Here is a 70,374-nt window from a genome sequence, read left to right as displayed (position 1 = left end):
GAGGAGAGGAGAGAGTCCATGGGGGGCAGAAAAACTGAGAAGTTTGAAATGCCGGGAAGAGTTAGAGAATGAGATAGATGTGGTGATGGAGATGGATTTGCGATAATTGAGGGCATGAGAAGGAGGAGGAGGATAAGGGGAAGAAGACGATGAAGAAGAAGAGTTGAGAAGGTAAGATTTAGCCATTTTCCTTCCTTCTATCACACTGTGGGTACTCCAGAGTATATGATGCTCTGCTCAACAATGAAATTTCCTTTTTTTTTACTCTAACTTCATTTATTGAAAGAAGATACAAACTCATGTAGATGCAAGAGTGTAATAATATTTAATATTTTATAATACATTGCTCCCACCAATACACGATTTTACATCTGAAATTATAATGATACTTTATCAATTCTTATTTTATATATCACAAATTCATTACGTATAAAAAGAGTTATCAAAATATTATTAGTTAATCATAATCTATATATATATAAAGATTCTCCGTAAAAAATCGTTATCAATTCTAAATTTCGAGTATTTTGTATACTTCATAGTTATCAATTCTAAATTTTGAGTATTTTATAGTTTGTGGAGTAGTTTTTTTCTTATATCTTCATCTCTTAAAAATCATAGTTGTTATTCTTTCTTATCATTTGGTTTCTTAATCTTTCTTTGTAAAAAAATATGAATGAATGACAGCAGTTGTTTCTTTACTGATGACTCAATTTGTGACTGTGACCTCCGTGACCAATATTTGGTGGACGATCATCTTCGAAAAATGTCTCGTGTGGGAGATCTAGATGGAGATGTGAGAGAGAAGCAAAATAACTTATTCTTTTTAACTTCAATCACATCCTTCTTCATGGATTACCTATTCTTTTCATCACAAACGTGACATCGAAGCTTCTCCAAATTCACCAATAAAATTTTGAGTATATGATTTCTGATGTTATCTTTCTCGTGTGAGGCAGGGTAGAGGTTCGTTGCATTATGGATAAATGACCATTACGAAAGATTGAATCTTCATAACTTAGATTTGCAATGGTAACCTTTCGCAACCAGACCTCTAAATTTATTGTTTGGAGGCGATGCTCACACTCTTTTCTTGACATGTTTATTTTTATTCTTCTTTGTCAAATTAATCATTCTTTTATTTCATTTTATTTATTCGTTCAATTAAATTGAAAATTATTAATAAATATTAAGTATTAAATTTGTTTCTTTAATATTATAATAATATTATAACTTTAAAAATAATAATAATAAAAATAAAAAATACGAATATACAATTTATTTCCGCTAATTATAATAATTTAAATAAGGTATAATTTTAAATAAAACCAATATGTTCTTTATTTTAGTTTCTAGTCGCTCTCCATGTAGAAACAAATAAATTAAAGAATATATATATATATATATAAAGATTAAAACATAAAAAAAAGAAAAACTTCCATTAAAAACAATACTAATACACATTTATTGCAAACTATTTTCATTGTATTCTTAATATAAATTTCAATAAAATTGTTCTATTTTAAATTCCGTAACCTGACATTTAAAGATATTAGACAGCAGGACCTTTAAAATTTGTGTTTAGACTGAAAATAGACATTTTAAAGAGATTGAAATGCAAATATTTTGTACATGTAGGGATGAAATAAGTAATTAAACAACAAATAAGGGGAACATATTGATCAATTCACTTTCTCGGCGTAATCATAAATAAATTACTCGTGATTGGATTAAGAGATTTTTAACATATTTAAAATCAAATAATTGACGTCAAGTGGATTTTAATAAACTCTCATCAATCAAAGATGAATTTTGTTATATAATATAACTAAATAGTTATTAAAAAAACTTATTCATAAGTTTTAGTTTTAAAATAATTAAAATAAAAAAAATGCATTTTAAGCTCCTCCCAAGTTTTATCAAAATAAATTAAAAACTTATCAATTTAATTACAAGAGTCAGTAGAAAAAAAGTAGTGTCACTGGAAGCATTTTTTTAATATGAATAACAGTTTAAAAAAAAAAGTATAATCTTAAAAAATAATTTTAAAAAAAGTACGTGTTAATTATTTTCAGGGAAGAATTTAGGTAGTTATAATTAAGAATAGTAATCATGCAGTCACATATTTATTAAATAACTTTTGTTATTAAAATATGAAATTATATAATTAAAATTTATAAACTAAGGTAGTTACAAAATAAGTTATTAAAAAATAAATTTGTCAAATAAAAAAATGATATTAGAGATAATTAAAAAAAAGTATATCCTTTTATATAATAGTGTATATAATCGCGGTTAGGAGATAGTATTAAAAAAAGGTAAAACTCTATAAAATGTTAATTTATGCTTAGATTTTAGTTACAATATTTGAATTCATTTTTCATTTTTCATTTAATATTGCTAACATGTTTGATATTAAAATTTATTTCAAATTTCAATTAACTCAATAGTTTGAAATTCAAATAAATACTATTTCATTTACTTTATGTTTTCTGAGAAAAAGTCATTTACTCTGTATATAAAAACCATAAATTATATTATTGTTGTGCTCCAAATTTTAATGACACATATAATTACATCTTATGCAAATTCAACTGACTTAGTTTTTAAAAAAGTATTTCAAAATTATTTTAACATTTTGATCTTTTAATAAGAGTGCTAATAGTAATTTGGTAGCAAATCCATGGGAACAAACTCTTACTACAACACATTGCACATTAGTGGGCCGTTATGTCTCAAACACAGTACATAAAATTTTCAGGTTTTTTAAAATAAACATGAACAGTCACAAACCAAAAATTTCCAATTTACATTTCCAACACGAAAAAATTACATAAAAAAATATTAAACTCTAAACCCTAAACACAGTAATAATAAAAATTACATCAAAATTTTAAAAAATAAACCTTAAACCCTAAACACAATAATAATATTTTTTTATTGGAAATAACAACAATTTAGGACTAAAAAATAATATTAAAATATGTGTTACTATTTCGTGCCACCTTATTTATAATATTTGAAATATAATTTGGTGCAACTCCTTCTTGATGAAGACATACTCTCTTTTTATTTTCCTTGAACTCTATTCTCAATTTCTAATACTATTTATCTAAAATAATTCAGATATGCATCCACTTTGTTCATCCCCTCTTTTATAAATATTTTTAATAAATTTACTATTCCATTTCTTTTAACTATAAACAACTTACAAAAATAAATAAGTAAATAACCAAAATAATAAACTATATATTTATATAAACATAATTTATTATTAAAAAAATATGAGTCCTTACTGATGGCATAGACAAAGAATGTTATAACTTAATCTTCCTACAATATTTGAGGTGAAACATTTTATACTTTACCTACTGCTCCTACAATGCCCTGTAGTCTAACAATAAACATCAAATGTATCTGGCTCGGATAAGAGATTGCAAGATATCAGTATCAAATATTTCAAGAATATGTCATCTATGGATAATTTGATTTGGAGTTATGATGACCCGATTGCAGTATTTGGTTTTGGTTTACAAATGATGGCAACATCAAAAATAGAAACGTAGAACTAATAAAAAGGAAAATTAAGGCCATGATATTAGAAGCATGCATCTCTCTAGATCATGGAACAGCTGCAAAGAAATCTAGCCACTACACTAGATACTAGTATCAGGTCTTCAGTTACTCTACAAGATAACTGAAATTTTAACAAATATACATATCTTGAATCTACTAATGCAAAATTTCCCCTAAAGGAGAATAAAAATGCATAAATAACATGGCATATCATTCTTAAAACAGACACTATCCACTCTGAAAGGCCACTGTTGAACCACCTGAAACCTGAAAGTTCAAATCAGAAATTGATTCAGTTGAACTACTAGACTCCAGCCATGATATTGCTGCATCCCTTGTAACCAAAAACCAGCCAGACTTATCTGGAGCCTCATGGAATGGAGCATTGAGTTTCCTCAAATATGATTCACATACACTAACCAAACCTTTGTCTGAAACATACTTGTGTTTTCCCTGTCCAGTATTAACTCCAAGTAGAGGTGGAAGGTCTTCCCCTGATTCCAATGCCTTAGACAAGTCATTTATCCAAACATTTAATGCGGTCATAGCAGCTCCAATTGAGAGTTTCTTCAAATGTAAAGACCACTGATTTTGAGATCTGGATTGTAAATTTTTATATATTTCAAGCGTCAATCCCAAGTCCAGAAGGTCGCGTGCTCTGTTCGGCACATTCAGGCTGATACAAAGATCAATTAGACAATTGCATAAAGGCTTCTTTACTTTAACATCAATTGAATTAAGAAGTTCTGATATTTCCTTTCTAAAATCTCCATCACCCTTCTCTTCCACCAAATATCTTACTACAGAACCAAGCTGTGTATTAGCCTTCTCAATGCACTCTATTATCTTACCCAGCTCTTCTATCGGGGTTTGAGTCATAACATTAAGAAGACAACAACAGAATTGAACATCTGGAACAATGTCCAAATCCACGAGTTGCTTAAAAATCTTCACAACATCATCAGTTCGCTTAGCTTTCCCATAGCACTGGACAAGTGAGGTCAGAACATAAATAGTAGGCTGAAATCCAAACTGGATCATTTCGTTCAAAATTCCTTCTGCTTCTGAAACCTTCCCATTGCAGGAATATACCGTAATTAAGGATGAAAATGACAATCTGTTAGGCTGACAAGTCCCAGAACTTTTCATGTCTTCAAAAATTTCAACAGCTTCATCTATGCAACCAACATCAGCACACATAGCCAAGAGCCTGTTATAAAGATCCACACTCATATCCATTTCCTGCTCCTTCATTTCCTCATAAATACCGAAAGCATCGTCACTATATTGTGCTCCAGCATAAATTCGCAAAAGAGTAGAATAGGTTATAAAATCCGGCGAAACCCCATCAGCTACCATCTCTTTATATATATTTTTGGCCTGCCAGGACTTCTTACTCCTGAACAAGCCACCCAGCAGTGTGTTGTATGTCACCACGTTAGGCTTCACGCCAAGAACCTTCATTTCCTGAAAGATTCTCAAGCCCTCATCATAGTTCCCTGACACGCCATGCATTTTAATCAACGATGAGAATGTGGCTGCATCAAGGCTCCATTTCTCAGCTTTTGCACGATCATACAAGCTCAAAGCCATATCAACATTATTAGTTTGTGCATAAGCAGACACCATAGCCGAGTACACCATGGCATCGGGTTCACACCCGAAACTCCGCACTTTTTCAAACCATGCCACAGCTTTATTGGGCAAGGCACACATCCTAGCAGAATTAATCAAAGTCGAAAATGTAATGTTATCAGGTTTAACCCCTCTTTGAATCATTTCATCGAACAGCTTCTCTGCGCCTTCAAAATCCCTAGACTTCCTAAACGCCTTAAGGGTGACGTTATAGAGAACCACCTCGGTGTCTCCGGCGGGTTTAATCTTGTCAAGGAAGTACCTGAGAACAAAGTCCGCGGTAACGGAATTCACCATTTTGTCAAGAATGAACACAGCGTCACGTTCAGAAACATTGTCTCCTAGACCCTTCAAAATTGTGGACGCATGTTGAGCGGTGGGAGGAGCAGACGAGTTCAATGACTCGGCGAGTCTGGTGAGGTAACTGTACCTGGAGCTCGACGATTTGGTTCGGAAGTGTTTGGCTCGAGGACTGCTGGGATTAACCCAGACACGGGTTTTTGATAAAGACGAGGAATTTGCATCTGGGTCGCGAGAAACAGCGTCTTGGTGTGGCGCGAGGGTGTTAGGGTGGTGGAGAGAGGCTTTGGAGTGAAGCATAAGGCGTTTGCAGGAGGAAGTGACATTTGAGAATAGGAAATTGTGCAGAGAAGATGAAGAAGAAGACGATGAAGAGAATGAAGAGGGAAAAGATTGACGATTATGGAATAGGGAAGAGTGAGAGCTGCAAATATGAAAAGCCATTTTGCTTGGTTAGTCAGATACACACAAGTGTTTGGGTTTAGGCCTGTCAACAATGGATGTATTGTTTGCGCGCTTGGAGAGTTAACAGGGACGAGGATCAAATGTATTATTCTTTAATCTAATATATTTAAAACTGAAAAATCTCTTTAATAACTTGCCCATAAACTTGTAAAAATTATATAGATCGTATTTAAAGAAATTTTATATTGTATAAAAAATAAATTTTAAATTTAATTCAATTTATAAAATCTAATAAATTAAAGTTTACAATCATTTATATATTATATGAAATTTTTAATACATTCCTATTCCTTTACATCTTTAGACTTACGAACAAATGTATGAATTATATATTATGAATAGTTTAAAAATAGACTCATTACTTACAAAGTAATTTTCTATTAATAAATTATTTTTACATTTGTTTTTTTATTTAAATTAAGGAATTTTTTCTTCACTCTTTATCAAGTTTGATGAGATAATTACTTAATATTGAACTAACCCCTGTTTGCTTATATGGATATACTGTTCACAGGCAAAGAAGTGAGGAGATATCAGCTATTTGGATCTATGGTTGTGTGGGGAAGAGAAGGAAAATATATACCTGTGAATAGTAAATATCATCTCCTCTCAAAATGAAGAGATGTAGAGGGAAAGTCATGTCAATATCTCCTGTTTCCAAATTTACCCTCATTTGAATGTGTCACAATGTTTCATTTGAATGTATTAATATTTAAAAAAATTTATTGTACAATGTTTAATATATATATATATATATATGTAATATTTAAAATGAAGAAACAAATCATCATAATAAGGAAGTTTTAAGTTTGTTTATTATTTTATAAAATATAAATTATGTAAATAATGATAAACCAGTGTAAAAAAATATATTTAAATAAAATCTTCCATTTATATATTAGTTATTATAGTAAATCAGGTTATACTTATTTTTCAAGTTCTAATAAGATATTTTATTAAATGTGATTGGATTTAGTTTTGTTTAAAGAAAAGAATATACTATATCTAATTAACACTGGAAATATTACCTGATTTAGATCATGAGCATCACCAATACTATACATTTTTTATTTTATTTTATTCTTATTTTTTATTATAATTTTTTATGAAATCCTTTTTTATGGTTAATTAAGTTATATTTTTGTTGTTGTAGTATTTTTTAGATTGCTTTATTGTGAGATTTTTTAATATTAAAAAATAGTAATTTTCTATTTATATAAAATATGATTTATTTTCTAATTTTATAGTATATGTTTAATATTTAAAGAAATTATTTGAAGTTATGTTTTTATTTAATTTGTTGTTGTGTTTATATTAATATGTTTCTATGTATAGTTATTATGTTTATGAGTTATAATTTATTTATGAATTTTTTTTCTATTGTTAATTACGTTATATTTTTTTTAGTATTTTTATTTTTTATTACTACATGGTTTTTAATATTAAAAAATAATATTTTTTTATTTATATAAGATTTGATTTATTTTTGAATTTTATAACACATGTTTAATATTTTAAAGAAATTACTTGAAGTTCAGTTTTTATTTAATTTGTTGAATACATATTTTTATTTTAATTATAATTTTTATGTTATACATATTACATTTAACATTTTTTTTCTATTTAAAATTTTTAAATCTACGAAATATATGAAAGTTGTTATTTTTTAAACAAAAACAACTTATTTTATTATTAATTTTTTTAATAGACAAGGGTAAATGAGTAAAGTAACATTTCATATCTTTAAAAAAATTTAAAATTCTCTCACAACCACCACATCACTCACAAACTCTCATAAACTTTTCTCACACATCTACCTAACATACTTCAATTCAAACACCCTCACTTTCTTCACATTTTCCTTACACATCCACTCTCTCAAATCCTCACACATCCCTTTCCTAATCCAAACAACCCAATTCCAAAATTACAAATTTCTCAACTATTATCAAAATTCTTAATTGTCTTCATTATTGAGATAATCATTACCATAGCACTTTTTAAAATATGTTTTATTTGGTACTAACATTATTGCTTATTGTGTATTGTGTTTGAAGACAATTTCAAGTCTCCTCAATAATTTCGGAAGTGTAAATTTTTAGTTTTAGAATAACTATTTCGCTTTTAAGTGGGATTTGATTAATGTGTGAAGGAGGAGTTACATAACAACTATAACTTCATTTATTTTATCTCTTTCAAAAAGTTAATCCATGATTTATTTATTTTCATATAATAATATTAGTGTCCACTCCGTTCGTTGATCAATGTGTGAAAAATGTCTCACCTAATATATAATGTCTTGTAATGTGAAAGAGCGTGACATTCCTCATTATAGGTTTCATGTTTCTTTAAATAAGTTTTGGTATAATCATTATGTAGTTTTTGTTGTGTATTTGGTTTATATATTAGATATTGTTGGAAAAATCAGAATTAATTCTCCTTTTTTGTTGTAGATACAAAATAAACACCTACCAAAACAATAAATAAATAATAGAAAATAGAGCAAAATAAAATAATGACATTGAGAATTTTTAACATGAGAAACCTTTATCAACTCGAAAAGTAAAATCTACGGAACTTAGTCGAGAAAATGTTTATACTATGAAAGTAGGATTACACATCCGTTTCTCTCACTCTATGAGGATAACACTTAATTCCACCTAACAAGATTGAATATAATGTCTCTCTATCATCTTACTAGGATATTTATTCTCTTATCTCTCTCTATGTTGCTCATTTTTCTTGCTTGCTTATCTCTTCATCACAAAATCCCTTTATATAGAAATGAGAGGAAGACTTATTCATTAAGAGATAATGAATAATTAATGTTTGTCATATTTTCAAGATACCTTGAACATACTATCTTCAACTTTCTAGGTTGAGCTTCATAATTTTCCAGATAAATACAATTCCAAGACTTTGGAATATCCATCATTAAATATACTCAATGAATCAATTACCAATATTCATTGGTTATGGTTTTCCACTAAATTAACGAGGATTCCCTATAGATAGTGGTTGAGTTATGGTGTGAAACTTTTTAAGAGAATGATTTACATCCTTAATAATAAGTGTATCAAATAATACATAATAAAATAAAAAGTCAAGATATCATGTTCGCAAAAGATTTGTATAATATTTAACAAAATGCACAATCCTTTATTACCTAGACTAATTAATTTATGATATTGATTTAATTCTATAAGCTTTCCTTATCTGTATTTTGTTTTTTTATGAATGTAATGATTTTTTCTTTAATACAAAAATAAATGATATCACAATTCTAGTACTCATAGAGTGAAGGAATGAAAACTATATCAGTAAAATCATAAAGTTATTTTATAATGTTTTGTGTTGTGTGTGTATTATGTATACTTGGAGATCAACCTAAACTTTTGTGCATGTATAGTGTGTTGAAAAACATATTAATATGCTAAAGAATGAGAATAGTAGAAATTAAAATAAACAATACTTACAATCAATAATATCAAGATAAAAAGATATTAAAGACAAAATTTATAAAAAACTTAATAGAAGTTAGAACTCCTTATGAAAAGACGCAATATCTAAATAGATAAAATGATCATAGATTTCTCTCCCAATATACAATAACCTGTTAAATTAATCACATGCTAATAAAGGATCTCCAAATCTTATAAATTCCAATTTTTTTTAAGAGTATGTAAATATTATTATTTTATTTATTTAAATGTTATGAAAAATGGATAAACAATCCTAACAGGAAAGAAAAGTTATTATAGAATAAGAAAAAAATTTATTGATTTAAAACAAAAAAATATTTGAAATAATATAGAAATAGATAGTTTTAAGTTTTTTTAAATTGTAATAAGAATTAAATTTTGTGTTTTCAGTTTATGAGGACACCTCTCATTCAATTCATGTAACATACATAGTTTTAAACTTTCATAACAAATTAAAATAAATATTTGTATGAATAAAAATAATTTATTTATTCGATAAATAAAATATTTTTTTATTTATTTTGGCTATTAATAAATTGATTTTCAAGAACTAAAATATTTTAAAAATGAATATATTCTACCTATGTTATTACAGTGCAAAATTTAGACGATAATTGTTTGTGATGTGAAGAACGTGACGGTGCCGACACGATTCTTGGTTCTGACTTTGTAGACTTGTGATTATGGTGATCACATGGTGTTAGTAACTCTAAACACTACTTTACTTATATTTTTAATAATGCTAGCTTTTTTATGAACATATCTGTCCAAAGCATGTGATGATGGAGGTTGAAGAAGGTGACAAATTTTGGTGGCATGGTAGCTTCCAAAGAATTTAGAATGAAATGATGATGCTTACACATTAAGATCACCCAATAATTGAGTTTTGGTTCTTTATGGTGTATCTTCCTATTATTTATTATTTATTCCTTCTTATATTGCCTCATCATGCATCATGTGATTAATTCAGAGACCCGTTTTGCTACGTCCATCATCATTCTACACTATTCTTTTTTTCAAAGTTATTTTTTTGGTGTTTGATAGAAAATAAATGTGAACTTTGGTAAAACAGACTATTATTGAAAGGTAGTGCTTTATATACTTTTTAAAATGAATGAAAAGAAATAAAAACATTAAAAATACAAAAAGGATAATAATAAATAAGGGAAACTTCCTTTCTTTCCATTCTTTAATATATTTGTTCTATTTTCATCATAACCAAAAACAGCATAAATGTCGGCGGATGGATTTTTGTATTCTAATAATACCTTTAAAACCTTTATTTTTTGTGTGTGAAACAAGTTTTCATACCTCACATTTCAGGTTCATGGATCTAATGAGGTGGGAAAAGGGCAAGGAGAAAAAGAGATATGGTTGTCAATTTGTCATCATTCTCTTCTTAGGTCATTCATCATTTATCACTAACTACTAAAATTTTCTCAACTACAACAACAATGACAAAAACTATTAATTCTCATCGGAAAAGCATATATAATCTAATAAATATAACAACTTATCTAGGTCTAGTGGGTGATGTTGGTTAGAAAGTTATTCACTTTCAGGAAAAATCAATTTGAAAAAGGCAAATCAAGATTCCTTGTTGGTAAAGAAACCTTATTTTATTAACTCATCAAACGTACAACAAAACATATTTGTAGTATATCATTTATAACATTTGATTATATAACCCTTATTTTTTCCTCTAATAATAACACCTTTTGAATTTTAAATAAGGAAAACAAAGAAATAGTTCAAATGGATGAAGTTGAGACGACGTGAAAGGGCATCATCATTTACAGATCCAATAATGCAATCACATAATTGCGCAGCCTGAAGGGTTCTCATCGCTGAAATATTGGTCACAGCGGTTGTTCACGTAACAGGGCCTGCCACCACCGTAACTGTCATAAACCGGCCTTGCATTGTACCCGTCGTAATAGTTCATGGGCCCACCGTATTCGAAGAAAGGCCCAATGGGCCTGCCTTCATAGCAGGGAGCAGGAGCATACAGCATCCCAACTGGAACCGCCATCGGTGGTGCTATATGTGGCTGAACGGGTAACGGAGCAGGTGCGGGCTTGGCTTTGGGCATCTCCGCCTGGGGCGCGGGCTTTTCCTTGGGCTTCTCAGCTTCCTTTTTCGGAGCCTCTGCTTTGGGCTTTTCCCCGTCTTTCTTTTTCTCAGGCTCAGCCTTAGGCTTCTCCCCGCCGTCTTTCTTACCGGCTTCCTGTTTGGGAGCATCAGATTTAGGTTTCTCCGCGTCTTTCTTTTTCTCGGGTTCGGGCTTGGGCTTGTCGGCCTCCTTCTTCTTCTCAGGCTCAGCGGGCTTGGGCTTGGGCGGGTCCAGTATCTCAATGCTCTTGATAGAGCCTCCACCTTTGTAGCAAAGCTTGTCCCTGATTTTCTCGGGGCTACAACACACCACTGTAATAATCACCATGTTTTCCTTCTCACTGAACCTCTGGTCCCGAATTTCTCTTGTTCACAAAATTTCAACATCCAAAAAATCAACTCAATTTGACACCCTCATACATCCAAAAAATAAATGTATGCAAATGTCAAAATTTTCATGTCACAATTAATCGTGATTTTAACGTATAGATAATACATGTAGCAGAGAAAATTAAAGCAAGGGGTGATGAACTCACGAGGATACTTAGCGAGAACTTTCTTAACCTTTTTGCAGCATTTCCCGCACTCAAGGTCAACCTTGAGTTTCATGAAGGTCACCTGATTAATGTGTTCAATAAAACCACCCATCAGAATTATTTATAGTAGTGAACCAATCTTACGATTGTGGCATAGAATAGAAGAATGGCTTCATCATTATGCTACAAATTGAAGCAGAAAGTAGGAAATTGAAATCACATTTTGACTTTGTAAACAAGAACAAGATGTAAAGGACATTAATCCAAAAGGGTTGGTTATGGAGATAAAAAAGAGAGAGTGATAATTGAGATGGCAATGAAGGCTGTTTACCTTTTCAGCCATGTATGTGGATGAAAAGATCAGATCTGAGGCCGAGATGAAACGCAGAGAAAAGTTATGAGAGCAGCAATAGGAAGGAAAGTGATAGAAAAGCAAACTTAATAAGGCATTAGCCCACCAGGGCAACGAATCAAGCAGCAACACGTAATCCCAGAAAGTTGAATTTCATGGTGAGGTTGTATGAACACTTGAGAGGGTGGCCAGAAGCAGAGGGTGTGTATGCTGTTTATACTTTGCAATTCAGCACGCATGTGCTGTCTTTGATTTACACGCCCAATCTTGTTGACTCAATGCACCTTCCTCAATCCCTATAAATAGCAAGCAATTAAATGCCATACGCTATGTATGTGTGCTACAAAATATTCATCATGGTTAATTTTAATATTACTAGAATTATGGGTTTTATGAGTTTTGTTGTGTGCAATAAAGACCATGCACTACCTCATGCCGACCGTACACGTGTCTAGAGGGAAGTGTCTGAATCGCATCTATAATGAACCATCTATAATAATGTCAGAGTTGTGATATTTGTAGTACAGAAGAAGAGATCATGCTCCATTGATTGGTCAGTAATGAACATAAACCAACCTATGGACATTTAATCATGTTGGAGGGTGGAATTGAGTAAAGCCATCTCTACCTAATTAATTTGGTTGTAACTTTGGAGTTTAGAGTGGTCCAAATTTGTGGGCTCCAATTAATCCACATTTTTCTTCCTGCCACTCAAACCCAATCATATCCTCTAACTGAATTCATGGTTGGTGCTTCCAATTTCTTCTGCCTCGGTTAGACACTGAAGAAATATGGTTTTTGATCTTCTACTGGGTCACCTAACTAATCTAAAACTTGAAAGATTAACTTTTTACCAGACTCATAATATGGGACCCTTTTGTTCTGTAACACACATCCACATTTTGTTGTGCTTGTCCCCATTATTTTTGTTTCGATTTTGGCGATTGTATTTTCTCTGATTCTGTCTGTATCTAATTCTTAAAAAGCTCAATCTAAGGTCACACGGAACATTATGTTTTTGGTTACAACCGCTCTAAATTATTACGCAATGAAACATGACATGATAGATTGCTTATTGGATGTCCACAAGTTGATGATAAGTTTACATGGCATGATGGACGTGGATTTGGATGATTTTAGTGTCTTCCAAAATCTTCTTTGCCACATAATTGTAATTTTTATGCTAAAACACTACTTAATGAGCTGTAGTCGAGTTCAATGAATATGAATTATCGGTGTAAAGTTTTTACACTATTAATCAATCACTCTAATATAAAAAATAATTTCTAAAAACTAATAACTGATTATAATTTTAAAAAAATTAAAAACTTACAGATAAAGTTCATGTATAAATTTGTAACATCTTTGACAATGGGTTGGACAAAAATCTCATAAAGACCCAGCACACAGATAAATCAAATCCAGCCCGGAAAAGCAGATCCGGACTAACCTAATCTGCTTCAGAATATTTTTGGAAAGAAAAATCCGTAATTCATTTTAAAAGGAGTAAAATAGTCTTCTTCAAAAATAATGGGATGCATTTGTTAAGGGTGCAGGAAGAAATAGCCTCTAGCCTCTGCTAAAAGATAAAGTGAGCTTTATCGGATGATAAGGCCCAGAACAAGGATTAGGCTTCAAAATCTCGTAGGATCCAACACTCAAAAGCGGTTCGAGTTACTTTTACATAACTTCTTCCTCTACCACCATAGTTTCTTACTGCACCTACATACACGTTTTAATTCGAAAATTACCCTTCACCAAAAGGTGCATGATTGTATTTCAGATTTTAATATTTTTAATCCAAAAATATATTTCAAACTTTAGAATTCAAAATATACTTGTATTCTAAATTTCAGAATTCAAAATTCAAAAGTATTTAAATTCTGAAATTCAAAATATATTTTCAAATCATTCAAAATCAGAAAATTTCTTTCCAATCTTAGATTTTGAAAACAAATTTGTATTCTAAAATTTAGAATTCAGAATTTTAAAATTCAGAAGCAAAGAAAGACTGTGTCAATGAAAAAATAAATAAAAAAAGTACAAAATTATCATCTCATGTCTTTAATGGAGGAGGTGAAGAAATCACCTACTTTTATTCCCTTTTTTTTTCCATGATTCCATTTTCAAGTCACTGAAAGCAAAAGGGATTTTCATGATTTCCATATTAAATTTATCTTTTTATTTAAAAATTATAAATTGTTTATTAACTGGTTATAGCCCATTTACGGGGCCTTCCACTGAAGTAACATAATTTATCTTTGCATAATTGTGAAATACTGAAAAAGTTGTTCATAAACAAGTTGGAATAATGAAAACAAATAGAAATAGTAAAAGTTAAGTTTCCAAGTGAGAATTTATCTGAATAAATAATAATAAAATATTTTTGTTATAAATTATGATGATAAGTATAACAATTCAAAATTTATTAAAAAGTGAACTTTAAATATAACTCAATTTCATAAAATTTGCATCTACTTATATACTATACCATGAAATGTTTTAATCTTTGACGTGAATCTACAACCTAATAATTGAATTGAAAGAGAGATTAATAGAGAGACATAACCCATTAGATAACAAACAGAAATAAATTGTTGGAATTCTGCATTGCACTGACATGCAGTTCAAACTTATTTTGAAAGACAAATATGGTGTAAGAAAACGTACCACACAGAATCTAGTGTAATCTAGACAATGGGTCCTCAGAAATGCAGGGAGAATCAGGTATCTGGCAAAGCTTTATCAGAATCAACAAATTTTCATGTGCATAATGCTTTAAGGAAAATTAAACCTTTAAATAACACTATAGCATAACTTGCATCATTAGTTCTACCAGCACAATCTATGGATTAAAATATTTCTAAAGAATAAAGGTTGAAGCATCCACTTTTGATCTGAGATGAAGTGCATATATCACTCTAAATATGAATACAGATCAAAATATATAGTAAGAGATATAGATGGGTGATGGATTTAGATTCTCCAACAATTGTAATTTTAATTTCTGTCATTTTTTTTTGTTGATAATGGCATGATATTTGAATATTAAAGTGAAGGTATATAGTGGATATTAAATTGTTTGTCTTTTAAGTTTGTATTTACAAAAGTTTGTTTAAAAATAATTTTTATATATTATAATTTAATTATTACTATATGATCTTTAATAATTATATTACAATTAGATAAATATAAAAAAAATGTAACACATTTATCTGAAGAATAAAATAAAATTGGCATATATTTAAACTAATAATTCATAGAGATCTTTTTCAATTATAGTTACTTATATAGGTACATTATATTTAATAAAACAAAGTGATTTATAAATTTGTTTCTCCTAAAATAACTAAAATAAATAATTGTGTTGAGTATAAAAACAATTCACGACTGTGAAACCCTCAAACATAACACTGGAAAAAAGAAAAAATATAATTTTAGGGAAGAATAATGTAAAACACTATAAAATAAATTATCAAGAATCATACATAATATTATTTTTAAGTGTTTCGATTGAAACTAGATAAATTTATTATGAATAATATCTAAGACAAACCTATAAGTTTAATATTTAACTAAAAATAAAAAATAAAAAAATGAACTTACTCTATCAAGTTTCTGATCGGATAATCTTGTAATTTTTGCTACTATGAGTCTAATATCGAACTCCAATTATCAAACTAAAAACAATGAGAAGGTTAGAATCTTAAAAAAATGAAATGAAAGAAAAAAGAAAATTTATTAAGAGATTATTATTTTTTAAATAAAAACTGAATAATTGAATTTTTTATTTATATATTTTTTTCATTTTAATAATAAAATATTCAAATATCATTTTAATTATACCACTACTATTCTAAAACTATTTTTCTAAGTACATGAGAACTCATTCAATTACGATAAACATAAGACCTCAATAGTTGCTCAAAAGTTAAAAAAAAAATATACAGACGCTCATCAAACTTATCCGATGATGATAAATCATTAGGCTGATAAAAAAAAAAGAGAAATCATTAGACAATGTCCGATAATGACAAACTGCTATACGAGCTATAAAACTTGAACTAAACCAAATGTTCAAGAAAGAAGTATATATGTGTCCTACTTTACGGATTGCTAAGAATTTATTTTACTAAAAACTATTTCCTTTAATAAAAACTATCTTTTAATAAAAGGTTTCAAAACATTTTTAATTTTTGTCCAAACTTATTATTTAACACATTTTGATTTAATGTTTGATGAAATAGAACGTAAGTATATTGTTAACATTTTATTGAAATTTACTATGAATAGTTTTTATTTTTCAAAAAGGGCCAATTCAGAACATCAATTCGACCTGCTGCTAATTTTACACGATCACCTCAAGTTCTCTGACTTTTGTATCAGTATCGTAACCTTTTCCAGGATTGTAGCCGAATCACATAACAGTGTTACACTGTCCCGTGAAATCAGCCACGTATTCAAATATATTTGAATTCTCATTTTAACTTCATCATCTTATAAGACAAACAATATGTAAAATATTTTTATTATTCGTGTGGATTATAATTTCCTTTAATTTACCGACTTATAATGTTCAGTGTTGGTACTTCTAGAAACTTCAATTGGGACACCCAAATTTATTGCACTAGCTGTGAATGTTTTGAAGCTAAGTCGTTGGATTTTTATTTACCAGTTTTGATTTAATGAGTGCACCCAATAGGGAGATCATTTATGTGTCCCACAATTTCGCTATAAATTCAACACCAACCTTATAAAGAAAGGTTATACGTCATTTTATATCATTATTATGATTATAGTTATAAGTACTCTTATTTAGTATAAATAATAATCAATAAAATAACAATGTTAACCAGTCATGTGCTGTTAATGTGTTTAGTTTGTTTATTATAAAAAAAATTAGTAGCATAATTTTTTCATGCGGCTAACGTAATTTTTTTTTTAATAAACGTTCATTAAATAGCCATAATATTAGAGGCAGAAGTATGTATGTTCTACCGTACTGAGTAGAGAGGTGAAGGAAGAAAATGAAGTTTGACCAGTTATGGTTTTGGATTCAAATTTTGCAAATAAAAAAAATGTCAGTTCTAGCTAAAAAAGTAATGATAAAATTCCTTTATTAAAATCATCTCATAAATACATTAATAATACTTTTATTTTTTTTTAACTTTGAGTTTTTTAACGATTAATAATACCTTCAGAAAAAGCATTTGTTTAAAATGAATTATGGAAGAGTTTTCACCAACTATGTTGGTCCACCTAGTAGTGGGTTGGGTGAAGTTGAAATTTCAAAATCTATAGATAATTTTTGGTGAATAAAAAAGAATATATATATTTATTTAGGAAAATGATAAGTTATATACAATTGATATAATAAATTTAGAAATAAATATATAGTAAATTTGTAATTAAATTATATGAAAAAATATTAAAATAATAATATTAAGAATTGTAACCAGTAGTTATATAAAATATGTGAATTATGAATGTCTAGCTTTCCATTTATTTATTATTTATTTATTTGGTGAGGGAAGTTGGAAAGTCTATGAAACACAGGAAGTGAAATGAGGGTACATAGCTTTGTGGATGCTGAGTCAGCCATATGGTGTTACATTAAACGGTCCACCTCAGATTTTCAGAATCCCCACGTTAATTTAATGTGCTTTTCCTTCTTCTGTCTGAATCTGTAACATGCTAGACAAAGAGTGAAAGCAAGAAAGAGAAATAAGAGAGAAACCAAACAAGAGAAGAGCATCAATTGCTACCTCCAGTATATTACACCACTGCAACATTTCTGAAGCAAGATCACTGTCCATTATCACACAAATGGGTGAAGTAAGAGTTTCTCTTACACAAAAAATTCTTTGTCCATATTTATTCTTAATCAATCTGTCTCTTTCCTTTTTTCAACAACTTTTTCTTTGAAAACTAACTTTATAATGTCTGCTCTGTGATGATGGCATCATTATCGTGTAATGCATGACATGTTAGTCATATGGAGATTCATTTTTCACTCAGATCTTTTCTATTTTTAACTGATGTTCTAAGAACAAGGAAGAGGAAAAGAAAGAAGAAACCACAGAGGAAAAGAAGGAAGAAGAGAAAAAAGATGAAGAACCTCCAGAGATAGTACTCAAGGTTGATATGCACTGCGAAGCTTGTGCAAGGAAAGTTGCAAAAGCATTGAAAGGATTTGAAGGTCATTTTAATTAAATAATTTAGTTTATGCTCTAAGCTACTCATTTAATCTAATGAATGTACATCCATGAATGCAATTACATGAGAATCAAAATTCAAAAAGATGTCTGTACGTTACTAGTTTTTGAGGATTAGTGTCAGCTTGTACTTGTTAGTCTCTTTTTTTTCCCTCTTTTTCATGTTAGAGGGGTCTGCTATCTATGATTGGTTTTGAATTTAACAGCTTACATCTTGAAGTAATTTCTCAGGTATATATTATTCACAAATTTTAGAGGTAATTTTACACATGTCCATTTAAACATGTCCATTTAAATGGTGATAAAAATTCATCATGCATTATAGTTTAAAATTGATAAAGGTGTAGGAGGTGGAAAGATTAAGACTAACAAAATTGAAGTTATAATCTTTTTTGTGAGATAGGAGTGGAAGAAGTGACTGCTGATAGCAAGGCAAGCAAAGTGGTAGTGAAAGGAAAGGCAGCAGACCCCATAAAGGTGTGTGAGAGGCTACAAAAGAAAAGTGGTAAGAAAGTGGAGCTCATTTCTCCTTTGCCAAAACCTCCAGATGAGAAAAAAGAAGAAGTCCAAGAACAGCAGCCAGAGGAGAAAAAAGAGGAGGTAAATCATTCCCCCCCTTGGCTCATTATCTCGATCGGTTAATTTCTAGATTAGACATAGCAGTTCTCCTTTTGCTAATTTGTTGTTATAGAGATTAATTAAGGATGGCATTCACCTCAAGAGATCTTCTATGTGCAGGTTTGGTTTCGTGCTGTGTAATCCAAAATGACTCTGAAATATGTGAACGAAGTAAACAAATAAGTTTATGCAGTTTACTTTTGATTGAATATTTTACACTAAGTTTTACATATTTAGAATAAAATCACTCAAACATCAGTCACTTCGCTATCATAACCATGCAAAATAAATTTGATAAAGTTCACTAGACACAGTAACCCTTGTACGTTTATTATTTTTACCTTGTTGATTGAGATGAATGGGGGATGGTGCATGATAAACATGATGACCAACATGGTTACCTTACAACAAAGTGAAAGTGTGAAATGCTTTGAATTTTAGTTTGCGTAGTTTGTTATCTTTTTGTTTCTTGTTCCTGTTGTTTCCAAGGAGGATGGATGCTACGGTAGCATGAAAGTAACGAAACAAAGTGAGCAGAATGATGGCACTCTCCCACAAGGCACGTGTAACGAGGGAAACGGTGGTGACAATTAAGAGGACTTGACCCCACCCCCTTTTGCAACTTGACATGCATGTAGTTTGCAGCAAAATGGGGTCACCGTCACGGGCTTATTATATATCCTGTTTTCACTTTTTACCGTGCCCACCCTGTGGAATAGGGAAGGTGATAACACTATATGCTATATGCCATACACTTCACAATTCTTAAGGCAGACGCTTAAGTACAAACAAAACCATGTGAAGTGGAAATAACCAGAGTCACTCTCTATTATGAGCACATTAAGGCAGTTCTGTGAGACTGGTCCTTTGCAAACTGTGTTTTGGGGACGAAGATTGTAGTCTTTGCTTCCTTGGCTTTTAGTATACAGTGGAAAACCCCACATGGCCCATTCACAAAATAGACGTTAGTGGAAGCACTTAGAGGCCTCTTTTATTACAGTAACTTAATTGCCACAACTAACACGTTGAACATCTAAATCAATTAGGGATATAATCAAACATCTTCACAGTAGTTGAATATTTTTTGTATGTATATTCCAAACTGACACTGCTCATACGTTAGTTTCGGCAAAACTAATAAATATTTGTATGTAGGGTTTAATCAATGTAAAATGTCTCATTGTTGTCTCAATTGTTTGTCAGCCACCTCCTGTGGTTACAGTAGTCCTCAAAGTTCGAATGCATTGTGAAGCATGTGCTCAAGTTATACAAAAAGGAATCCGCAAGATTAAAGGTACATAGATTCACGTTCTCTCTTTTTCTTGGTATTTCATGATCTCTCTATGCATAAAAAAAAACGATATTTTTTATCTCTCTCTATCTTCTGCAATGAATTATTGATTGCTCGTGCGAACTGTCTCCCCTTCCCTTGTGCACTCGCTATCTTGGAACCTACATATTTAAAGAGAATTCTTTTTTCTTTGAATTTACTCACTCCTTATTTTCAAATTTATATTGATTTCATAATGACGAACATGCACTTCTTTATAACGTTTTCTATTCAATTCATTATTTACTGATAATATATATATATAAAAAGAACTTGATTATTTTTTATATAAAATCTTAATCAAACGACATGTGAATAAATTTCAAATGCAAAACTTTCTGATATAGGCGTATTCCGAACACACTTTTTGGTACACTAAGTGTTGGATAAATTTCATGCGGATCTCACCAAAAAGATCAAAGTGTGTTTTGGACTTTTCAGTAAACTCAAACGAATTTCTCTCAACAAGACAACAATAATAGAGAGTGTACTAAAAAAACTGTCACTGTCTCTGTATTTAAAGCTAGGTTTATTAAGAAGCATAACCCTTGGCGCTGATCCCGTTGCTTTCAAAAGTGTGCTTGATTTCAAGGTTCTTCATGTAGCCTTTTGACCGTAAGAGTTGTGATGTTGATCTCGAGGATTATATATTAATCTCACTGCCAATGCCATATATGCCTATTTTTGTGTGTGAAAAATACCATACATGTATCTTAACTGCGTAAAATTTTGCATTTCAATGCTGATTTATGGGAATGTGGGGTAGAAGGGGGTGTTACATGATGTTGAAAGATGAATATTTAATATCGTCAATTCATGGTTTCAACTTTTTTTATGTAGGGTATTACTTTAACTGGTAATATAAATTAAAAACAGACGTTGGCATTTAACTCGTGCTTTTAATTTAATTAATCTCTGAACTGTAGACTCTAATAAAAAATTCAATGATTTGAAAGCAATCTATGACATGCTAACACGTATTGATTAATACAGGAGTGGAATCAGTGGAGACAAGCTTGGGAAATGATCTAGTGATAGTAAAAGGTGTGATTGACCCAGCAAAGCTTGTTGATTGTGTGTACAAGAGAACCAAAAAGCAAGCTTCTGTTGTGAAAGAGGAGGAAAAGGAAAAGAAGGAAGAAGAGGAGAAGAAAGAGGAAGAGAAAGAAGAGAAAAAAGAAGGAGAAGAAAGCAAGGGAGATGATGGTGAAGAAGAGGATGATAACAAAGCTGAGATCAAGCGAAACGAATACTTGCCATCGAGATCATACGTTGACTACTTTGACTACCCTTATGATTCTCAGATTTTCAGCGATGAAAACCCAAATGCATGCACTGTAATGTAGATCAGTCTTATTATGTACTAATTAACTTGATGTTTTAGTAGCTGATCATCAAGGGAAGCAACTTCTTGGGCTGTGCCTGTTGTTGGAGCGTGGAATAAGATGCATAGTAGTGATGAATATTTTGAGGCTTTGTATATGATTTCAACTGCATCCCTCAGAGTTGGCATTTTCTATACAAAGAAGCTAGATGCCTCTGTGTTTATGAGCTTTCTACATATTTCCTTCCTAAAGGTTGGCCAGAATTTATGCAGTGTGTACTGAATTTTGGCCTACATCTGCAATTATGTGTACCTATAATGATGATATTCATTAATAATTTCAACTCATGTTATGATAAAACTTGCTACCCAAATGCCAAGCCACTTCAAGCAGAACTTCACTGAAGTATTACTTCCAAAGAACAGAATTCACAAGCTTCTCTTTTTTTTACAAAATATCAAATTTATTGGTTGAAACAAAACCCAGATAGCCCATAGACTAATAACATTATATCGATTCAAGGAAATTTAACTCAGATTCTTTAAACAAGATCCTATAAGGAGTGTTATCAATAAAAACAGTATGATTAAAAGAAAAGATTTTATCAAAAGTGACTAAGCTTAATTTCAAATAAAAGTGACTAAGCTTAGTTTCTTGCCCTACTGTTCAAGGAACTATAAGGTTGAGGGTTGTCCTTTATACGGACAGCTGCTGAGTTGGGTAGGGTCCAATTATTGACCAAAAGATTAAAAAAAAGTAGGAACAGTATTATATGGTCTTTCCTTTTTAAGCACTGTTAGAAGCCCCATAAGAGAAATGCAGTCAGTTAACTACTAATGGAACAAAATATAACTTCTAATTATGACGCCTTGCGAGTAGCAGAGCTCGTGATGTTAACGTATTCTAAGTCCTCCAACAACATTTTTTACTAATCTTCTTACATGCTTAATAAAATAATTATAAAAATATTTTTTATGTTTTCAAATATTATTTATTACACATGCTTTTTATCTAGTGTTTTCTATATAAAGTAACAGCAAGGCACAGTGTTATTGATTTGAATATAAACCAAAAAGGATGTGTTAGTTGCAATGTCATGAGTTTTGCAGAAAGAGGATGATGCAAAGTAGTGCCGGGGAACCTAATTCCAAAAGGAATATGATGCATGCAATGCAATCTACGAATCTCTGGAGTAATGGGACGTTTAAGATAGCGAAGGTGATATCAAAATAGATGCATGGAATTAAAAAAGGCGAATCAGGGGCACTTTATTCTTGTAAAAGGTGGGGTTAACTGCTTTTTGAGTTGGCAAAAGCAAAGTAAAAACAGAAATGCCATGACATAGACTTGCAAGGTTTTCTATTTTTGTTTTTTTGGTGAGTCTTATAATTGTGTAAATTAATCCATCGTTTTAATGGGGATACAACTCAACTTGCATAACTCATTAGATCAAACAGCGGCTATAGCAGAGTCAAATAGTGCACCGCGGGAGATTTTCTGCTCCAGGAAAATGACAATGCTCCCACTACGTGATTCAATTTACAGAAAATTTTTTTTTAAACATTAAGTAATATTTTTAAAAAAAAAATTAAAGAGAAAACAGAAGTTGATTCAAATTTGTTTCCAGTAACAAATCATTTTATAAAGTGAACTTGATTTCTGATAACAGTTTCAAATAACTTCTACCCATAATCAATGTCTCTAATTATATTTTAATCTTCTGATGATTTTGAAAATATCTGACTATTTTATGATTCTGACTATTTTGAGAAGTTGTAATAGAAACAATTATTATTCTTTAGAAAATGATATGTTTGATGAAAAAAGCTTAAGCAAACATGCCTTTATCTCTGTGTAGGAGACGATTTAATCTGAAAACTACAATTTAAGTCACCACGGACTCCATTGATTTTTTTGAAAACTCCAGAAGCAACATATTTTTGTATAATTCATGAAATTGAAGCACAACTAAAACCTGTTCTAAAACCCATAACATCAAGATTTCTGAAAAATAATGGGATCTAGATATTTCAGGTGTATGCCTTGCCATATGCCTTTCAGTAATTTATTATAAATATGAAACTTTATCATAAAAATTAAACATGCATAATTCACAGACATACATACACATTTGTGAATGACAGAAAGAGGTAGGTGAATATGAACAGTAAACGAGATTAACCCAACAAATACCATGAAAATACCTTTTTTTTCTTTCCCCTTTTATTTTAGTGATTAATCAAAATTCCTAGATAATATGTACCAAAAAGAAACGTACCAGAAAAAAGTTCCTACAGAATAGCCATCAAATGATGTAAGAATGAAAACTGAATTGCATGATGAATAGCCATCAAGCAATTGACATTATATGTACCACAATGTTCACTTTCATGTAATGATGCTTATGGAGCTTAGAATTTCTCACTTATAGCCGTACTGGTCGAAGCTATATTAGCTAAAAGGATTTAAAAGACTACACAGTCCATGTAATTTATGTTTACCTCTGCAAAGACTTGTACAGCACCACAGTCACATATTTGGCTAGAAACCGATGAGTTGTACCAAGTGCGACCACTGAAGGGCTACCCTTCCCTTTCTGCATGTAAAGATGATTGAGCACTACATGCTGAGGTCTAGCTGTAAGAGGTTGGATTTCCATATTTGTTGACGGAATATTAAGAAGCGTCATTTGCAAATATGGAGGAACCAATGGTGGCTCCTTTGCATAATCTTCGGAACTAAGTTGTTGGTTGTTATAACTAGAGTCTGGGGATTTAGGAGGTTCAAAACTAGAAATGCTTCCGATGTCCTCAGGAACATAATCCTTTATGTAATATACAAAATTGTTAGTCTCACAATATAGATGTCAGTAAAACATAGTGCAGACATTACTTTTAGTAGTATAAGATATTCATGAAACCAATTTTATCATCATCCTCCCATCCCCTGGTTAGGAATTGCAACTTCTATCATCACCAACTAAGTTTTACTAGAGTGACATGAGAAAAAGTTGCATGTATAAAGTTAAAAGAAAATAAAATGACTCTAAAAGAAATGGATAAACTGATATCTAAACTGCTATAAAAATTCATTCCATGGATATTAAGGATGGTTATCTAAAAAACAAATGAGACTTGCAAACTTAGGTAGCCACGAAGTGAAATAGAAATGAGTTCAGGATCATATACATTGAAAACAAAGTTCTTGCAAGAAGAGAATATAATCTAACCCAAGAACGACAGGGAAATACATTCTAAGGACAAAACTAATGCGAGCTACACTAAAAACGAATTTCAAAGTTCAAAAGAAAAATAAGAATTCGATAACTTGAGAATCAGAATTTGATAACTTGAGAAAGATAAGGGAAATATTTCCCCGCAAACAGGGTTCCTAATCAATTAGATAAGTTTGCACAAAATAACCATCATATGTCAATTTTGATCACAAGTCTATTAACATAAGAGTACCTGCAAGTCCAAAATGTTGTAAGCATTACCCGCATCATCTTGAGCCCAAGGCAAGTCAGGTGCATACCTCCACTGGCCATCCACAACAAATCTAAATTGGTATACACCAGAGGGCAACACTTTCATTATTGTGAAATCCTTCCCTGATCTCTGTAAGGACATTCTGATCAACCACGAAATTAGCCTCTAAGCAACAGCTATAACAGACTTCCAAGATAGATGAAAAGGGCATTAAGTATTCTTTTCTTCTGTTTTATGATTTCATCTTCAGTTAATATGTCTTCACTAACAATTCAAAGTCGCCACCTTGTTTTTCTTTGGTTCCAGCTTTCAAGAATTTGTAAATGAAACAATAAAAACGAAACAAGGTGACGAAAGAAAGACATATCAACAGAAAATGACAACAAAAAACAAAGAAAAGCATTATCAAACACATTCCAAACCTTGTTTTCCAATTATCCCATGATCCCTCCACAGCCACTTCTTTCCCATCATAACTCCAAGTAATCATCGTTGGAATTCCTAATTCACTGTACATATCCTCATACCCTGACGTAGTCTGCATCCAGGAAGGGCTTGGAGTATGCATCTCATCAGGTCTTTGTAGTGGAACCACCGGAACCTAAAAACAGAGAAAGAGGAGGGTTAACAACAGCCAAAAACAGAATTCCAAAGCCATACCTAAACACAGACAACAGCCAAGCAAGTATATTCAAAGCAAACGAAAATTCAGAACCAAACTTTACAGAGACCAAATAACACATCTTATATGATTGACAAGAAAACATCACATAGCCTCCCATGTCCACGATCAACCTACTAGGAGAGAGTAAGGGGTAGGGTACTTGATTCCTGAACTGGACAAAAAATTCAGAAGATGCGAATATAGTCCTTTAATGCGATCCCAATACATTAACCAAATTGCTTCCCAGTCACAGCAACACTGAATTAGGTTCCCCACACATGCTAATTGATCTAACAACCAAAACCACAGGGCGAAAGAATGCAACTCCAAAGTAGTGAATGAGCAATAGAAGGGAAAGGAGTTGAACAGCTTCGAAACTCAATAATCCACCACATGAACTTGCCAATTAAACAACTAGTCTAAACCAGGAGGTCTTTTACAATCTCAAAAAGCTAAAAAAAGTTACATGATTCACTCTCCAAAACGGGTGCACTCTGACCTCATGGCTTCTACACGCCGAACCCATAAACATGTACCAACATTAAATCAAAACATTAGACTTTGGCAACTGATTAAGCCATGAGAAGGGAGGTTAGGGGGAGAATAAAGAAAAAAAAAAACTTTTTTTTAACAATCTGGACGAAAACAAAAGATAACAAAAAAACCCATATTTAGCGATGAAGTGTAAAGGGCGGGAAAAGGAAAGGAGTTACTTGTGGGGTGAACATGAAGGGAGATTGGGTGGCTCTAGGGCTAGCAGGAGGAGAATGACCCATCATATCGGAAGGCGCACGATAGCCAGGGTTGGCGGACATGCAATCGACGACACCGTGAGTAGTAGCAGCAGCAGCAGGTTCGTCGTCTTCTTCTTCTCCTTCGGTCTCAGAGGGAGTACCGTTGACATCGTCTCTCCCATTCACATTGCCCATGGTAGTTGTGGAGGGAGAGAGAGGGAGGGAGTAAGAAGAGAAAGGGAAAAAAAAGGGAAAAAGGAAAAAAGAGAAAGGGAAGGGAGTGGGGTAAAACAATAATTGTATGATAGTAAAAAAGAAATGGGAGATGGGTGGAAAGAAGAAAGAGAAAGGAGTTGAAGGTGGGGAGTGAGGGAGTGGGGTAGGGTATGGTATGGTAAGGTTAGGAGTGTTGTGTTCTGTTGTGTTGGGTTTTGGGGATGGTGGTCACGTCATCATAAGGAGCTTATATTATGTTCTGTTGTGACTTTGTGTTGTGTTTGGCGTCTTCCCTCCGACGGCATGGCAGGACGTGAAGACTCCTCACTGCCGAGTTTCGGGCTCAAAAAGCCCAAGCTGAAAGAAACTGAGTGCAGTATTCAAATGGATCACTTCTTAACAATTGGCCCGTTCGGTTGGATGGGTTATGACTTACTAATATAGGTTGTGGTTGGCACATGAATTTAAAGGTTTTAAGGGAAAAAAAATTATTGTTAAATATCTTAGGTCTCCTTTTAAAATTTTGAATCATTTTTGTTACCTTCTATAAGAAAAGGAACAGAGAATGTAAATAAGTAAGAGAATAATGAAGATGAATGAAATTGAGAAAAAATAAGGTGATTTTTTAAGTGGAAGAAAAGTTATTTTAAATTTTTTAAGTGATTTGATTTATCATGAGAACATAAGAGAAGTATGGGATTTAAAAGATAAAAAAAAACTAATTAATTTTGTAAATTATTTATTTGAATTGAGATGTCAAAACTTGTAAAAGACTTTTAAATAAATGAGATATAACTTAATGTCACCTTATCAAAGTATTTTATAATTTTTTTTTGTTCAAGTTCATGCAGTAATAATTTTATGTGTTATTATTTAAGAGAAATGATTTTAAGAAAATATATAATTGTTTAAATGAAAAAAAATTTGTGGATCTTAGAAAAATTTTATTGAGTTGTCAATTCTTTATTATTAAGAGTGTCTTAAAATTAACACCTTATAAAGAGAAAGTGAAAATGTACATTCGAAAATTTTAGATATAACATTTCATTCAAATAAGATGTGTTCTTTGTTATTCTTTTACTAGTTGCATAGGTGTATACTTGAAAAGATATATAAATGTCAAATGTTAACAACTCTCAATGTTAATCTTACTCAATTCTACTAAAAAAAAATAATTGTCATTCCTCAAAGTCTTCCAAATTTTGTGGCATGAACTACATATCACCTTATTATCACCAAATTTATGTATTTTTATCAAATGAAACACGAGTTTGAGATTAAATAAGTGTGATACCAATGGTGGAGTTTTCTCTATCTATCTCACTTATTTTAAAAGTTTTAAGAGTTAATTATTTAAGGACAAATACTAAAAAATTGATGTTCTAAAAACTTTATTTTGCTACTTTGATCATAATTTTTAGTTTCCACTATATTAGAAAATAATTTGGTGAGATTGAAGTTTTGTACCTAACATCTTCCTTTAAATAGTAAAGATATCATTTCAATTCCTTATATGAAGGATCACAAAATGTAATATTATTAAGTAAAGATTATTTTTATATCCATTTTGGTAACAATGTGTGAAGTGTGTGAAGTGTTTCACAAGTCTTAATCTTGTATTTCTTTATTGCTCATAAACATCATGTTAGAAATCTTTTTTATAAAAAATTAAAGGTTGAAATTAGAGTTATACTAGTAGATATTATAGTTAACTTGGAAAGGACAACAAAGAAAAAAAATATTAATGTTTGTTTGTTTTCCGGTACAATGAGGGAGGAGGGAAGGAGTGATTATTGTGTTTATTTCAATAATTTTGAGAGTGAAGAAGTTGATACGAAAGACGGTAGATTTCATGTAGAATTGCATTTTACCCAAATATTTTTGCACATGCATTTTATTATAATATACAATATACAAAATTAAATATTACATAAATTTATTTAACAATTTCAAAAATATTTAATTATAATATTAATAACAACGTATAATTATAAATAATGAAAATAATAAAATAACATTATAATATCAACAATACATATATAGTTGTATAAAATAACAAATATATATAATAAATATTATTTTTATTATTTTTTATACATATTCTTATACATTCTTTCTAATCTTCACAAATTCAGTCCCTCACCTTCCCCTAAATCTCTTCTTCAATCCAAAAGAATTGTTCTCAGAGAGAAAATTGAAGAGAAACAAACAATCTTTCAAGATCAAGTTGCACTTATTCTAACCTTCACAACTACTTAAACACACAATTTCTACTTATATCTTATCTATATAGCTTGTAAACACTGAAAATAAAGTTAAGTTTATATTAAGATTTTCACAAAATATTTCAAATGATAGAAATGAGTATCAAACATATTTTTAAGGCTTAAAAGTGTATTTTGAAATTTTCCTCAAATTTTAGCATATCTATATTGAATTTAATCTAGTAAAAGTTGGAAAAAAATATGTTTCACACAATCTTTTTTCAAATCTGAATATTTGTCATATAAAAAAATAATTATAATTTTCTAAAGTTTCAAATTCTTTTTAAAAAAAACTCCAAAATTTCCTTACATTTTTTATTTGAACCAACACACCCTTGTTATGGATAGTTGGTTTGGCTTTAACAACACAAAATATAAGTTTCTGACGTTATAGATAAACAGACACTTTTATCTATTTAACTTATTATTTATAAATTTAACATAGTCTACACTTATAATATAATAAAATGTTTAAAAAAAATATTTTTTAATAAAAACGAAACAAATGCAAATGTTCATTTAATTAATGGAAACTTTGCATTATGTTTTTATTAAAAATTGATTATAATTTTTGTTATTAAATTGAGTGCGTGTCTCAACTGGACTATTTTATGTTATGGGAAAATACATTATTACTCAATAAAGAAAATAAAGTTAAAGTAATAAATTTTGTTAAAATTAAATAAAACAGAGCTGCTATAGGTGGGGTTCTCAACTGTGTAGAGAAGGGTCGAAAGTGAGAGGAGGCTAGTAGGAGCGTGCAAGAGTGAGCTTGTGAAATAAGAGAGTGGCATTATATCAAACACCTACCAGGCCACTCATTTGTCAGCATATCTGACAAAATCACTGCCACTGCGCCGAATCTCGTGAGTGCCCACTTCCCTATCTTCCTCTTTCTACATTTTTCTCACTTCCAATCTCATTTCCACTCATACTCTTTCATTTGGTTGCTATTTGATGAATGCTATGCTGTGAGTAGGTTTAGCCACTCTAAGTTTGTTATATTATATGGAAACATGATATAACATTTCAGGTGCATGTGCAAAGTTGTTTATAATCTATCCCTTTCAAGACAGTTTAATAGAAACGAGTTGTTGTTGAACTGTGACATGCTGTTTGCAATGTTACCTTTGTGGTGACCCTTGGTGTTTCTTGGAATTTCCCATCTTCCTTGACCCTGACGGAATGTAATGCATACAGTTCCTGGTGCCAAGGAAAGAGGGACAAGACAAGCACCTTTCCTTGTCTAATTCTTTTATTGGTTCTTACCAGAGGGTGATATTTTGTTTGACAAAAGACCTGGCTAATGGTGTTGGCATCTCAGAGTTGAGTCCTTTCAAGTCTTACATCATGTCCAGTCATATATATAGCTTCTAGGATCCTTGCTGCTCATAGACTATGGCTTAGGTCCCTTTATTTTTCCATGTATTTGCGTTTTTGGCTGATTTTGATGGGTTTATGCAGTGCTTGTAGTGTTATAGACTTCAGAGTTTTTTTAGCTTCAACTAATTATTTTTGGGAAAAAACCTATATGCAATATCTTAGACTCCTTGTATGTTGTTCTTTAATTAGAATTGATCTTTAACTTTCGTAATTTTCTTGATTGCAAAACAACTCCAAAGACACAGTCAAGATTGCATCTGTTTTTTGCTTATACTATTTGTGTGGAAGTATTAGCAGTGTTTTGAATGAGAGGATGGAGAAAAAAGTCCTTTATTATCCTCACTTTAATAGTTTCACTCTTTAATGACACTTCTATGTTCTGAAACTAATAATCTTGGATAATTTTGAAGAGTGCTTGCACTGCTTGGATCATTTGCTGGTTTGAATATGCAAAGCATAAGGAAATCTATCTTGAATCAAGTGAATTTGAGGAGGTCAGCTGAAAGATGGCTTTTGGCGAGGGATGAAGGTGCGAATATGCAATTGAGATATTGGTGCTCTGCGACAGCTGCCAGTTCTGATCAAATACTGGACCGAGTAATTGCACTGGCCAAGAAGTTTGATAAAATCAATGCCTCAAAGGTATAAAATTAATGGTCGAAAGAGAATTATCATTTGATATAGCTATATTTAGAGCTGGATAATCCATTTTTCTGTTTTTACTATTCATATGTGAAAACTTCAAAATATTGCTGAATCATTTTTTATGCTGAAGGATAACATTTTGGGAAGCTTGTTATTACTTCTAGAATTCTACTCGACCATTTTGTAGGTTACTGAAACAGCTGATTTTCAAAAGGACTTGAACATGGACAGTTTGGACCGAGTGGAACTCGTTATGGCCCTTGAAGAAGAATTTTCTATTGAAATTCCTGATGAGAAGGCAGATAAGCTTGCTTGCTGTGCTGATGTGGCGAAATACATAGCAGAGGTTGATCAGAAAAACGTGGAAAAGCCTTAACTTCTTAATATTGCTTTGTGATATACATTCCAGTTTTTTGGCTGTCTCTTTTAAGTCAGCTTAGTTACATATATGCATACTATCTGCAGTTTGGTTTATTGATTTTGTGGTAGTTATTGGTAGAATGCACAAGAATCCCATTATCCATGGTGATCTTTGAATGTTGAAATGCACTCCTTTGAAGAATGTGGAGTAATTGACCATCCCAATTTATATTTACCTAGGCTATATTTACCCCCTTCAATTGGGACCTTATTCTACTTCACATCCTTCAAGAATTGAAATCAATAGTACTTACAAACATCAAGAATACTTGACTTTCTACATTCCAATCTATTGTTGTATTTACAAAATATATATCTCAGGTAACTCTTGAATTTCATCTATATATTTTCCAAACTGATGATAATTGTTCTTGAACATTTTGGATGGTGAAGTTGTAGTGCTACCTAAAAGTGCCATCCAAGGGTACCATGGTTAATTAGGAAATCCTAATCTTATGTACGTGGCGTGTAATCTCTTATTTTCTACTCGCTCTTTGCCTCTATGGCGAATGCTTAAACCTTATCTTTCCTGAATTGCAGATGCCATTCTCAAAGAATAGCAATCGAAATCCCTTCTGTCTCTTGAAATTAGTAGGGAATCCCTTTGGAATCCAATTATACTCTTGACTTCTCAGATTTTTCATTATATAAAATTGATTCAACTCATTGATGTATCTTGAGAGAAGAACTCGTGTTGTTTCTAAGGATTAAAATACATGTCTTCATAGTTTTGTATAACATTAATTAATATAAATCATGAATATTAAATGGAATTAATATTGGAGAATGTGAGACCTTTTTTTAAAATATTTTTTATTATATTTATTATATAATAACATTTACTATTATTCTCTAAAGTAAGCTTTCCATTTTGAAGGGTAATCTCAAAATGTGTTAATAAAAAAAAATTAGAATACCTCAAGCTTTTCTTAAAAAACCTTTCACAATTAAGTTAATTTTTTGTCACGTTAGAAGTTTAGTTAACGCAAATCTAATCTTGCGTATACGAATCAATAAATATATAGGATTCAAAAAAGTAAGCATAAAAAAAGAATTAAAAGGTAGAGTAACATGAGACAAAAAAAAAAAAAATTATTCCGATCTCCGTTGTATTCAACATATTACAACTAATACAATTCTTGACTAAACCCAAACATTTATTAACTCCTTTTGAAATGTTTGAAATGTAACAGTGAGGCCGCAAAATCAATATTACGTATCGGATCTCAACGTTTGGTCAATCGTATGTAGTCGAAACACACGTCTATCGATTTGACTGATAGTTTAAGACAAATTACGTTCGATCAAAGTTAACAAAGCTAATTCTTAATTAGGAGCTAGATAATTTAGTCTTAAACTCAGTCCAACCCCTTAACCTGATCCACTGATCCAATAAGGAAAGTCCACCATAGATAATATAAATAACGCACATTTCAAGAAATAGGTACGTCATTATCTACCAAACTCTGACAACCGAGTGTTGAACACTTTGATTGACTTTAGCGTCGAAGTGCCTTCTGCAGGTATCCCGTTCGATGCTTACAAGAAGACCGAGAACCAAGACTACGAAGGAAAAATACAACCGACCGATATAAAGAAGGAAGAGAAATCCTCTTAACAGCTCTCTAGGCCCCAACCCTTATACAAGAACATGAAAAAATTAAAATATTGAAGAATCCTTTTACAATTACCTTTTGAAAAGAAATCATTTTTCTAAAATCTAAAAGATATAATCTGAAACAATGATAGATATAATCTGAATTGTGATTAACAAAAAAATAAAACTATAAACCCCAATTATTGAATTTTTTTTTATAAAGAGAGAAGTAAATCGAACGGTCTTCTTAAAACTTTGTTAATGTCCTATAAGTTAAGTGTTTTCTAATTACTGCAAATATTCCTTTTAGTTTGATGATAAACCAATATAAAGGTTTGATTTGTATGAGATTTTTGCTATGAAGTTGGTACTCATTTACCATTAGAAGTGTCAAAATGAATTCAAGTATTTGGTTGAACTAGATTCTATTGGTTTAAGTTGACTTGAGTTGGATTGAAAACAATATAATCTTTTAAATATAAATAAATTAAAATTTACTCATTTAATTAGTATAATAATCGAATTTAATTATTAAGATGAGTTTAAAGTGTTGTGAAATTATGAGTCCTCTTCCGCTAATAACAAACTCAAGTTGTAATTAAGTAGTGGGATGATTTATTTGATGAGCACAATGACCTTAAGAATTGAAAAGTGGGACCCACAACTATGATAATGTGCCAGGTGGCTCAACGTGGTGTAATAAGAACAAGTCAACAGTGTCAACGTATTTGTCTCATGCGGAGCGCACCTACACTCACAACATCTCATCTCATCTAATCTCATCACAACATCTCATCTCAACTTCTCATCACAGCTGACTGAAAAACTTCACAAACCCACCCCCTCTCTATAATCTGATTGACTAAGATTTTTAATAAATTTTTAAGAAAAAATTCACAAATTAAAATTAATTTCATAAAATAAATTATTTATCATCTTTTCAAGAAAAATTATTATTATTTTTTTTTGTAAATTAAAATACATTTATGTATAAGTTAACGTGTAATTTTTTTAAAAATTTATGCATACATTAATTTTAGTATATAAAAAAATCAAGTTCATTTATTAATTTTCTTCTTTAAAAAGGATTTATGAAAATAAATTTGTATAAATACTCTTAAGTTAATTTATATTAAAAAATTACATATAAAGGTTTTGTTTTTAATTTATTTATAAGCTAATTTTAACTTGTGATAAAAAAATGTATTTTATTATTATTTTTTGTCCAACCCGTATTCTCTTTTATCATTCATATTGTTTCTCAATTTCTTAGTTTAATGATCGTGTATATAAGAGTTTTATCCGATAATTTCAACATTTTTGTGATGCTTTATTCGTAATAAGATATTGAATCTTAACCCAGAACAAGATAGATGTATATGTATTATCTGCACTTCAAGATCATAGACTTAAATATAAAAAACATATATTTTTTTATTCAGTTTAAATATTTTTAATTTTTTTAACCCCAATTCAGTTTAAAATGGAATGAGCACTTTTTAAATATTTTAATATATAAAAAATAATATTTTCATGTTAAAATATTTTAATCAATATTTAAAATTTATTTTAAGTTATTAATTAATTTTATTTACAACCTAAACATAATTTGACAATCACCCTAAAATTTTGTTACTATTTTAGATTCTGCTAGTAATTTCGTTATTAATTTTGTTTTAAATATTTTCTCAAAATAAAAGCTTAAAACAAAATTGGCAAGTGACTTCTCTCTTAAAACTCAAGGTAATTTGATCATAAACTTAAGTCTTGTATATTTGGTAATTGATCATAAAACTCAAGGTAATTAGTAGTTATAATAGATAAAACTTGATAGTTAATATTAAATATAAATTTAGAAATTATTTTATAAATTTTTATTAATAATATAAATTACTTTAAATACTAATAATTTTTTAATTTATAAAATTATATATAAATTAATCAACATAATAATTACATTTTGTCTCAAAATTAATTATTATTTTCTTGTAGGTATTAATATAATTTTTTTCTTAAAATTTGAATTTCATATTTTTTTGGTATGAAAATCTATGATTTGGCTCAAGAACTTAAAATGAATTTCTTTAAAAATAAGTTATGATTTAATCAAATTGAACTTTTCTCTATTTTTTTTATTTTTTTGCAGAATCCAAAATTAATATTTTAATTCAATTTTATCCTGTAGTTTTTATTGTATTTTTAGAATTGTATACTAAATATTAAAACTCTTGGTTAGATGATAGATAAGTAAGCTCGAGAGAGAGAGTGGACTTTGATAACTTAAAAATTGAGTGTATGAATTTTTTTGTACATATTAAAATGTCTATAATAGTGTAAGTTAATTATTAAAATCTATGTAATATATATAGTGTAATACCTACAAAATCAAGATTAACAATTTATTTAAATAATTACACGCAATAGATATTGTAATATATAGATTATTAAATGGTTGAATTATAAATATTTGATAAAATTAATTAATTGTCCGGTTTTATAAATTTTATATAACTATTAATTACATCAGTGAATGCAATGTTTTCCTTTTTCTGTCAAAAGAAGTAAATATTATTTAAATCATTATAAATTACGATTTTGTTAAACAAGCAAATATTATGGTAGTAACATATTTATTTCTGTTTTCAATTTTGAAAACGACTATTTTTTTTTAATTTAAATTTATAATAAATATATATTTTGATTAATAATTATAATAATAATAATAAGAAGAAGAATAATGTGATAAAGTGATTTGAAGGCTAGGCTTGAAGTTTTTGTCTTCATAGCAGATGGAGCCGTCCTACAGAAACAGCTTATAAGCTCTTCTTCCCTTTACCATAATTCAACACCCACGTGTTTCTCCATCTCTTTCCTTCTAATCCAACGCTAATCATCAACCTTACGCGTCAACTACTTAATTAATCACATAAACCAACGCCCACAAATTAGTCACGTCTCTTAGCTAACTACACTCCATAATAATTAAGCAAAATTAAAAAACTCCAAACACCTTAATTATTCCAATTCTTCAATCCAACAACACCCACTTCTCCCACTCCAACCCCCATTTTCCAACCTTTCTTATTTAATTATATCTTCTCCCAATTATTCACTCTCAATCCAATCTTAATTATTATATACCTAGTCAAATACTATTACTAATACTTTATATCTATTTTCTCATAATATACACATATCTTTATTTAAATAAAACAATCTTATTCCAATCAAATATCTAAATTTATGACTCAGTTAATTATTAGAATAATTTTGTATCAGTTATTGTACTATAGTTGTAGTAAGTGAGTTAATTAATACTTTATATATATATATATATAGAGAGAGAGAGAACATAGAATAAAAAGAGTTGTGTGTATATAATAAGTTTGTAGGTGGTGGCGTTTGTGTTGTTGACTATAGTGAGTGAGGTTATGGCTGAGTCTGATAACGATTCAGGAGGGCAAGCCGGTAACACGAATGGAGGCAATGAATTCTCAGGGTGCAGAGAGCAAGACAGGTTCCTTCCCATAGCCAACGTGAGCAGGATCATGAAGAAAGCGTTGCCGGCGAACGCGAAGATCTCGAAGGAGGCGAAGGAAACCGTGCAAGAGTGTGTGTCGGAGTTCATCAGCTTCATAACAGGTGAAGCATCTGATAAGTGCCAGAAGGAGAAGAGAAAAACTATCAACGGTGATGACCTACTGTGGGCCATGACCACACTGGGGTTTGAGGAGTATGTGGAGCCTCTCAAGATTTACCTGCACAAGTACAGGGAGATGGAGGGGGAGAAAACTGCTATAATGGGAAGGCCACTGGGTGGTGGTGGTGCTGGTGATCAGAGGGATGAGGCTTATGGCCATGCTCATGGCCATGGAGGTATGGTACCAAACTCTATGATGGTGATGATGGGGCATCAGGGACACGTGTATGGATCTGGGAGTGCTGGCTCAGCATCTTCTGCAAGAACTAGATAGTAGCAGGTTTATGCATGTGTCTGTTTAAGCTTAATTGATTCTATAAGATGATTATCATTATTTATATTCGTATATGTTTTGGTTTAATTGCTTGTTGAAATTTCGTCGTTGAGAATATAGACATTATATATCATGGATGATGGTGATGTGGCATACACAGAATTTTTGTATTCTTCTTTATGTTTTTATGTGTATTTGTTTGCTGATCCTAGTATGGTGGTATATAGCTTCAGACATATCTTTTTTCGAAGAAAAATACATAAGGAAAAGAAGGAAAATATTTTGGCATTATTTTTAAATTAACCAGCAACTACTGCTGCTTTATCTTCTTTTTTTTGGAGTAACCGATGATTGTTGCATGATATGGTGTTGTATAGTGGTGTAGCATTTTTGTCTTCTAGTTTTCCAATTTTAAGAAGTTAAAAAATAAATGAAGCATCTGTGTTACATTGATATAGATACTTTCCTTAATAGTGAACTGGGTTAATGACTACAAGAGGGGATAAAGAATCGAGTAGCTAAACTAGTTTATATGCAACAAAGAACACTCAATATAAATTATTAGGTCTTTTTTAGAAAAAGGCTTCATATCTGAATGAGTATACCAAAAGGGTTTTATTAAGTTAAAGTTGACTTTACTGATATACGTATACACAAACTTAAAAAAATAGTCTGTCACTCTTAAATTAATAAATAAATATAAATATGTTGGTGAAAAGAAATGTTTAAAAAGGAAGGGACAAGCAGCAGCGTATCAAATGGTTTTCCCTAACTGAGTACCAAATCATGGGATTAATATCTTCGGTCTTTAATATTTTTTAAATAGCTAGGTTTAATATTTTTGTTTTCATCTATTATAATATAAAATTATTTTTTATTATTAATCTAAATTTTATATTAGTATAAAAATATTAAAATAGGTATTTATATATATGGAATTGATTTAATTTAAAATTCTATTTCATCAACACATTATTAATGTAGTTCTAAGGATGTCGTCAATAAAAATAACAACAAATTTTTAAAAAAATCTAATAATAATTACACATACAAAAGGATCTGTCTCAATATTTTTATACTATAGATACTTGAACTTGAATGGTAAGTTTCAATCAGAAACAAAAATTAATTTATCACAAGAATAACAAAATATATTTAACCCAAAATAGATTATATAAAAAAACATAAATAATATAAAACTTACATATGATATTTATTTTATAATTACTTTAAGAGTACTTAAAGACAAATAGTTGGTTATATAAATGTTTCTTCATCAATACTTTTAAGACAATTGTTGACATGACTCTTTTATTTATATCAAGCATAACTCATATGGAAGTAACTTTCATAAAAATTGAAGATAATTCTAATTAAAGTAATTTACATAAAATGTTGTTATGAATAGCTTGAAACTTTCACAGTATGTTTATTATTGAATGTAAGTGATCCGCTAGAAAATAATACGTTAATAATCAATAAAAATAATAATTGCATAATAGTGATACAAAACTCTCCCTGTTATTTTAAAGAATAAGAAATTACATAGCCAAAAGATTCTGTCTTTCTAAGTAGTCCTAATTAGTTAAAAGATTTTGAATGGCTTACATTATTTGACTCGAGTGAGATATTTTTGCATGAATGAGTTTTGTCAAATTTTGAGTAGGATAAGGTTGTTGTATAGACTAGATTATCTAAATGTTGTACAAATTGAAGTGAAGGGAAGTATTGTTAAAGTTTGACGCAAAGTGTAGACAAGCATTGAAGCAGAAACAAGAGACATCAGTTCCGTGTTATTCGGATGATTAGGCTTTTGCTTCAATCAGTGGTATCAAGTATACATTTTTCTTGCCTCTACTTTACGCTTATTCTTCATGTCTACCATCTATACATATCTAAAGAGACAAAGGTGTTAGCATCAGAATTCAATTGTTTAAAGACGAAATATCTCATATGGTGTTGGTGAAATAATTGCCCTTTGGTCAAGGGAATGAATATATGGTCCCCGAAAGGACGTTTAGGCCATTGATAATTGCCTTAGGTCAGATTCTTGTGTAAAACAATAGTAAGAAGGTGGAAATTGAAGCAAAATTATAATGTTACAAGGCCACGAGGGGTTGTAAATTAGATTTCTTCCTTCTGAAGAATTAGGGGTTGTCTATTGACGCTTCAACTACATGTGAAGGCATGGCCACACAAAAGCCTTGAATGGATGATGGATTTTGTTACTTAGTCAAGATAGTGGACGATTAGTTTTGAAAATTATTACAATATAGGTGAAGGGCTGAACAATATTTCTTCACTACTGCTATTCACTGTCCATGGTGGGTCTACGTGAAATCATAAACTGTTTTTCTCTTGCTCTTCAACCATTAGTAGGGAAAGTGAAAAAAAAAACCACTTGGTAAAACATACCGATGTGTATCTTTCTAGTTTCACGAGAATGTAACGTTTGATTAAAGAGGTTGTGTTGAAAAGAGGAGAAAAACAGGGAAGTAATTGGTCCACTCCACTGAACATTGCCTTTCAGCACTTTGATACTAATAAAATAATTTAGTGCACTGCGCCAAATGTGCGCGCATGACAATCAGCACTAACAAGCTGCTACCAAAGTCACGGATGATGTCAACATTCATGCAAGTTCTCTTATGATGTCTGCATAGTTCTCTTATGATGTCTGCATGACTCCAAAGAACTTGCAGTCACACACTTCTGCTTAAAAGAAGAAAATAAAAAGAAAAGAAAATGCGTTGAATCATCATGTATTACGTGAAAAATGATCGTTTGTCGAATGTTAACTTTTTCCTAACCATTATCGGCAGAAACTACATTTTATTATCAATGAAATTGCTTTCAAATTTGGCTTCCCTGACGAAGAGCAGCATGTTCACATAATGAATCAAATGAAGTAATTGAATGTTCTTTAATCTGTGATGATTATCAGGAAGAATAGGAGTTCTTTAAGGTCCCAGCATTCAAGTACAAATAATTCTTTTGATCAGAAAAGTTCGATGACGTAGATACAGGACAAAATCCAGAATATTGTCCACCCATCTTTGCCAAACATGTATCATTTATGTACTTCAGAAGCTCACTCTTTTGGACGAATGGCTGGGCTGCATATTCCTCAAATGGCATCCACTGCAGAAAAATAATCATAAGAAAAATTGATATTTGCCTTTGTCTATAATGATTTTACATTTCCTTGGGATCCTTTTTCAAAGTATAATTTAAATTTAAAAATATTTGTGGTCTCTATAGTTTGAAAATGATACTATGTTTTAGTTTTGGGGTTTTGCTAACCAATGCACACAGACACCGGTTAAAGATTTAAAAAGAAAAAAGTTTTCATCAGAAATCATACGAGAGCCTATTAAAAAATATAGAGAACACATTCTTACTTATCCCAATAAATATTTTCCTTTTAATTCCTTAACTACTGGTTAGTATTTTCCTTAATTTTTTACTCTCAGTAAAGCATTGGACATTTTAAAAGATATGCAAAACAAACTGTAATTACTGCTTGGCCTCAACCATAATTGGCATACCTGTGCATCCAGTATCTCAAATCTCTGTGTTTGGATGTTAAAAGAAAGAGGCCGCAACATGCACACGAAGAATAAGTCTGACTTCTCAAAGAATGAATTATGACTTTGTCTGTGGATCAGATATTTAGATGAAAGAAGAAAAGAATTCTCAGTCATTCATATTGCAGACTCACAAGAATTCAAGAAACTTCAAAAGAAATAAAGCACTAATTTATCAACAAGTAACAAAATTTGCGTATATAAATATTTCAAGCACATATTCCCTCGGAGACAATGATATAGCTAAAATGGATATGCTAACATGGGCAAACTACTCTTGCAAGACACCGCAAGAACTAAAAGTGGATCCTGCAGCTGGTGTATCAATGTGATCAAGAATTCCCTCATCTCCTGTAGGATTTTGGATTATATGATGTTGCCCCTTCTTTCCTTAGTCTCTATTGCCTACATCCATGATCAATGAGATCTGAACATTCTATCTCCTATTTGAAAGTCTCCAATATCAATCATAGAAACTTCCCGTATTCAAATTGCTACAATATATTCAAAATAAACATGCTACCTGAATGCTAATACTTCCACAAATTCTGAATCAATCTGAAAATTGAGAGAACCCATAGCAATTAGACTTCGAACAACTGTAAACTTTACTGACACTTAAACATATAACTGATTTCAGGACTAGCCACATTTAATTGGTAAAGCAATTAGATTACTTACCCCTGTTTCTTCTTTGACCTCTCTTACTGCTGCTACACAAATATCTTCTCCCTGTATAGGTTGAACGAGTATATTATATGCACACAGTATAGAGTTTTATTGTTACACCATAATGAGGAATATATCCAACACATCTACCTGATCAACAACTCCAGTTGGCAATTTCCAAATTCCAGTTCCTTGAAATAGTCCACTATTCTCTTGAACAACTAGGACCTAAGACCATAAAAGTAGAAAGTGAAATGTTGATCGCGAATAAAATTAAATTCTTCAGACTTTATATTAGTAAGAGAAACATTTTATTATTTTTCCAATGAAATTTCTGACAATGGACCTATCAGACAGAATCTGACAAAAATACAAATAAGCAGGAGCAATGGGTCAGAAAATGAAGAGACAAACTAAAATAAACAAATAGACAAACTAAAATAAACAAAAAAATAATCTAAATGTACTAGCTCCTTTCCAGAACAGAATGAAACACACAAATTAAGTTTTGTTCCTCCTCATCTATGACATTATCATTTTATCAAGATACAGGAAACACATAACAATATTTATCAAAGGCAAAACCCTCAAACAATAAGAGATTCCTTCGATTTAAGTATAAGCCTGATTATGAAGTTGCACTATATTGTGATAGACGGTGGGGAAAAACCTCTTGTTTTTCATTCATGAGTAATGAACCAACCCCCACCCTGTGTGTGGCATTTGCAGGAATAGTACTTGGACTGTCAGGAATCCAATATACAAGCATTAAATAATTTGGTTCAGCATGATGATACCAAAACCCCTCCTGCATAGAAGTGTACCGGAAATATTAGTTGATAAATAGAATTGATACCTGACAAAATTAATGGAACTCCAATTTTCATCAACTAAACTTATCAAGCACAACCATTATAATTAAGGTAAGCAATAATATTAGTCACCTTAACTAAAGCTTCAACTAGACTGGCTAAATGAATAGGTAATTTTATCCAAACACCCTTCTTGCCCTGCATGACAATGTTGATTCATTAATTCACATATAGTGATGGATTCTGGATTCTCAGTACAGATAAACATGCCCAAGATTTGTTGCATATATCTGACAAGCTTATTAGCTCGTTTAGCAAAATAAAACAGACAGGAAAGTGAGATTAAGAAAAAAGAAGGAAGTGAGTTAGATAAAAAGAGAAGAAACTTTGGCAAAACAAGAAGTAACTTCGATAAAAATAAACATGAAAAACCTTAATGCAAACTCAAAAGGAAAATTGTTCCATATCTTAATTGCTGAACTAGGATTATGAGGGCCAGCTAACATATTTTTTTGAATAACCTACTAAACTTAACTAGAAGATAACGATCTATACACCTGAGTGACACGTTAATGACAAAAGAAGAAACTAAAGTCACTTAAAATTAAAACTTCATGTGTGTCTGATGGATTGATGATACACATATGCTATTTATTGCTACACAAGGAAATAAAAAAGAAAAAACGGATGGCCAGCACACGTACATGGAAATTATCTATATATCTGGTTTGTGTGCTAGTATTATTTAACATGAGTCCCTAATCATGCATAGTTTTTTAAATGAAAAAGCCTTATATTTTATTAAACAATTCACCAGTATGTTTTGATCAATGAATGATATCAAATATGATATATTAATTACATTAAGCAACTAAGTAGAAAGATAATCTACCAGCTGCTTCCAGTGAGAAACCGAAGCCCTAAGGACTGGGATAAATGCTGAAGAGTCCATAGGATGGTCCAGTTCCACAGTAACACCACCATAATAATCATCAGTTGATGTTAATAGCTTAATCTGTTGAGCTTGATCTTCTGCGGAAGTTTCTGATGCAATTGCTGATGAAATTGCGGATAAAATTGGATAGGAGACTTTTGGGAAAAATAAAGAAAACCAAGTTAAAGTAATTCTTCTCTGGGAATGTTGCAACTTGTAAAAAAACTCACTAACAGCATATTTGGTCATGCGTCTGCTATATGCAATTTGTTTACGCCTAGTGAAGCTATTAGAGATTTGCATGGGTGACATGATTTCTTTTGCTCGAAAATATATTTCCTAACATGCTATAGTAGTGGACAATATCAAAAGCAGACAGCCACTCTTGATTGCAGAAATGTTGAGTGATGTGTGCGACAATGAACTTGATGATTCTCTAAGCTAAAATAGGCTACACACACACACACACACACTATTTAGAATGAACTAGCAAAGTAAAGGTTTACCCTGCCATATAATCGCAAAATGTCATCTATGATAGAGTTATTCCAGAGATTATTTTTTGACTAAGTTCAATAGTACCTAAGCATATATACTTGTGCTCTAGAATCAGGAGGATATTGGTGAGATATACAATAAGAATATATCATATAACAACACTCCTCATGATACTGGAGACCCCCAAAAAATACGCAATGGCAAGCCACACAGTGAGGTCTGCCCAGCAAATGCAGATCCAAACCGAAACCATCACGGTATGCGTTTGGACTAGTTATTAGTAACATTCAATTCAAATCAGGATATCATAATAATAATAATAAAATTTCACTAAATTATACTAACAATAAAAAAAACAGACACGCGCTTTAGAAGTTGGAACCAATAAAAAAAGGTGAAATTTTGGCAGTGATAAGCGATACCCAAAAGCGAAAAGAAACAGAATTGGCAAACGGGTCAGTATTAATCCGACAGAGCAAATATTAATAAGGTGGTTTGGTAAATGGTTTCAGTTAAAAACATACCTCTTGAAGTTGGTCTTCTCCCTTGAGATATGAAACGCAGAGAAGTTGTAAGATAGCGAGGATTCCTATTTGAGGAAAAGAGGAGTGAGAGCTTGGGAAGTAATCTGAGCATGTTGTTAACGTGAGAGAGTGAATCCAAACCAAAAACCACAGAGAAGACGTTATGGTAACATTTGTCTGCTTAATTCATTATTGGGTTTACCAGACAAGTAATGAACCTGCGAGTGCGTTAGGAACTGAAATTACTGAATCAAAATTTAACGTTGAAGGTTAATGGAGTGAGATCGGCGTGTTATTTGTGTTTGTGTGAAGAAAATGAAAAGTTAAAACCAAAAAGGGCATCCGAAATAGTGGAATCCCAACGACGGAAGGAATGGAAGCGGTGGAGAAGTGGACACGCAAGCGTAGGGATACCCTCGCCATTATGAACCAACAAACGGTCACATCCGTAATTCAGTTTGAGAGCTTAATTTTTAGTGTTTTTATTAAATTACAATTTTATTTTCTTCATTTATCTTTCTTTTATTAGTAAATTATCTATTACTTTCTCGAAAACTCTTTTTAAATAGTGTGTTTGTCTCGGATACCGATACGTGTAGAATATATATTAGTAAAATCTCTAATTTAATAAAATATTAGTAAAATCTCTAATTTAATAAAATATTTATTAGATTTCTGATAATTCTAACACGACTTAAACACAATTTTAAAAAAATGAAATATATTAATTTTATTATAATTACAAAAATAAAGAAAAAATCACTTTAAATCTATATAACACAAACACCGATAAAGATACTGATACGATATGGACACAGATACTGATACGTAAAATCTCTAAAATGTAGGATACGGATACACAAATCTATATATTATATAATTATGAATTATATAAATTGACAATAAAAATTTATGTGCACAAGTATGTTCCAAATTATTTTTTGGAGAAAAAAATGTTTTTCATGACTGGTTCACAATAATTTGTTTATTATTTTTATAATCAGGATCACAAAGTTTGAATTTTTAAAAAATTAATGTATTTTTCCTTTTTAAATTTGTGTTAAAATTGTACTAAAATTATCATAAATCAAATACTTTTTGAATTGGACACTTCACGGATTCGTGTCCTACATGTGTTATACGAGTATCGAACACCGACACACCATTTAAGAGAAGTGTCTGAGCTTTATAACTTTAAACTAATAATAAGAAACATCTTTCCTTTTGTAAAAAAATTGAAACATATTTATATATATAATTTTTTATTATTAATTTATATAATTTATAATTATATAATATCTAGTATTTTTATTTTTAATATCTCAGTATCTATCCGTCGTGGTGATCTGTAATACATAATCCACATGTTTATAGCTAATATTTAGATTTCGAGTTTGTGATCCATGTAAGAAAAAAACTCAATTTCACACGTAGTAAAGATATGAAAGCCTATAATTTTCCTTTAATGAATAGTTTTACCCGGGTAACAAATAAAGGACCCCAATTTACAAAACAGTCTTGTTTTATATAAACGATAGGCTAATTTTTTAAACAATGTGAAAACAGAAATATCTTTAGCCGACATCTTTCTACCGACACAAAATTTGAAATTCAATCGAAGACTGTACAAAAACACCTTAACGAACTAATGACATTGTCTCCTGTTTTTACCAGAATCCAAATCTCTAAACTGTGCACTAAATATTTAACTAGCTTAATTTAAATGTGAAAATATTATTATAAGAGTTTTTTTTAAGAAAGATGCATTTATTTCAGTTTGAAGGGATAAGAAATGGAATATGTGTCTTGCATTATTTAATTCTCTTGGACATTACACGTACCTAAAAGAAAGGGTGTAGTAAGAAAACATTTTGGGCACATAACCATAACCATAACAAGTTACAACAGTGCATGGGCATGTGGTTCACTTCATTTCTTCTAAGTTATAAACTGATTTACCAACAGAGTAACGCAGTAGTCATTTTACTTACCAATCAATAACCACACCATTCTCCTTCACTTTTCACCCCTTCTCAAAACCCTCGCGCCGCAATTTTTTTCCCCTTCTTTTCCTTTTTTTTTTTTTACCATTTTATGGACCTCTTCGCCGCCGATCACTTCCCCATCCCCGACCACGTCGCTCCATTTCCCGATTCCGGCGACCTCTTATTCCCGCCCGATCCCCTCTCCCACCGACACAACCCCCAGAAGCTCCGCCCTATCCGGTCTCTCCCTTCCGCCCTCAATGCCCATCCTCGTCCGCCCGATCCGATTGCCTCCGGGTCGGGTCACACCCCGAGCCACGAATCTGAGTGAGTCCTTTTCTTTTCTCCCATCTTTACCTCTGCTTTTCTTGTTTTTTAATCTCATCAGTTATTATAAAAATCCCCTTTTATCTCTTCCGTTATTTTTAATTATTAATTGGATTTCAATTTGTGTGGCTTTATCTTTTATTTTATGTTTATATTATACCCTGTCTTTGCGGGATGGGGGCGGAACGAACGGTCAATAAAGTGATTTCCTTTTTTATTTTTTAGTTGATTGAAAAAGTATTGTGATTGGCGCTGGTGGCAGAGTGTGTTGTTTTTTTGATGGGTGTTTGCGATTAGGTATTAGGCACGAACTTGTGCTTAGAATATGTTGCATTGCAGTGTTGTCCACTTGATGCTATACGCTCTGTGTTGTGTCTTTATGAGAGAGAAAGAGACTGAGCCCACAACTTGGTACTACTATACATCATTCTTTTCTGATTCGAGAATGCTTTGGTTTGTGATATTGTGCTTTTGGTGGATAAAAAAAATGCATCGTACGGTGTATTATTATTTTGATAGTTGGGTCAAGAGTTATGTTTTATTTGCACACGAGTATTTGTAGTATATAAAATGTTCTGTGTGGTAATTGACAAACAAGCCTTGTGGGCAAGGTCTTGTTGGAATGGAACCATTTAACCCAATGATTCAGCATCCCCAACTACTGATAATTAGTTACCTTTTATTTACTAACGGGAGTTGAGTGTGGTGAAAGGGTTAATCTCTTTCAACATGAAAAGTCAAGGTTCAGAACTTTACCAAAATAGTTGTGTTGTGTTTCATTTGTTTCCTGAGAGTGTTTCGAACAAGATTCAGTCTGATAGATGTGTGAAATCAAAACAGTCTTTCTTGACAGTTTTAAGATTGGTTTGGACTGTTCTTTTGATTTGTTCTTTTTCGTTTCAGCTCGGCTTTGGATGCGGAGGAGGAAGATGAGGATGATGACAATTCATCAGCAAGTACTGAAGGAAATGGCCCTAGAAAGAGAAGGAGAAAGACGGTGAGAAAGCTTGAAGGTTTTGTGAAGGATTTGGTGACAAAGGTGATGGAGAAGCAAGAGCAGATGCACAAACAGTTGGTGGAAATCATAGAAAACAAGGAAAGGGAAAGGATTAAGAGAGAAGAAGCTTGGAAGAATGAGGAGATGGAGAGAATTAGAAAAGAGGAAGAGGCTAGAGCCCAAGAAAAGTCTCGAAATTTGGCCCTCATATCCTTCATTCAGAATCTGTTGGGCCACGAAATTCAAATCCCCCAACCAGTAGAAGCATGCAACAAAAGAGAAGAGAATGAAGTTGAGGTGAATGCTCAAAAAGAATTTAATGGTGATCCCAGTAAGAGTAGATGGCCTGATGTTGAAGTACAATCACTTATCACAGTGAGAACTTCATTGGAGCACAAGTTCCGTTTCATGGGATCGAAAGGGTCAATATGGGAGGAGATATCTGAAGCAATGCATGGCTTGGGCTATAATCGGTCTGCAAAGAAGTGTAAGGAGAAGTGGGAAAACATCAACAAGTACTATAAAAGGACAATAGGGAGTGGCAAGAAAAGGCGTCAAAATAGTAAAAGTTGCCCTTATTTTGATGAGTTGGACATTCTGTATAGAAACGGCCTCCTAAGTATTGGAAATGCCTTGAGCAATACCACTGATGCTCCCCAGATTGAAGAAAAGGAGTAGAGTGAAACTTGAATACTACTTGATAGTCATAGATACGGCTTATGTATAACTTCTTTCACTTCAGTATTTATTTAGTCATTCTTCTTTTGAATTTCCCCACTGATTACTTTAGTGGACAATATACCATCCTTCAAATATGAAGCTCATTGGGTTAATATTTATAACTTTTTGGTTGGGTGGTGGCTTATAGCAATGAACAAAGGTGTTTTCTCACACTATAACTGTAAGTTGTTGATATTGATTTCAAAACAGTAGAAAAATGGCAAAGTAGTGCAATATGATTTGTCCTTGTTATTTAAGGTTTTCTAAGTTTGTTAACAATTTGAGGTGAACAATTTAAATAAGATGAAATCTTCGATGTAAAAATTTCATTTTATACCAGTATAAAAATTTCATAATGATATAAAAAAGTTAAAACACAAAAGTTTGAAAAAGTATATATGACCAAATATAAGTATTTAGAAGATCTCAAAGTTATGCTATACACCACAATAAAACTACATGAACTTTTCTTTTTACGAACTTGCTTTAGACAAAATGAATAAAATTTTCAACCTTTATATATACTCACAAAATAAAAATAAATTAGTAAGGTAAATTGAATTTTTTTATATATGATAAGTGTAAATTATTCAGTAAATTTTTAAAATTATTCAGTAAATTTGTAAACTATTGACTATTTTAGTTTTTAATTATTTATTTAATTGCGTCTTTGAACTTGTATTTGTTTTTTTAATTAAGTTATGAAAAGAAAATAATTGTCTAAACTAACTGTGTAACTTAATTAGAAAGGAAGAATCCAATTAAGTCACCAACAATACTTTTTAAGTAAATTATTTTTTGAGATTTTTCAATGAAATTAGCTCCTTAAAAATTTGAACAATACCTTTTGTGGTACTTTTTAGGACACATAACCACTCATGAATTCGTCTTTCAATTTTTAAAAAAATTATGACCTGTGAATGTAGATCCTTTTATATGTTTATTACAACTCAATTTAGTCTAGCATTCACATTAACCTTGTTTCAATTACACCATTATACATCTTTGTACAAGCATCATAATAGTACATTGGATAGGTTTGTTTTTGCTAATTTTTTAATATTCTTTAATGATTTTTTTATGTATTTGACTATTTTTTATTTTAAAAGAATGAATTGTTTTTAAGAAGTAAATTCCATTGGCTTTTTAAATAAGGAATTTTAAAAAATTACTTATTTTATAAATACTTAGTTTCAGTTTTATATTTTTTTCAAATCCTTACAATAAACTATAGAATGTTTTAAACTCTAAACTTATTTATTGTTAGTGCTTTAAATTTTTATTTTCGCACTATCATCTTCTTTACGTTCGCACGAACAATAAGTTTTTTTTTAAACAAATCTATTAAGGAATACAAGTAATTTATGTTCTTCTTTTAATATTAATGTTTCTACCTCAAATTTATTGAATATAATGAAGAATAATAAAGTAAAATTATCAAAATTATGTATGATTCAATGATAGCTGAATTATTTAAAACATATAAAATGGGTTGATTGAAAAGGTATCATTTGTGATGCTATTTTTAACCAATAAAATCATGTATGAAGACCATATAGTACTAATTAGAAACGAAACGAAACTTCATTGCTGAAATATTAAACTAATGTTCACGTGTTATGATATGACAAATATATGTGACATAATATTTCATTTTTTAGTTATATAGTGACATCTATTCGAATCTTTTTATAAAAAAAAAAATAGTAACATATTTTTAGTGTTTGGTGGGAAAGTAAAGATTCAAAAGTTACATGTAAAAGGTCATCTCGATGACGTATATAATTTGTCTGTGTTTATAAACATTAGTTATTTCAGTTACATATCATATATAAAGATTTTATTTTATATGTTATTAATATAAAACATTTTTCATAATTCATTTTATATTTTATTAAGTATAACTTTTGAAATAGTTATTAGCTAATTTTCAATTATATAATTATTTATATTTGAATTACGGGAAAAAATCTTCATATTATTAATATTTTAATTAATTCGTATAATATTATATGTAAAAATTAATTCAAATATTAAAAAATTTGTAATAATTTATACCCATTTTCAATTAACTTAGCTATAACCTTGGTTAATTAATGATCATATGTAAAAAATACTATATACTTATACACACAGGATGCAGGAAAATGCTTGTTTCATCCAGACTAATTATTTTCCAAAAAAGCATTTGAAAGCATACAAAGACACTCAAAAATGGATTTTTTTTAATCATTTTAAGGTTACTTTTTTCATATATAAGAATAATCAGGAATTGAAAATTAAGAGAGGAACTCATAATGATTCAGAGCAACCACTTGTTAGTAAAAGATATGTTTTTTGTTGTTGTCGTTTTAGTATAAATTATTGCGTTTTATCCTGCATACGGAAGAAACATTACAGGAAATAAATGCATTATGATAAGGGTGTAAGAGTGAAATCTATAAATTGTAATTCTCATAAACATACAAATTTATAGACTATTCTCTCATTTGCATATAGAGGATATGCTTATATATAAAAGGTTATATATGTTTTTTTTAATGTATTATAATATAAAATTAATTTTTTTTCTTTAATTTAAACTTTAGATTATTTAGATATTTTAGTTTAAAAAAAATTGGAATGAATTTTTTCTATGAATTCTTAAAATATTAAAAACTGTAAATTGAACACTAAATACTTAACACTAATTATAAATTAGTCGTTAATTTTTATTATATGTTTGCAACTTAATTGAAAGGTTAGAGTCTAACTTAACTTGCCCAATTAAGTCAACCCAACTTATGTGGTTCAACCAAGTTTGACATTGTGCAACATAAGTTTGACCTTGGTCGACCTTGTGTGAGTCTGAATTAACATGGTTTGATCTAAACTTGGTTTGACAAGGACTTGACTTAACTCGAAATGGTCTAACTTTGTTTAGAAATGAGATTGATTATAGTCAACTCTATGTGGAATTGACATGATTCACCTCGATGCGGGTATGACTCAATTCGACCGAATGTGAGTCTAACTCAATTTAGTTCCACGTGAACCCAATTTTACTTAAACAAATCAAAACCTAACTTGACTTGGCCCAATGAGAGTCTAACTTGACTCGACTCAACCTAAGGTGGATTCGACCTGACTTGAATAAAGGTGGGCACGACCTGACTTAGCTCGAGGTGGGTCTGACCCGACTCCACTCAGTCCAAGGTTGACCTAACTCTATTTAGTCCAAGGTTGACCCAACTCGATTTGGTTTGAGGTGCGCTTCATCCACTCAACTTAACGTGGATTTAACTTGACTCGATTCAGCATGGGCCTGACTCTACTCAGCCTAACATAGACATAACTCTATTCGATTGCTAACATAGCCCCGTTTTACTCAACTCAACGTGAATTCAATACGAGTTGACTTGACATTGGTTTGACATACCAAAACTCGACTCGATCTGACATGAACGTGACTTGACTCAAGCTAAGGTAGACCCGTTTTGATTCAGCTAGAGGTGGACCAAACTTATTTGAGACTCGACTTAAATTTCAAAATAAAAAATTTATCCAAAGCTCAAATTTTCTAAACACAAACTGTTTTTTTTTTCTCAACGTAAAAACGAGTTAGAATACTGCTTGTTTTCCGTAACATTTTATTATGAGAGACTCAAGGAGTTTTACCTTTAGTTTAACATTTTAATTGTTTTCTTTTTCTTTTGTGAAGACTTAGATCTATACATTTTCAAGCAAAACTCTCACATTCAGCAATTTAAAAAATATAAATATGATACTGGTATCATGTGTGTGTTCGCGCACATGCCATTCAACAAATTATTGTATCCGTGCCCATTGCACAATCAGAAAGCCATATAATTTTTGTTATGTTGTTTGTGTGATTTCACTTATTATTGGATGTAATGGAAAATAAAAACGAGCCAATCATACATATTTGCTTTGTGATTAACGTCATGAAGTTATTACAATAGTTAATATCTTTATACTATAGTATAAATATTCAATCCTTTTGTCCTATAAAGAGAAAAAACAAAATGACTAACTGTGCATGCAGTGTTTCCATTATCATCCCTGGTGTTGCCCAGGCAGGGTGCCAGCTTGTGAAGCATCTCAATTATAATCCCATAGGTTCACGGGTTCTCCTAACTACTAATTTAAAACAAAATACACCAAAAACCACTAAATTAGTTACCTATAAAACCCCCCTCACACTTCTCTAACTTCCACCAAACCCTAAAACTTTCCTTTCTCATATATCCTTACTTTACTCAAATGGCTTCCAAGGGCACTGTTGCCCTAGTCCTTTGTCTCACCATGCTTTCCTACACCATGGTGAGCTCAACCTACATCCCTGTAATCCCAGACCCATCAGTGCCCTACCAAAAGGGTACATGTCCTATAGATGCAGTTAAGTTGGGGGTGTGTGCTAAAGTGTTGAACTTGGTCAATGTTAAAGTGGGGTCACCACCAACCCTTCCATGCTGCACCCTCATCAAGGATCTGGTTGATCTTGAAGTTGCTGCTTGCCTTTGCACTGCCATCAAAGCTAACGTCCTTGGCATCAACCTTAACCTCCCACTTTCCTTGAGTCTACTTCTCAACAACTGTGGAAGGGAAAGCTCCAACATTGGTTTCCAGTGTCCCTAAATTCATCTTGTCTTCCTCATATTTCGCATCTCTTTATGCTTCTTTTCTCTCTTCAATTCTTGCTGTGCTCCATGTACTATTTTTTTGGCTATGCGTCCTAAATTCTCACTCTTTCAACGTTGTTTCTTCTACTATTGGATGTAGGATTACTCATCATCCTCGTTGTCACCATCTTTGATTGCATGTGTAGAAGCTGTGGCACAATAAAGTTTTGTCATTGTGACTCTTATTTTAGGAGAAATTTCTCATTTGGCGTGAAGCATATTTTTAAGAGTAACCTAAAATGCTTTGTTTAAGGGTTAGCTGTATAACAGGTTAAATTTGTTACATAGAAAATTATTTGATCGAAAAGGGTGACAACTGTTGTTTTGTGTGTGAGCAAATTACATTTTACTGCTGTAATTTTGTTGACTGACGGAATCTAAATGTGATAGAATATTATCCTTTGATCGGAAGAATTAATTAACCGTAATTTACTTTGATAATTCTGTTAAAATGCGATGGAATATTTGACTTGAATGTGTTTAAACATTTTATTTAACTCTGAACAACTATAACCATAATTTACGTTTTTGCATAATTATGATTTCAATAAGCATATCAAATTCATTATACATTAAAGATGTGGATCGAATGGGTATTGGTGCAATGTGAGACTTTGGAACATGGGTTATAAGGAAGCTCTAAGCATCAATAATATCAGAATTGATCTTTCCCACCTCTGATTTGTTCGTGATTTTTTTTTTCAGAGACAAATTGTTTGTGCTATAGCGTGCTTTGCTTCTTTGTTTTTTACTTTCTAGTTGTACCAAGTGAAAACCATTTGGTTTATCATTATTTCTAAACAATGTCGTATTTATTATAGTTTAATAACTCCATAGACATTTCAAATATTAAATTAACTTATTTCTGACTTTTATTTTCTTTACTTCCAACTGGTTCATTAAGCTTTCCCTTTTCCACACAATGAAAGCCTTTATTAAGTATTAAAAAAAACAAGTAAAAACATATAATCATATTATATGAAGGCCATATTTTTGACGAGTTCCTCCCAAAAGTATTTTAAAAATAAACTTTCCTTCAAAAATTTAAATTATATGGAAGTTAAAAAAAAAATTAAACAAATTATATAAAAGAGCTTTCATAAATTTGAAGTTAATTATCCAACAGTTGAGTTAGTGGTATGCTCATATATTATGAGGAAAATTTACTTATAATAGAAAAATTGTTAACTTATATAAAAAAAGGGTTGAGAAATGTGTCTCATATAATGTGGAAAACGTATGAGAGTTTAATATACAGTTAAATCTTTAAAGGCCACTTTAATAATTTCACGTGTATTTTGAAAGTAAGATGGACGTAAATTTAATCTCACAGTTTAAATATAGGTAAATAGGTTCTAGCTGGCTATAGCTAGAATCAAGTTTGAATCTTTGTAGCATTTGCCTTGTGTATTTGGTATTTGGTTGTCTATTTTATTTTAATAGTTTTTTATGCATAAAATATAGGTTAGTAAATATCATATAATATTTAAAATTAAAAAATATATTCATTGTAATTGTTGAACTTAAAACTTTAGTATAATATAATATACGTAAACATAACTTATTTTTATTAAAAAGGTTTTTGGCTTATGATTGTAGTCACTCAATATTATCAAACTACAAACAATCAGTGCAACTGAACTTTCTATAGCAGATTGTAGAATTTACTATCATACACGAAAGTGTAAGTAATTATTGAATGTTCTATTTTATTTTACTTGGTTTCCTTATTTTAGTATAATGAAAATAGTTTTTGATTTTAAATCCAATTATATTTGAACCTGGAAAATGTTTAATTTTCTATTTAAATACGGCATAATTTTTTTCAAAACTTATATATCATTAGATTGCAGTTTAATTTTAAACTCTTGATAATTAATTTACAATTAAGCAATCCTGGACTATTGATACTACCCTGGACTCAGGGTTGTGTTTACATTGTTTTCTCCAAATAGGAAAATATAATATAGTAATGATATTTTGAAAATCGTGGTTATTTAGATATAAATATATATAATAAAAGATAAATTTATAATAAAATGATATAAAAGATATTAAAATAATAATATTAAGGATTATAACGTGATTGATTGTATAAAAATAATAAAATTATTAATCCTATAATATTTAAGAGCAATATGTATATAATATTTTAGAACAATATATGTGAAAGGGCACCAGGAACGCACTAGAACCATAGCCACTCTGTGCTGATAACCTGCAAACAAAATATGTAAAATAAAGTCACTAGCAGTTCAACTTTCTTCTATAGTTCCACCCTTTCACCTATGTCTTCTTCCTAACATTTTTCTTCTCTTTCATTCACACTCGTCCCTTCCTTGCTTGTCTTTATAGCATTTTCACCTACTACCATATATAAAGATAAAAAAATAATTTATAATCATGTGAAAATATCGCTAAAAATATCGTAAAAATAGAGATAATGGGATTTAAGTTTAACTTAATTTAAATTTTTTTGACATAATAAAAGAAAATTCTTTTCTTTTCTTTTTAATTTCTTTTGTATATAGGTTGAAACATTTCTAATATCTCCTTATTCAATATTTTTTCTATAAAAGAATCTAATAAATATTTTGTTCTTGAATTTCTTCATAATTCTTCATGATCCCAATGTTCCATATCTCTTGTCTATCTACCAAATATATGTGAGATTATGTATCATAAACTCTGCATAATCCACACCTGTTAATTTGTATTGTTGTTTAAAATATCTCAAGGGAACATGTCTCCTTAATTCAAGATTATTATAGAAATAGATTTTGTGCTTATAATTGTGGGATTATTAATTGGATGAGAAGTGTACTCAGAGATTTCCAGCTAGCATTTGTACATGTGAAGGATCCTACATTTCCTTGAGCCATTTTTTGGCTTGTTACCATACCTATATCAGCTTTTATGTTGCTTTGTAATGCTTTTTGGATTGTAAATTTCGTGAAGAGGGTTTGAAGTTTCCTTTTAATTCATTTATTCATTTGTTAATAAAAAAACTATTATTATAGGATTAATAGGTGTCTTAGTTTTGCTGGATGTTATATATCTTGACCATTCTTTCATGTTTTATTGTTTAGACTTTTGGAAAACATATTTGAATATGATATTACAAGATCAATGCTCCGATCTGAATTGATGATATAGAAAAAAATACTTAATCAAGAGAGATAAGGAATTAATAACAGGAATCACTTCTTGAACAAAAAATTTTATTGAACAACTTTAACCAATAAGATGATAAACAGGATTAGGAGGAAGAAGATAGGAATCCCATACGCAAGAAGAAGAAGTAGTATCTGTAATTGTATCGCATATTTATTTGTTATTATGTATGAAAGTTTATTGATATATAATATTATAGTGTCCACGGGCATATATGCACGTATAGCAGGCACTAACGGAAACGTCCTTCACTTTTTTAAATACACACAAACACAAACCTAACCTAAGATACAAAGTAAGACAACAGAACACGATGTTGAAGGTGATGCATATTTTGTTCTTAATTGCAACTGAAGTTGTTTGCATTGCGTACACCACAACTGGCAATTAGGTTTCTCATACGAATGGTTAAAAGAGAAGATAGTATTTCAGGAAAGGTGGCCTTCCCATTGGCGCACACGCACCTAGCGACTTCAGTAGGAGGACGAGCAATGACAGAGGAGCAACAAACTCTGTTTACCCCAGGTATCGGAAGTATATTACTTAAAAAGGGTGTGCAAACACTAAAAGTTAGACAAGTTGATGGTGGTGGAGGGGGAGGACGTGGTGTTACAGGTGGTGGCGGAGGTGAGACAAGTGGAGGTGGTGGTGACATAACAGGTGGTGGAGGAGGTGGAGGCGGAGGGGAAACAAGTGGGGGTGGTGGCGAAGGTGAAACAGGTGGTAAGATAGGAGGTAACAATGGTGGTGAGATTGGAGGTGATAATGGTGGTGAAATAGGAGGTAATGAAGGTGGTGAGTCAGGAGGTGAGGCTTGAGGTGGCAACAATGGTGGTGAAATAGGAGGTAATGAAGGTGGTGATAATGGTGGTGAGGCTCGAGGTGGCAACAATGGTGGTGAAATAGGAGGGAACGATGGTGGTGAATTAGGAGGTGATAATGGTGGTGACTCTACAGGTGGCAACAATGGTGGTGAAATAGGAGGGAAGGATGGTGGTGAATCAGGAGGTGATAATGGTGGTGACTCTACAGGTGGGAACAATGGTGGTGAAATAGGAGGGAATGATGGTGGTGAGTCAGGAGGTGATAATGGTGGTGACTCTAAAGGTGGGAACAATGGTGGTGAAATAGGAGGGAAAGATGGTGGTGAGTCAGGAGGTGATAATGGTGGTGACTCTACAGGTGGCAACAATGGTGGTGAAATAGGAGGGAAGGATGGTGGTGAGTCAGGAGGTGATAATGGTGGTGACTCTACAGGTGGGAACAATGGTGGTGAAATAGGAGGGAAGGATGGTGGTGAGTCAGGAGGTGATAATGGTGGTGACTCTACAGGTGGGAACAATGGTGGTGAAATAGGAGGGAAGGATGGTGGTGAGTCAGGAGGTGATAATGGTGGTGACTCTAAAGGTGGGAACAATGGTGGTGAAATAGGAGGGAAGGATGGTGGTGAGTCAGGAGGTGATAATGGTGGTGACTCTACAGGTGGGAAGGATGGTGGTGAGTCAGGAGGTGATAATGGTGGTGACTCTACAGGTGGGAACAATGGTGGTGAAATAGGAGGGAAGGATGGTGGTGAGTCAGGAGGTGATAATGGTGGTGACTCTACAGGTGGGAACAATGGTGGTGAAATAGGAGGGAAAGATGGTGGTGAGTTAGGAGGTGATAATGGTGGTGACTCTACAGGTGGCAACAATGGTGGTGAAATAGGAGGGAATGATGGTGGTGAGTCAGGAGGCGATAATGGTGGTGACTCTACAGGTGGGAACAATGGTGGTGAAATAGGAGGGAATGATGGTGGTGAGTCGGGAGGCGATAATGGTGGTGACTCTACAGGTGGGAACAATGGTGGTGAAATAGGAGGGAAGGATGGTGGTGAGTCAGGAGGCGATAATGGTGGTGACTCTATAGGTGGGAACAATGGTGGTGAAATAGGAGGGAAGGATGGTGGTGAGTCAGGAGGTGATAATGGTGGTGACTCTACAGGTGGCAACAATGGTGGTGAAATAGGAGGGAAGGATGGTGGTGAGTCAGGAGGCGATAATGGTGGTGACTCTATAGGTGGGAACAATGGTGGTGAAATAGGAGGGAAGGATGGTGGTGAGTCAGGAGGTGTTAATGGTGGTGACTCTACAGGTGGGAACAATGGTGGTGATTCTACAGGTGGCAGCAATGGTGGTGAAATAGGAGGGAAGGTTGGTGGTGACTCTATAGGTGGGAACAATGGTGGTGAAATAGGAGGGAATGATGGTGGTGAGTCAGGAGGTGATAATGGTGGTGACTCTAAAGGAGGCAATAATGGTGGTAAAATAGGAGGGAAGGATGGTGGTAAATCTATAGGTGGCAACAATGGTGGTGAAATAGGAGGTGAGAACAATGGTGGTGAGTGAGGAGGTGATAATAGAGGTGGCAACAATGATAGTGAAATAGGAGGTAACGATGGTAGGTGATGGTCATTAGTGTGTGAGCTAACCATGGGAAAGAAAAGGAGGTAGAAGGAAAGGAGAAGGACAACGGGTGCAACAACACCCTTTGAAGCCATCTTCCTTTCGGTTTCTCCTTGTGGCTTTAATATGTGAATAGGTATTGTTGGTTGTAAAGTTGAACTTTGGGAGAGAATTTATAGGCAAAGCGTGTGAGTGTGTGCGTGAGTGTTTACTTTTTTTTGCGTTGAATGGATTAATTTCTTAAATTATAATTAAAGAAGGTTGAATTTTGGCATATATAGGTAGGTAGCTAGAATCTTTAAAATTTGGAAGAAGACCATATTACCCTAAATATATAATTTCTTATCTGCCGAAAGTGACATAACAGTGCAGGTATTGCTTAATTTCTTCATACTTCACAATTTTTTATATAACCATATTATAACTTTTAATATTATTATTTAAATATTTTTTATATTATTTAATTTTAAATTTATTTTTTATTATATGTATTTATTTTTAAACCTATTACATAAAAAAAAGTATATAACTCTAAATATTATAAAGTATCATTTTTCTTTCTGTATATATCAATATCAATTCAGGAAGGCATAAGACTGTGCCTTAATTATATTTGCGTTTCTTTGTTGTTTGCTGCATTGTTTATTTGGGTTTTTTTAGTTAGCTGAAATAATATAATAAGTGTATTTGGGTAAACAAATTAGCTAATTAACATCATTTGCGTGACAGTCTTTTTCACTGAGTACAATTGTCAAACTAAGTTTGGCAAAAACAACAATATTATTCAGAATCGCAAGCATTGGACTAATTTGAGTAAATTATATGGATAATAAGTTATTCTACTAAATTTTTTTCTAAAGCTTTCAAAAAAATAGTAAAGATATACATTAACTTAATGAAAATAATTGAATTATTCCCATACTTAAAGAACGGTATATAATTGAAGTTTAGTCATTAATTGTTATATTACTAAATTGGAGACTACTTTATAGACTAAAAAATTTGTTGGTTTCTAAATTAATTTGTATTATTGTTAAGTAATTTTTAAATTGGTATCTATTAACTACTAATTATTTAGATTACAAATTTGGTAGAAAAACATTGGTTGCTAATTAGATATCAATTTAAAAATTATTTAATAATAATAGAAAGTCATTTAGAAACCTAAAAAAAATTTAGTATCTAAAATGGTCTATAATTTAGTCACTATAACAACTAATTATTATTTTTTGTCTCTAAAATTGATTTCTATTTAATGATTTTCTTGTAGTGTATGAAATGAGTTTTAAAATTAAAATATAATTTTAAATTATTTAAAAATTAAATAAGTATTTTTCAATTCTTAATCTAGATTAAAAAATTATAATTTATTTTATCAATAATGAATAAAATGAAATATTTGAGTCCAATTTTATATATATAAAAAAAAAGTTGACTAACTCACATAGCCCCCAAAATATCTACACAAGTATAAGTCTTACGAAAGGTCCCACAAAACAATTATACCTATGTAACCGAAAAGATGAAAAAAATGAAATGATACAATCATTGATAAAAGTAATTTAAATAAATAAAATAGAAACTAAAAAAAATATATTAAATAATAAAATATAAAAAATAATTAGTCAATAATAAAAAAAGAAAAAATAATTAGTTAATATTGACTAAATACTATTTTAAAAAGTAAAAAATTATTAATATATAAAATAATTTTTATTATTAATAAAAAATTATAAAATAATTTTAAATCAATATTTAAATTATTTATCAAATTTTTAATTACTAATATTTTATATTTTAAATTATTCTTTTAATATAATAATAAATATTGACTTAAGAATATAAAATAGTTAGTTAAAATTTGAGTAACTAATAATTAAATATTAATTTAAAAATTATTTTATAATTTTTTATTAATAATACAAATTTATAATTTTATAATTTATTAATATAATAATTAATTACTTTTGTATTTAAAATTAATTTTTACTTAATAATTATTAGACTTTCATTTTCTTTTATAGAACACTCTAATTATAATTTTTTTCTATGCTTAAATTCAAACCTTGATATAACACATAAATATTTATATTGGAAAATGAAGCATGGCAATGTCATAATTATGATAATATAACCCATAACTCAAATATGATTATACATTCATCTTAACTTTAAAAGATACATGGAATTTTATATTGAACTTAAAATATTAGAACATTAACTTGTGTTCCTAATGATATATCTTGATATAACAAATTTAAATTATTATTCTTAAAAATATGATAACTTATTTTTTTATTAAATGTAATACATCTTTTAATTTTGTTTTCATTAAGTGAAACTAATACTTTTTCTTATATGTTTAGTTATATTTTGTATCTAGATTTTTTGATTTTTTTTTATAGGGCTTCAATGTTAGACATCATTATGCACCTTGACATCTCAGCTAGGCGGACACTCTAAGTAAAAAATAATCATCTGTCAGTGTCATTACATAAAAAAAAAATATTAAAAAAAATAAAAAAAATAAAATACAAAAAAAATATAGAGAAATTAAACCAAAAGTCATATGTTAAAAAATTATAAGAATATACTAGATGGAAGCTTATTATACCAATGGATTGAGTCTCTATGACTAAATTTGTTAGTCAGTTTATCCGCACACGCATTCCCCTCACGAAAAGTATGATCCCTTCACGAAAAATATGATCCCTTCATGAAAAATATGAGTAACCCTAAACCTTATTTTCCTACCGTCATTAAGACAAGTATTTCACCGATTACGGAGTATCCATGGAACGTTAGTCATACATTAATAAAACTTATCTTTTTGAGTTTCTTGCATAACATATATATATAACTCTATCAAACAAATCAAAACAATTATGGTTAACCAGACACTAATAATTATACTATAAGATAATACTTGAAATTCCTTCAGAAAAAAAAAACATATTTACATTTTATAACTAATTTTTTAATTGTTTCTATTCCAAATTATATTTTTTATCATAAATATCTAAGAATTAGTTTTATTTTTATCCTTTTAATTTTTTAGATATATTTATAATATACTCATAGAATATATTAAGATTTAATAGTAATTAAAATAAATTTTAATGTTGATCCTCGATAATTTTTTATATATCAATTTAGATCCTAATTTTTTTTAGCATAACTTTTAAGTAGCTTACACTTATAATAAAATAAAAAAATAAAAAATGATAAAATAGTAACATAATATAATAAGAACATATTGTAATTAAATTATGTTAGATTTCAGGTTAAAATTGATGTTTCTAGGACTATTTTGGTCATTAAAGATCTCACTTTTCTAGTAGGTAATTCGAAGTTTCATGTGGAATGATATGTTTAATTTCGATGTGCTTAAGTTTTTTGGTATTAATACTTGTAGTAGTAAAGTTTTATCTCCTATTTTTGTTCGATGGGAATTTCCTTCTCTAGGTTGGGTTAAAATACACATTGATGATGCTGCTAGGAGTTCTCCTGGTCTTGCTACCCTTGATGGTATTTTTTGTGGGAGTATGAGAAAATTTATTGGTAGTTTATCTGTTTTCCTTGATGTTCAGACAACTATTCAATAAGCTCAAAAGATGGGTCTTACTAGTTTGTGTTGCATTTACTGTTATGACTAATGTTGTTTTGTAATTAATAGGTAGAACATTTCTCTTACCTACTGTGAGAAAATAAGGTTTAGGATTTCTCACATTTTTTGTGAAGGAGATGCATGTGCTTTCATTGAGAGTATTTTCATTGGTATAATAAGTTTTCATCTATTATTTTCTTAGAGTTCTTTATTAATAAGAATAGAATACTTATGTATCGTTTTTGTTAATATATAGATTTTAGTTTAATTCTCCTGTATTCTCTCATATTTTCTTGTATTTTTTTTTCTTTTAATAATTAATATTTTTTACGAAGTGATAAATGATTGTTGTTTTTTTTATGTGTCAACCTAACTGAAATATCAAGTTTCATAATAATTTCTAACATGAAAATTTTTATAAAAAAATAATATTCAACAACTTTTCATATAATATAAAATTATCATATTTTATCTTATTATATTTGTACACTAGCCGAACCTAACATTTTTAAAAACAACAATTATATTTAACAAATTTTATCTCTATGTTTTACAAAAAGAAAAATTTTGAAACTAACTCAATAATTTACACTACCTAGAGCTGCAACCAAACCAAAATTTACATGAAACTTATTTTAGCAGTAAAAGGAGTGAATTTTTCCCTTAAAATAAGTTTTTATTTTATAGTTATATATAGTCCTAAATTTGGTAATTAAAAAAAATAAAACACTCGTATTGGTTATTTTTAATAAAAAAAACTTATTGGAAATACATATTATTAAGAATGAAAACTATTTAACTTTAATGGAAGCTTTTATAAAAAAACCTGGTGTTAAAAAATAATTTTTAATGAGGCATAATTACATTAATTCACTTCATACTTTTTATTTCTAAACTAATATATATATATATATATATATATATATATATATATATATATATATATATCATGCATCACTTTATAAGAAATATAAAACTAAGAAGATAATTTATTAATATTAGTCTTTTCGAAGGGTAACGTATATAATTTTCTATTTTTATCAATTATTTTTTACTTTTAGTGTAGAAAATACGAAATAGATTTTAAATACTACAAATTAAAATTAAAATACTTGATATAAGCGGATACATTATAATTGATAAATTATGTATTCCATCAAAATATATTAATGAAAGTATTAGACTTGCCTGCGACGGCAATTGCAATTAAATTATGTTTTGTTGACCTTCCATAATTTATGTTATTATGCCAAACCCTAACAAGCTAAGAGTCTTTTTTGACTACATATCTTATTTAACACAATTTTATTATTGTAATTTTTAATAAAATTAATATTTAATGCTCACATTATATATTTTTGTTAACATATATCTAGTTAATTTTTTTACTATTGATACTTACCTATTTAATATTCAGAAAAATAAGTTTATAAAAATAATTATAGCTATAACTATTTTAAATATATTTTAAAAAATCAAGTTGGTGTACATTAGTTAGTTATCCTTGTGAAATTTACCAATGTATACTTTTTTCATTTTAGCATACAATAACCCTAATTATATTTAAAGTGTATTATAAATTAGCCATTAGTTTAATTAAATATTAATGTAGAATATAAAGTAATTAAGAGCTAAAATTTTGATAATTAATATTAGATATCAATTTAGAAATTACTTTATAAATTTTTATTAATAATTAAAATTACTTAAAATATCAATAATTTTTTTTAATAATAATATATAAATAAAATATCAGATTATTATTGTGTAACTTTTCTACTACCACTTACAATTATTTATAATTTACACGTACAATAAGTTCATCAATATATATATATATATAAAAGAATAAGTTATTTTAAATTTTAATATATAATATTTATATATAACATGTGCATGTATATCAATCTCATATCATTAATTACAATTAAATTATTGTAATCAATAAACAAGACTTCTCATTTATATCTCCAAATGAATATCTCCCTATAAAATATTATTATCAGAAAGATGCATGAATGTTTATATATATCTATAATGAATAGTATAATGTATTATTTGATGTCTTCTGCAATATTTGTATGAAGTATTTTCCACACAAAAATTAACATGTGATCCATTAAAAATATCATTACTAAAAGTTGACCTTAATTTTTATTTTTTTTTATCGGCGATAATGACCTTAATTTCTTATGTTATAATAGTTTATTCACCTGCTATTTAAATATGATGCACAAATTTTATTCAACTTCTTATCAGATGATGTCTCACTTTACATATGATTGTATTATTAGTAAAGTATAAAATATCTTGCCAGACACTCTTCCATATCCTTCACCACACACTCTCAAAGAATGATACTTATGAAGGACACCAAGAAAAAGAAGAAAATGAATGAAATTTTTAATAGAAATTAAATCCTAAGCTACACATTTTGAATGGTTCATTTTGATATTTATCTTATTGTCTCCTTATTTATAATATGACAAAACAACAAAGTCATACATCTTTTGAGAGTATGGAGAGTTTAGAAAAAAAAAATGAGTTTTAGAAAAATGCAATTATCTATGAAATATTGAATAAACACATATAAACTTTATTTATACACATCTTGTTATTTATTTAAAATTTAGTTTTGAAAAACCTAATGTATTAGAGAGATAAATGGTTTTAACACACTACAAGAAACAAACTGCGCGTGCAAAGCATATATTTTTTCCATTTTTATTCTTTTACTTTTTTCTTTAACTTATTTTAATTTAATGATTGGAGAATTTATTATTTATGGATGAATTACATAAAATGGACTAGACTTTCTAATATTTTATAAAAATCCTAAAATGCATACAACACCCACACTTTACTTTTTCTTCTTCATTTGCACACAGAAAGAGTGCTCTATCAATAGTGGTGCTACTCCATCTCTTGTCACACGAAGGTGTTTATTGGTGGTGTCTTCGATGACTTGGTGGTGATTCGATAATTTCTCTTAGCGATTCTCTGTCCGGAGAAGAAGGTAAGTTATTTTATTTTGGTTTTCGGATCTATAGTTTCATTTTTATTGCAGATTTTTATTTTTCGCAGTACATATGTTGTGATTCTAGATAGTGCGACCCGCTAGGTTTACAGAATGGGGAATCCAAACTTTGTTTTTTGTCTTCCAGAATATTGAATCCGCAAAACTCTCAAATTGGTGCATCCTTCAATCTTCTAGATTGGTGAGTCCGGTAATCTTCTAGATTTGCAGATCATTAGTATGTTTCTGGAATTAAAAATCCGTAATGCAAAAAATGCATTTTGGATTCATAAATCCATAATTCAATAAAATGCAGGTGTCCTTTTTCAAATAAAAGGTAAAGGCTAATTTCGGAATTAAAAAAAATTGTGGGGGTGCAGGAAGAATAACGTAGGGGCAGGAAGAAATCCATTCAAAAGGACATGAGGCCCACTATATTTTTATTTACTTATTATTCAAATTTTTAGAATGGGCTATTACATGGCTCACATAAAAAACTATTTTGGGTTTAGCTGGCCCAATTGAAAACGCAGAATTAAATAAAAACCATGTTAATTTAAACATAACTGTCAGCTAGCAAAAAGTTTATAGGAAATGGTAACGAAAGAAACTGGGTCTACAGAACAAAAAAAACTCCCCACAAGTTTTAAATAAGGAATCCTTATTAATTTTTCATTATTTTATTCTTTCAATTAAGTTAGTTAGGTTTCTATAATTTTTTTTATAAAAGTGTTTTTTTTTAAATAAAAGCTTTCATGTTAGATATTACTATGCCACTTAAGATCTCAGCTAGGCTGACATCTCAAGTAACAACAATCATTTACCATCACATGAAAAAAAATATTATTAAACAAAAGAAAAAAGAAAAAAAAATACAAAAATACGGGGGGACTAGACCAAAACCCATATGTTAACAAAAACGATACATAGGTAGACTATACCTATTCATAAAGAATTCTAAGAACAGACAAGGTGGAAACCTATTATACCAAAGAAAAGGTTATCTATGAAAAAAATCCTAAATTAGCCAACTTATCAGCACACGCATTTCCTTCACGAAAAATATGAGTAACTGTAAACCTAATTTTCTCACAGCAATTAAGACAAGCATTCCATCGATTACGAAGCATCCAAGAAACATTTGTTCTAGCAGTAAACGCAGCACAAACCAAAGCAGAATCACATTCCAGCTAGACATTAGTAAGCCCCATCTTTTGAGCTTCCTCCATAGCATGTATAACCCCATAAAACTCAGCAACCAGAGCAGTCTGAACTTCAAGAAATGCAGAAAAAGCTCCAATAAATTCCCCCATACTCCCATGAAAAATACCTCTGCAAGTAGCAAGACCAGGATATCCCCTAGCAGCCCCATCAATGTTAATTTTTACCCAGCCTGGTGAAGGAAACTCCCATCTAACAGGAAGAGGACGTAGAACTTTACCAGTACGAGTGTTAATACCAAAAAACTTTAGAACATTGAAATCAAACATATCATTCTTCATTTAAGCTTTAGACGAATTACCCACTAGACAAGTTAAGTCTTTAATAACCAAAATAGCCCTAGAAACCTCAATCTTATCCTGAAAACGAGCATAATTCCTCATACGCCATATCATCAAAATAGAAAAAGTTATCACAGCTAGCTTAACTAATTTAACCAACGGACTGCCATCACTCTTAATAAAAGAAAGAAGATCATCCTTATTAGAGAAATGATAAGTAGGAAAAATGTGTTGAACTCAACTCCAAATACGCAAAGCATTAGCACATTCAAAAAATAAATGTTGAATAGATTCCTCGTGCTTTTCACAAAGCGTACACATAGAACAAATATGCAAACCTTTATTTTGAATATGCTGATCTGTAGGAAGCCGCCCATGAAAAACTTTCCAAAGGACAAGAGTTTTGGAAGGCGGAATATATGAAGACCAAATAAATTTACTCCAACCACAGGAAACCCCTGGATCCAAGAAAAAAGTCCTAGCTGATTTAAGAGTGAGACGACCAGACTCATCTAGAATCCAATTAGGAATATCCTGTTCCGCCCTAACCATGATATGACTAAAAAGATGAGGCATCTGCTGTAAAGACAATGGAATATTCCAATCACTACCTGTCCAAAACTGAGAGACTGTATCCGGAATACTAGCACCATTAGATAATCCTGCAATGTTTGCTAAAGAAGTAGTAGCACACCATTTATCATTCAAAAAATTAATAAGAGAACCTGTACCAACAGTCCAAGAAGTATAATCAAGTATAGTAGAATAAAACTGCTTAATTCCAGGCCAAAGAGATGATGATCTATAAACCATTCGAAACTCATATTTTGATTTAAGGACCCTAGCTTTCAAGAGCAGAGACCAAGGCTTGTTGCTATAAGCAAAGTTCCAAGCAAGCTTAAGAAGATAAGCATTATTTTCATGGTGAAGGTTAATAATTTTCAAACCTCCATTCTCAAGGGGAGAACAAATCGTATCCCAATTAACAGTAGCTATACCTTTTTTCAGAATATCACCAGTCCAGATAAAATTTCGACACCACTGTTCAACTTGCTTAAGAAGAGAAACAAGCCATTTATACAAATTAAAACTATAAGCTAGAAGACCCGTAATCACCGTATCGACCAACTGAACTCGACCCATCATGCTAAGAGATTTACCTTTCCAAGAAGCTAGCTTCAATTTGACTTTATCGGCCAAAGGTTGAAGAAAACGACCCCTTGGAGCACCAACAAAGATAGACACTCCTAAATAAGTGAAAGGCAAACAACCATGACTACAAGAAAGAATACGCTGAATTTTGGTGACAAATCTTGTAGAATTATCCATGGTGAAAAAACTACTCTTAGAATTATTAACATATTGACCAGAGAAATTACCATATGTTTTAAGAAAATTTCTCAAATTTCTAAGAGACTTAGTATCCGCCCTACAGAAAATAAAAATGTCATCCGCATATAAAATATGAGAGGGAGTGAGAAAACCTTGTGGACTAGCCATATGTAGAATCTTCTTATCATTCACAAGCTTTGAGAGACCTCTACTAAGAACTTCCTCTGCAAGACAAAAAAGTATAGGAGACAAAGGATCACCTTGTCTAACACCTCTACTACAAGGAAAAAACCCACCAAACTACCATTTATTCTGATAGAAAGCATAGCTAAACGGAGAATAGTACTAATCCAACCGACAAACGAGGGGTGAAAACCAAAGCGTGACAAAACTGATAGTAAAAACTTCCAACTTAGAGTGTCAAAAGCTTTGTGAATATCAACTTTGTAAGTCACATTGCCATTGTTTGCTTGGAGTATTTATAAACAAACTCTTAAATAATATCTGTTGTTTGCTTTATTCAATTCTTCAACGACTCGTGTTAAAATAAAGCATGATGTACAACTTATCAAAAATGAACCTCTTAAAGGATAGTTGTTGTAACAGCGCTTTTTAAAAAAAAGCTACAGACCCCTCTCCCGTGCCATTTTCTTTTCTCTCTCTCCATATTCTCTTCTCTCCCTTTCTCTTAATTTTCTCTCCCAATCTTCATCTATTTTAGAATCTGATCATACCACGCTGTAGCTGAGGAGTTAAGAAACATTTCTACCCAATCAGATTTTCAAACAGAGTAAGTTCATTTTTACTCTAAAGATCCTTTGTTCTCTTTTATTCCTTAGAATTTAGTCATCAATATTGGTGGGGTCAGTTGAGAAGTTTAATCCTCTCAACTTATTCTACTCTATACTGAATTTTTGTTCTGTTTGAATAACTTGTATTAGGCCCGTAAATCTTAAAGCTTATCTAGACTGTGGGGAATAAAATTATAAAAGTTGCTTGGAAAACAAGCAATTGAGGTAAGGGAAGCTAAATTTAATTTTTAATAGCACCCTAGGATAGAAGATCTGAATGCGGAAGGGACGTGGTCCCAATATTCAATTTTTCTTGCAGGGATGTTGTGTGTTTATATATTGGGTTGTTTGTTTATATATTATTTAAATTTGTAAAAATATTATATTTTGATGGTTTAATATTTAAGTGTTGTTTTTTATGTTAATTACGCTTTTGAATATTGTGGATCACTTTTTGAATGATATTGTATGATGGAATGACATGGAATTGAATTCATACATTTGGGATAATGTATGGACGGATGTTTGTTGTGTATTAAATATTGATGCCTATGGTAGGACTTACTTAATACGAGTTTTCTGGAAGACGTTGTTTGTTGAATATTCTGGATGTGTAGATCCATGTGAGATCTACGTGATTGATTTATGTTGGAATTTGAAGAAGATTGAATAATTGAGAAATTGACCATGTAATTTGATTTTCTCTTTTAATTTAATTTCGTATATTATAAAATTTTATTTTCACTAGCTTACCCTTGCTTTTTGTGTTGTGTTTAAACTGCGATGACTGCACTATGTACACGAGCAGATGACCATCCAGGTGCAGGAAAGCCTTAGAGGTTTCAGAGTTTTATTTTGAGCTATGGATATGTAAATATTTGTATTTCTATAAATCTTAATCATGTATTAAGAATGTTTTGAAAAACTCCAAGTTTTAGAAATACGTAGAACTTATATTGTAATAGTTAGATGTTATTTTTTGGGGTGTTACAGTTGTTTTATTTACAATCATTCAAATTTATTTTTCTGATTACTATATTATTTTTATTATGATTTTTTTAGCAAATTATTTTAAAATAAATGAATGTTAAAAGATTATTTTCCTTAGAAAATATAAGATAATATTTATTAACAATTATAAGTTAAAAACTTGTTAATCTTTATGCAATTTCCCGGTCAAAATCAACAAGGAAGTGAGTTGAAATTTTACCTCTTTTTTTATTTCTAATTAATGAAATTTATTTTTGATAAGTTTTTCTTCCATAGGAATTTAAAAGATAATGTTTCCAATTTTTTTTAAAAAGAAACTACTTATTAATTTTAGCAAAAACCTTTTCTTAAAGAGTATTTCCATTACAGTTTTTACTTTTTGACTCTATTTGTTCTTTAAGCAGTGTAGAGATTATAAGTATATCCCGTTGATGAGTATTTGAAAAAAAAAA

General features: G+C 30.6%; 11 protein-coding genes across 21 annotated transcripts in view; 5 read left to right on the top strand and 6 right to left on the bottom strand.

The window, feature by feature from the left end:
• Positions 1-293, bottom strand: part of LOC137832144 (pentatricopeptide repeat-containing protein At4g16390, chloroplastic) — a 2,492-nt gene extending 2,199 nt beyond the window's left edge. Inside the window, exon 1 of the mRNA XM_068640164.2 lies at positions 1-293. This exon is cut by the window's left edge and continues 2,199 nt beyond it. Within this exon, the coding sequence (XP_068496265.1) occupies positions 1-186 (186 nt within the window). The 5' untranslated portion in view covers positions 187-293.
• Positions 294-3,572: 3,279 nt separating this feature from the next.
• LOC137832143 (pentatricopeptide repeat-containing protein At4g16390, chloroplastic) lies at positions 3,573-6,052 on the bottom strand. The gene has a single exon (XM_068640162.2). The coding sequence runs from the start codon at positions 5,953-5,955 to the stop codon at positions 3,805-3,807; it is 2,151 nt and encodes a 716-aa protein (XP_068496263.2). The 5' UTR covers positions 5,956-6,052; the 3' UTR covers positions 3,573-3,804.
• Positions 6,053-11,055: 5,003 nt separating this feature from the next.
• Positions 11,056-15,230, bottom strand: LOC137832153 (uncharacterized). Of its 3 annotated transcripts, none has more exons than XM_090302999.1 (5): positions 15,129-15,230; positions 12,565-12,754; positions 12,438-12,472; positions 12,107-12,188; positions 11,056-11,933 (listed from the first exon to the last, which is right to left on the bottom strand). In XM_090302999.1, the coding sequence occupies exons 2-5, from the start codon at positions 12,695-12,697 to the stop codon at positions 11,272-11,274; spliced, it is 912 nt and encodes a 303-aa protein (XP_090159125.1). In that variant the 5' UTR covers positions 12,698-12,754; positions 15,129-15,230; the 3' UTR covers positions 11,056-11,271. The 3 variants fall into 3 exon arrangements, with proteins under 3 accessions (XP_090159125.1, XP_090159123.1, XP_090159124.1); XM_090302997.1 differs by lacking the exon at positions 15,129-15,230 and adding an exon at positions 12,888-13,012; XM_090302998.1 differs by lacking the exon at positions 15,129-15,230 and having other exon boundaries at positions 12,565-12,815.
• Positions 15,231-18,098: 2,868 nt separating this feature from the next.
• LOC137832142 (heavy metal-associated isoprenylated plant protein 7) lies at positions 18,099-22,306 on the top strand. Of its 3 annotated transcripts, none has more exons than XM_068640161.1 (5): positions 18,099-18,293; positions 18,507-18,657; positions 19,077-19,273; positions 20,495-20,585; positions 21,615-22,306. In XM_068640161.1, the coding sequence occupies exons 1-5, from the start codon at positions 18,285-18,287 to the stop codon at positions 21,965-21,967; spliced, it is 801 nt and encodes a 266-aa protein (XP_068496262.1). In that variant the 5' UTR covers positions 18,099-18,284; the 3' UTR covers positions 21,968-22,306. The 3 variants fall into 3 exon arrangements, with proteins under 3 accessions (XP_068496262.1, XP_090159508.1, XP_090159509.1); XM_090303382.1 differs by having other exon boundaries at positions 18,163-18,293; positions 18,477-18,657; XM_090303383.1 differs by lacking the exons at positions 18,099-18,293; positions 18,507-18,657 and adding an exon at positions 19,412-19,462 and having other exon boundaries at positions 19,139-19,273.
• A 1,961-nt stretch (positions 22,307-24,267) lies between these two features.
• LOC137832141 (SNF1-related protein kinase regulatory subunit beta-2) lies at positions 24,268-27,458 on the bottom strand. The gene is made up of 4 exons (XM_068640160.2): positions 26,812-27,458; positions 25,857-26,035; positions 25,414-25,576; positions 24,268-24,770 (listed from the first exon to the last, which is right to left on the bottom strand). The coding sequence occupies exons 1-4, from the start codon at positions 27,025-27,027 to the stop codon at positions 24,444-24,446; spliced, it is 885 nt and encodes a 294-aa protein (XP_068496261.1). The 5' UTR covers positions 27,028-27,458; the 3' UTR covers positions 24,268-24,443.
• Positions 27,459-30,018: 2,560 nt separating this feature from the next.
• MTACP3 (mitochondrial acyl carrier protein 3) lies at positions 30,019-31,902 on the top strand. 3 transcript variants are annotated; one of them, XM_068640158.2, is made up of 3 exons: positions 30,019-30,178; positions 31,106-31,337; positions 31,528-31,902. In XM_068640158.2, exons 2-3 carry the CDS (start codon positions 31,143-31,145, stop codon positions 31,714-31,716), a joined length of 384 nt encoding a protein of 127 aa, XP_068496259.1. In that variant the 5' UTR covers positions 30,019-30,178; positions 31,106-31,142; the 3' UTR covers positions 31,717-31,902. The 3 variants fall into 3 exon arrangements, with proteins under 3 accessions (XP_068496259.1, XP_068496258.1, XP_068496260.1); XM_068640157.2 differs by lacking the exon at positions 30,019-30,178 and adding an exon at positions 30,197-30,283; XM_068640159.2 differs by lacking the exon at positions 30,019-30,178 and adding an exon at positions 30,316-30,637.
• A 4,477-nt stretch (positions 31,903-36,379) lies between these two features.
• LOC137832139 (nuclear transcription factor Y subunit B-3) lies at positions 36,380-37,542 on the top strand. The gene has a single exon (XM_068640156.2). It carries the CDS (start codon positions 36,789-36,791, stop codon positions 37,329-37,331), a length of 543 nt encoding a protein of 180 aa, XP_068496257.1. The 5' UTR covers positions 36,380-36,788; the 3' UTR covers positions 37,332-37,542.
• Positions 37,543-40,143: 2,601 nt separating this feature from the next.
• Positions 40,144-44,806, bottom strand: NUDT2 (nudix hydrolase homolog 2). Of its 3 annotated transcripts, none has more exons than XR_016521435.1 (9): positions 44,356-44,806; positions 43,292-43,488; positions 42,532-42,597; positions 42,258-42,395; positions 41,738-41,815; positions 41,600-41,650; positions 41,442-41,476; positions 40,880-41,323; positions 40,144-40,472 (listed from the first exon to the last, which is right to left on the bottom strand). XR_016521435.1 is itself a non-coding variant. In XM_068640154.2 (9 exons), exons 1-9 carry the CDS (start codon positions 44,465-44,467, stop codon positions 40,272-40,274), a joined length of 987 nt encoding a protein of 328 aa, XP_068496255.1. In that variant the 5' UTR covers positions 44,468-44,806; the 3' UTR covers positions 40,144-40,271. The 3 variants fall into 3 exon arrangements, 2 of the variants coding, with proteins under 2 accessions (XP_068496255.1, XP_090159391.1); XM_068640154.2 differs by having other exon boundaries at positions 40,880-40,988; XM_090303265.1 differs by lacking the exon at positions 43,292-43,488 and having other exon boundaries at positions 40,880-40,988; positions 44,356-44,715.
• A 1,411-nt stretch (positions 44,807-46,217) lies between these two features.
• Positions 46,218-48,555, top strand: LOC137832137 (Homeodomain-like superfamily protein). Of its 3 annotated transcripts, none has more exons than XM_068640152.1 (2): positions 46,218-46,667; positions 47,571-48,555. In XM_068640152.1, exons 1-2 carry the CDS (start codon positions 46,450-46,452, stop codon positions 48,340-48,342), a joined length of 990 nt encoding a protein of 329 aa, XP_068496253.1. In that variant the 5' UTR covers positions 46,218-46,449; the 3' UTR covers positions 48,343-48,555. The 3 variants fall into 3 exon arrangements, with proteins under 3 accessions (XP_068496253.1, XP_068496254.1, XP_090159390.1); XM_068640153.2 differs by lacking the exon at positions 46,218-46,667 and adding an exon at positions 46,852-47,078; XM_090303264.1 differs by lacking the exon at positions 46,218-46,667 and adding an exon at positions 47,260-47,409.
• Positions 48,556-52,583: 4,028 nt separating this feature from the next.
• Positions 52,584-53,256, top strand: LOC137833546 (14 kDa proline-rich protein DC2.15). Its single transcript, XM_068641889.2, has one exon. It carries the CDS (start codon positions 52,648-52,650, stop codon positions 53,020-53,022), a length of 375 nt encoding a protein of 124 aa, XP_068497990.1. The 5' UTR covers positions 52,584-52,647; the 3' UTR covers positions 53,023-53,256.
• Positions 53,257-56,371: 3,115 nt separating this feature from the next.
• On the bottom strand, positions 56,372-58,826 carry LOC150027362 (uncharacterized). The gene has a single exon (XM_090304046.1). The coding sequence runs from the start codon at positions 58,777-58,779 to the stop codon at positions 56,581-56,583; it is 2,199 nt and encodes a 732-aa protein (XP_090160172.1). The 5' UTR covers positions 58,780-58,826; the 3' UTR covers positions 56,372-56,580.
• Between the last annotated feature and the right edge of the window lie 11,548 nt (positions 58,827-70,374).

This window comes from Phaseolus vulgaris, chromosome 6 (assembly GCF_051622355.1).
Source record: "Phaseolus vulgaris cultivar YP4 chromosome 6, ASM5162235v1, whole genome shotgun sequence".
Classification (NCBI taxonomy): Eukaryota; Viridiplantae; Streptophyta; class Magnoliopsida; order Fabales; family Fabaceae; genus Phaseolus; species Phaseolus vulgaris.
The sequence above is the reverse complement of the archived record's forward strand: the minus strand, read 5'-3'. Positions and strand labels throughout refer to the sequence as shown.

Coding starts and splice junctions, on each gene's coding strand:
- LOC137832143 (XM_068640162.2), bottom strand. CDS start 5,955: ATGGCTTTTCATATTTGCAGCTCTCACTCTTCCCTATTCCATAATCGT.
- LOC137832153 (XM_090302999.1), bottom strand. CDS start 12,697: ATGCGTGCTGAATTGCAAAGTATAAACAGCATACACACCCTCTGCTTC. Junction 12,189..12,437: donor CCACATACATGGCTGAAAAG/GTAAACAGCCTT, acceptor CACATTAATCAG/GTGACCTTCATGAAACTCAA. Junction 11,934..12,106: donor AGTTCTCGCTAAGTATCCTC/GTGAGTTCATCA, acceptor TGTGAACAAGAG/AAATTCGGGACCAGAGGTTC.
- LOC137832142 (XM_068640161.1), top strand. Junction 18,658..19,076: donor AGCATTGAAAGGATTTGAAG/GTCATTTTAATT, acceptor TTTGTGAGATAG/GAGTGGAAGAAGTGACTGCT. Junction 19,274..20,494: donor CAGAGGAGAAAAAAGAGGAG/GTAAATCATTCC, acceptor ATTGTTTGTCAG/CCACCTCCTGTGGTTACAGT.
- LOC137832141 (XM_068640160.2), bottom strand. CDS start 27,027: ATGGGCAATGTGAATGGGAGAGACGATGTCAACGGTACTCCCTCTGAG. Junction 26,036..26,811: donor CCTTCATGTTCACCCCACAA/GTAACTCCTTTC, acceptor CTCTGTTTTTAG/GTTCCGGTGGTTCCACTACA. Junction 24,771..25,413: donor ACAACATTTTGGACTTGCAG/GTACTCTTATGT, acceptor TATTACATAAAG/GATTATGTTCCTGAGGACAT.
- MTACP3 (XM_068640157.2), top strand. Junction 31,338..31,527: donor ATAAAATCAATGCCTCAAAG/GTATAAAATTAA, acceptor ACCATTTTGTAG/GTTACTGAAACAGCTGATTT.
- LOC137832139 (XM_068640156.2), top strand. CDS start 36,789: ATGGCTGAGTCTGATAACGATTCAGGAGGGCAAGCCGGTAACACGAAT.
- NUDT2 (XM_068640154.2), bottom strand. CDS start 44,467: ATGCTCAGATTACTTCCCAAGCTCTCACTCCTCTTTTCCTCAAATAGG. Junction 42,598..43,291: donor TTTCTCACTGGAAGCAGCTG/GTAGATTATCTT, acceptor ATTGTCATGCAG/GGCAAGAAGGGTGTTTGGAT. Junction 41,651..41,737: donor CAACTGGAGTTGTTGATCAG/GTAGATGTGTTG, acceptor CAACCTATACAG/GGAGAAGATATTTGTGTAGC.
- LOC137832137 (XM_068640152.1), top strand. CDS start 46,450: ATGGACCTCTTCGCCGCCGATCACTTCCCCATCCCCGACCACGTCGCT. Junction 46,668..47,570: donor ACCCCGAGCCACGAATCTGA/GTGAGTCCTTTT, acceptor TTTTCGTTTCAG/CTCGGCTTTGGATGCGGAGG.
- LOC137833546 (XM_068641889.2), top strand. CDS start 52,648: ATGGCTTCCAAGGGCACTGTTGCCCTAGTCCTTTGTCTCACCATGCTT.
- LOC150027362 (XM_090304046.1), bottom strand. CDS start 58,779: ATGGCTTCAAAGGGTGTTGTTGCACCCGTTGTCCTTCTCCTTTCCTTC.